Genomic DNA, 72,089 nt, shown 5'->3' with positions numbered 1-72,089 from the left:
TGGTTTGTGATCTCCGCGGTCTTAGGCCATAGCGGCCGTCAGATAGGCTTGTATTTCATCGCGAACTGCTTGGGTTTCCGGGGTGTTCGATAGCCATTGCATTGTTCGCCATGGCAATGGCTACAGTTAGCACTTGGAGTCCTGAAGACTTGTTTGTCTCCCACCCTGTCGAAAGCATCGTTGAGGTCATGTGGTTGGACCCTTATGCGCCGTGCCTCCTAGGTCTGCTTCGGCTTTGATTTGTCGGCGATTAAACCGGTCAATGTTGCGTGCCTCGCATGTAGTCCTTTCTTGTTCTGTTTCGCCAACTGCCAGTGGTTCATCATTGCTGACAACGTTGATCAAACCCCCTCACCTTGGTGGGAAAGACAGGAATTGCGGGAACCCTGGGGCGTGATCCGAGATATCCAGATCGTATTCGACGCCTTCATCTCCGTGATGCTGGAGCTTGGTGTGGACGGAGGCATCAGATGCGGTGCCAGACTAGGAGCTGGAGTCACCCTCTTGGACTGTGTGGATGGATCCTTCACGATAATCTTCAATTCAAATCATGTTGATGAAGTTGCGTGGCTCCGACCGAGGTCAGCGCGTAAAACACGGATCCGAGCGGCGTTGTAAGTTGTACGCATAGCTGGAGGCAGCGTTTCGCAGGCCATAGGGCTGGACCTGGTGGTTCTCTGTTGAGGCTTCATACTTGGAGAGTCGGAGACCCGTTGCAAAGGTCGGCTGGCGACGAGCGGAGCGCCCCTCAGGAGTAGATATGACCATGAGATCTGTTCCAAGTCGTGTAGGACGACTGGTCCGAGCTGATCGAGTAGATCTGTTGTGGGGAGCGGTTACCTGCTCATTAGGTTGACTTTGAATCGTACTTACCAGAGCTAGGGTTTCAGCGAGTTTGGTGCCCGACCCGATCGATGGAGTCGAGCAGGTCGGCGTTGTCGATCTGCTTCCCTTTGTAGCGGGGAAGCAGGATGACGGGTTGTCGGCGTGGCTGAAGGTGACATAGGCGTGGTCGGAGCCAGATGTACCGTGGTCGGAGCCAGATCCATCGTGGTCGGAGCCGTATCCGTAGTGGTCGGAGCTGTATTCGTCGTGGTCAGAGCCGTAGCCGATGCAGGTGAAGTAGTGGTTGCCGCGGACTGAATCCACGCCTCCTCCATGGTCATGGCGATAGAGTCGTCGGAGCCGGTGGTCCAGGTGATCTGGCCGACGGTGAACATGAGGCCGTTCGGTGTAGCCATGGAACCGGAGATGATGACCATCTTGTTTGCTTGGAGAGCAGTACGCACACCCCCTACCTGGCGCACCACTGTCGACGAAATATGGTCGGCAGTCTACCTAGGGGTATGCCCAAGGTAGTAGATTGTCGGCAGACAGGTGCGCAAGCCACAAACAAGACGGTGACGCAAGACAGACACGAGGTTTTATCCAGGTTCGGCCACCGAGAAGGCGTAATACCTACGTCCTACGTCTGATTTATATTGCTGTATGTCAATAAGAGATGATTTTTAGAGGGATCCCCTGCCCGCCTTATATAGTCCGAGGGGTAGGGTTACAGATCTGGAAACCAATCCTAGTCCGTTATAATTGCCATATGCGGCCGGATAAGGATTCCTATTCTAACCGATCAGGATCCTGCTTGATCGCCAAATCCGCCTTGACTCCTTGTGCGGGACTCCGATCAGGTTGGCCGGGCCGCACGTCGTCTTTCAGGTGGACCGGACCCATTGATCCGGGCCGGCCCAAGCCTAGCCGTAAGGGCATAGGGGTTAATACCCCCACACTAACCTGCATCAGAACCAACACTTCCATTGGGTCATTGTCTTCACAAAGAGTCCTCGGAAAGAAACCATAATTGCGAGGGTATACAACTGATAAGTACAGGACTCAATCAACCTACCAAATTATAGCACATGTCAGAAAGAAAGAAAAATAAATTAAACTATTACATTTCATCAGTGCATGACTCAATCATCCTATACTTGCAAATTTCTAAAATGTGTCGGGACAAATCACAACTAACAATTTTTTTTCTATAGAAAGATAAATATCTAGAAATCTAGCAGATCTATGACAAGCACTGAAGATAAATGTCTGAAATCTCTAACAGCCTCTACCAAGAATTAGTTAAATTATTATTGAGGGATGTAGCCTGAAATCTCTGAAACATGGTAGTAAACTATATGTAAAGCGCAGGTTAGCTTTGCATACGGCTATAGAACTTAAACGACACAGCAACAGCAATACTGAAGGACACTTCTGCCTCTGCTATCAACTTTGAAGAGCTAAATACTGAGCATGCCGTGCAAGTGCAGCTTCAGTAATGAAAGGGAGAAATGATTTGCCTCTGGCTATTAGAAAACTACTAGTATTATTACTAATTTAACTATGGTGTGGCCACTCAAAAGAACTATTATGGACAAGAACTATTATGGATTATATAGGAGTATGTCTAAGAGTTGAGCCTGCAGCCTGTTATTGGATACAAGTTCTGGCTTTAGTCTACTAATTTTGACTAAGAACGACGTAAAATACAATACACTCAAAAGGACATGACAACATCACATCAGAGCGAGCAGATGAGCGCGGAGAGGGAGGCCCTGGAGCAAATAGCGAGCGGCAACGGAGGAGGAAGAAGGTCAATTACTAATATACCCCCAGTGCGCAGTGGCATGTCTCTCACGAATCCGAAAATCCCCCAGCTGGCAGCTGCTTCCGCTCGCTGCAGCATTCTAGTACAAGGGCTACAATGGAGTACAGCCTGGTACCCTCCTATAGATTTGGTATGGTTTGACAGGGCAGAAGGCCACAGGGGTGGTGACCGGGACAACAGCTCCACGCCGTGCTCAGCGCAACACTGTGTACCGCAAAGGAAGCAAAGGTAGTCAGGACCGCAGGAGGAAGGCTTGAAATACTGAAAGATCGACTACTCCTGCTACAAGGCATCGTCCAATCATAGGAGTAGCAGCACTAGCCATTGGGACAGCCGCTGTGATAGACAAGTGCATAGGCAGCGGCTTTGCTATGTGCTAGTTGAATCGGACTAGGTTACTCTACTCCACTGGACACCGGTCCACCCCACCCTCCTCCTATGGCTAGAGGCAATAGGGCCATAGAGGTGGTGACCGGACCGCAAGATGATGGATGTGACAACAACTGCTCCATCGAGCGAAGGCAGGACCCCGCAAAACAACAGCAACAACAACAACAACCAACACAGAATAAAAAAATGATCAAAAACCTAAGACAAGGGAGCTCGAATCTCACATCACCTAACCTACAACATCAAATCTGAGATTGAGCCTAGAATTGACATACAGCCTAGAACCTGAATATGAGTTAACTAAACTCCACCCTAGATCTACGCAAAAAAACAACAACATCGACGGGGTGTCGAATGCCTGATCTAAGCAAACACAGATCCACACATCGCCAGAACACAAAGAATATCACAGAAAAAGGGCGCACAAAAAGAGATACCTATACTCTCAGGGCCAACTGATGCTGCCATGAGATCTTCCTCTTCCCAGATCGCCCTGCTAGGTTCTAGACATCCTAGAACATAGGCATTCTCACCTGGCTTGGGCCGGCAGCAGCATCACCTTCCATCAGATACCTCTTTGACTTGTTGAAGCCTAGAGGGGCCCTATAACCATGGTGCTCTTCGATTTCCATCTCCTCATAACCCTGAAATGAGAGAAACCGGTTGAGATAACTGACAAACTTGAGAGCTATTGCAGCAAGTGAAATGAGGTATATCGCAATTTTGTACTGGCTCACAGGCCTCGTTGAGGTCAATCACTGGAGATGCCCTTAGAGAATCACCATGCCTTCGGTGCACCAACTGGCTTCTACTGGAGCTCCCGACAGCATGAACCGACTGGTGCTGGGCGTCACCTACCGAAGCAGTTGTCCAGGATGCAGATGACATTGCTGGATTCCTCAGTCTACAAACAATTGCCTAATGATGCATCAACCAATCAAAAACCAATCACCCCATGAACCAACAACTTAAACTAGCCTGACATCACAAAGAATATCTCTAAAAGCCATTTTGGTGAGTAAAAAACACATTAAACTGCACAAATATTTATGTCAGGATACTAGTTGATCTTCAGGGCACACATCATGCAGAGCTATTATACAACAAAAATTACAGAAGTGGCACAATCATTACAAACTGGTAATGCAAAAAGAAAAGGTCTGGGAAATGAAAACTACTTAGCAACCTAACATTAGACATATGATGCAGTTTGTAAAATGACACACACATCCACTCATCACACACACAGATCCGAAACACATAAAAAGAGAGAGACAAACACAGAGAGAGACACAGAGATGAGCTTAGGTTCTAGGGGTCTTTATTTGCATAAATTACAATAAAACAGAATCACAAAAATGCGGTGTGTTCTAGCACAAATATCTGAAATGTGTTGGCACAAATCACAAGTAACATTTTTTTCTAGAGGAAGACAAGGACAAAAAATGTGGTGTGCACTAGCACAAATCACAATAAACAAAGGACAAGGTATGTTAGCACAAATCACAAGAAACAATTTTTTCTATGAAAAGACAAGGATAAAAATTTGGTGTGTGTTGGCACAAATCACAAAAAACAATTTTTTCTATAGAAGGACAAGGACAAAAAATATGGCGTGTGCTGGCACAAATCACAAAAACAAAGGACAAGATGTGGAAATGAATATTGATAGTTATTACAAATTGTATTCAAACAATGTAATGCCAGTTATACTCATGAGGTAAATCAAAATTTCACATATTGCATATTATGACAACTAAAATTATGGTGCTACATACTCACAATTTACACTATTCCTGATTGCAACTAATGAAATTTGTGTTTTATTTGTATGTTTTCATGAACAGGAGAGTTCAACAACAGCAGTGAACTACAACTGCTACGGACAAGAACAACAAACACATGGAATGAATGTGAGATTCAAAATTCATACCTCATTTATCAAAAATATGTGGGCACTAACAAAACATTACAAGTTTATTGTAATGATGAATGCAAATAATTGCAGGTTATATTGTCAGGGAGATGAGCAGCAATGAGGATTAGCGATTATACTAGCCATGGTCGAGATAGAGCAGTCTGAGTGAGGAGCGGTGCCACAATGAGGATGCTGATTGCCGATGGCAGACCACTACAGCCCAATGGTGACATCCGGGATCCATCAATCACAATGGAGTGCTTGGTAAGCCTTTGGTACCTGGCCAATCAACAAACTTGGAGTGAGCATCATGTTTGGTTGCAAAACATGAACTCTGAATCGTAGATACAAGAGAATGAACACAAATGCAAATATAAACTTTACATACTATAGATTAACACATTCACAAAGGACATTTGTGAGTTGGGGTGTCAATCTACATGCATTTAAGAATCAATAATCTCACTCTTTGCAATCCAGAACAATTAGTTGGCCTGCTAGATTTTTAAGTATGCCTTGCTGTAGCACCTACCAGTTGGCAGGACCTGCTGTGGCCACCAACAATTTATTGGGGTTAAAGAAGAGAGGGCGTACCCAGTGCAGACAGCTCCCGCTCTGTGCGGTGTCTGGGGAAGGGTGTCAGTGGCAAGCCTTACCCTCGCTTGTGCAATGCGAGGAGACCGCGACTCGAACCCAGGACCTTCCGGTCTCAGGCGGTAAGACTCGCCCTTTGGTTAAAGAAGAGAGCAGTCCTATAAATTTGACACTTATGGCTCCCTCTTCTACTTTCCCATCTCAGTAGTACCACCATTTTGATTTCACCACCAAATGTTGAATGTTGCAAAAGATTTTAAAATAATTTCTACAGACACACCCCTAAGAACTTCTTGTTTGACCTTATCCTCCCAAGAAATACTGTGATGCTTAACTCACACTACTAAAAAAGTCCACATCTAAGACGATTCGCTTTTGTCATAGTAAAGGTAAATAACGTCATGGAAATATATCTATGACGAAGTTATGACGAAATTATTTTCATCATCTTTGTAGCGTCACAGTTGTTGCACAGTGATGATTTGGTGCATTTCGTCACAGATACAGTTACAACCATGACGATTTTGCCCCCGTCACTGAACTGTTTCAACCAGCGTTCGTGGACACGTGTATGGCGGAGAGGTCGACACGTGTATGATGGTGAGGTTGACACATGTACAATTTTATGATTGAAACGTGGCGTTCTCATGTGCATTTACATGGCAGCACGTGAGCGATAACGTGGTAGCACATGAGGGATGACATGGCACACATGAGGGATGACGTTTTTTCGTCATAGAATTTTGACGAATTTGATATAATCCACAGGCAGTACCATTGTAGCCCGGACTGAGCACTCATTCCAGAAACAGAACATAATTTCACATATCCAGCACATGTTCATACATCATACACAATTGTAGGTTCATACATCACAACTTTAGTGTTCATACAACCGAAGTTCCAAACATAGGGGAACCACAAGTTCATAGGTTCACATCACTGGAACCACAAGTTCATAATCAACCGACAAAATCACAAAATAAGTTCACAAGCAACAACCGACAGACTAAGTTCAGTAACTTATGAGGACCAGCAGTACCGACATGGCTCAGCACAACTCCATGGAACTAGAGGGGAACCCAGGCAGGACAGGAACAAGCTATGTAGCTCGATTACCTGAGTTGAGGCTCAAGATGCGCTGAAGGATCAGATCATTAGCTTTTTGTTTCTTCTTGAACTCCTCCATCGCTTGCTAGGTCCTGAGCACAACTGGCCATTGATTCTTCTGTGTAAGACATAAAAAAATAAGATATTATAAAAAAAAGTACTTGTGCTGAATGCTTTTTTGAAACAAAAAAGGCAAAGCATCTAAATAAATTCCTTTCGGTCCAAAGCCCAAGATGTTACAAATGGTGCCTGAGTATCCCTATGTATTAGTGCCAGTAACTTTACAAGATTCAAATTTTTGTATCAGATGCACAACCAAGCATAAGGAACTTGTACCGAACTTCAACAAGAGGTATGGATAAAATGATAATATTTACTTTATCTAACTAAATCGATAAGAGTACAGTAGTCCAAAAAACTGTAAATAATTAATTTGGCACCACAACAGCATTGTCCAGTTCTTATAGCTATAACTAAATACTTCTCTAACATGTAAAACCCAACATAAACGAGGGTAGCATCTTTCATCTTGTATGGATGATGGTAATGGGGAGCTTTGAAAAATAGACACGCAACTTCCCCTGATAATTAACCTGAGAAGAATTATAGTGGTACTGAGTATTGACTCCCGAGAGAGAAAATTTACAGAAAGAAAGAAAGCAAGTCCCTGTCCACAACAATTACAGCAAGAAAGAAACCAAGTAGCCGTACACAGCCATTATACTATTGAAATTTGTACAGCCAATGAGCTCATAATCTTGCCTAATTCCTAATGAGGTTTTGACTAAGACAAAGTCTCCAATTGTTGCAGCCACTGCAAGATCAAATAGGAAAGCAAGCCTCTTTTGTACCCTTACTTGAAATAAGTAACCAATGTATCTGATGTTCCTAATTGATTGTCTAAATTTGCATCTACAAAAACAAGTCTTCAGTATTATTTGATTGCACCGTGTGTTCATCTTGGATCTCACGCATCACGAAATCTCACATCTCCATCAAGTTATTCTGATGTTGGAGAACAGCCTAGTCCTCAGAAATTGGCATCCGAAATCACACCCAAACTAGTGAATCGATAGATACCATGCTTGCAGTACGATTTACACCACGCGTCTCAGATACCAAATAGCTTCGATCCAAATAAAAGGCCGATCGGGGAATCAACGAGCAAGCGGGCAGGGATTTGCTTACTTGAAGCGGACGTCGGCGAGGGTACGCAGGAGGCAGAGGATCTGCCCGAACTCACCGCGTGGGGCGCTAAGGAAGACGCAGAAGATCCCGACGATGAAGAGCGCGAGCACGGCCGCGAACGCGAACGCCTCGGATCTCGTCAAAGCCGGGCGCGCCCCTGCGAGCTCCGGCTTGCCCTTATTAGCGGCAGGAGAGTCGTCGCTGCCGGGGCCTGCGGCCTCCTCTGCGCTGCCGCCAGATCGAGGTCGGGAGCCTCCCTCGCACCGCCCTTGGCCGGATCGACACCGGGGAGCCTCCCCGCGCCTCCCATGGCCTCCTCTGCCACCGCGAGTGGATGATGTGCGGGATCTGAGTCTTCACGAGAGGAGGCACTACGGGCTGCTGGCTGCATGGATCCAGGTGTAGGCGTGCGGAGGTAGGCTGCGTGGAGGAGAAGAACAAATGGGTAGAGTTAGGGACTTAGGGTTTCAACCAGGCAGTGGAATGAGTGAGGCGAGAGGGGAATTTTTGGCTAGGGTTCGGTGAAGGGTGCAGGCAGCCGAGTTTTATAGTGAGGGCGGTAGGCCGTCTGATCATGTATCGTACCATTGACATCGTGGGCTGAGTAGATTGCTTTTGTTGGGCTGCATAGAAACAGACCGTTTCAAAGTTTTGGCCCATAATTGCTTATGATTTTTTCTATAAAATTATAACAAATATTCTATAAACTAAAATGTAAACCAGTAGATGATTTTAAATGTGAAAGTCATCATCTACAAAGTTGTAGAACTCATCACGATCTACAACTTTGATTTGGGTACTTTCTCCATATGAGCTCATTTCTACGATTCAAAATTTTAAATTTCAAAATATGCCAACTTCAAATAAAATTTTGGGATACTAAATGATTTCAAATGGAAAAGTTATCAACAACAAAGTTGTTTAACTCGCTGAGATATACAACTTTTATTTTGGTCATCTTTCCACGTGACTTTGTTTGGACAATTTAAAATTTGAATTTCAAGAAATGACAAATTCAAATAACATTTTGAAATACCAAATGATTTGAACTGAAAAAATTATGAAAATAAAAGTTGTAGTACTCATCACGATCTACAACTTTTGTTTTGATCATTTCTTCATCCGACAAAGTGTTAGCACACATTGTTCACAAATTGCTATATCTCTCATATAGTTTCATAAACTATGTGAGAGATTTATGAATTTGTGAACAATGTGTACCACCACTTTGTCGAATGAAGAAATGATCAAAATAAAAGTTGTAGATCTTGATGAGTACTACAACTTTTATATTCATGACTTTTTTAACTGAAATCATTTAGTGTTTTAAAATCTCGTTTGAAGTTGTCTTTTTTGAAATTCAAAATTTGAATTGTTCAAATGAAGTCACAAGAAACGATTGCCAAAATAATAGCAGTAAGAACACAATAACTTGATAGAGCATGATTTTAGAAACATTAAGGAAAAAAATCAACACATTTGAAGTTAGTATGAGGGAGAAAGCCAAATTATAAGTTTTAGCCAGAGATTAAAAAGAGAAATCACAGTTGTCCAACAATTCAAAAATCGGAATTTCAATATACGAGTCTTCTCTGTTTACTTGATGACATGCTATAAGTGCTCGAAATCGTAAAAATGATTTTATATGAATATTGGAAAAAGAATCATCCAATTTGGAGTTCATATGAGTGAGATAAACTACTTTCAAATTTTATTCTTGCATTAAAAAGTAAAAAACTGCTATTCTTGATGAACTTCATGAATGGATGGTGGAGGTGCATCACCTGCTATCGTAGATACTTCTATATATATAGAGTAAAATGCAATCACTAACACAAAAGTTGGCACTTCTCAATGGTAGAGCCAAAAGTTATGATGCTTATGGTCCAGAGTTCGATCCCTCACTCAAGTACTTTTTTCTCCAGCTTGAGCAAGGTCACACATTTTCTCTTTTTTTTCTTTCTTTCATGCATTTTTGTAAGATAATTGATAACTCAGTAATACCACATCTATTGATCATGAAATTTTTATCACAAACCCTACACGCCAAAAGTAAGCTAACATACAAATTTCATAATTTTTAGAGCACAGAAACTAATATAATTAATTATAGTAAACTCTAGTTTAACAATTGCAGCAAATATTTTAGACTAAAACAGGGTGTTTTATATGTTCACTTTGTAGAGATTTTTATTCAGAGTTCAACAAACTTTGGTTTTCCATTTTACGGTTTTTATTTTATTTATTACAACTTTTACAAGTTCTCAGATTTAAATGGAAATAGATAAAATCTTATAAAAAGGAAAAGCGACCCGCGGGCTCAATGGTCCACTGAGCGCACGAGCGGCCCAACGCAAGAAACAGGTCGGCCCAGGCGGTGTTTGGCCCACGCATGAGGTCATATGAATGATCCTAAATTCCAATAAGAAAACAATGTTCCCATCCCTAAATACGAATTCTGGTGGTAAATCAACTCACTGCTGAACTATCAGGTGCCGGGTTCAATTCCCAGACACCTTTATAGTTTCACTTCTATGACAAAGCTCAGTACATTTATATGAGGATTTTTCCTAATTCGTCACAGTTGTACGAAGGGGCTGACGATCGCATCCAATGTCTGTGACGATCAAGGTAGATTCGTCATGAATGAACCTTATTCAGTGACCAAAATCTGATTTGTCATTCTCAAATCGTCATAGATCAAAGGATTTTTAGTAGTGTCAGCTAACAAAGAAAAAATGTCGAAAAAATCGCAAGGCCAAGACCATGTGTCCATGTCTAGAGACAAATATGAAAAGACATGAGCAATAACAAAAGGGGCAAGCCCAACACCAGATTAGAGCTCTTAAACAATACATGAAAGTGGGCAAACACTACACACTGTGGAAACAAGAGGGCAAAACCCACTACTTAGTACCTCAAAGTTTGAAAAAAGGAGTGGTACAAATCACAACTTCCCATGTAAATAAATATGGAAAACAAACATATCTAGTTTTGACCCGTTGTAACCAGTATTGCCTCGGTTCTTGGAAAACAAAAAACAAACAGAAAAAATACACCAAGAAAAAAGCAAAGGGCTTGTAGATGATAAGAACAAACCGAATAACAAAATGCGACACAGTTACAAACAAAGAGAATGGCTACGGTCCAACCACTGTCAACAATATACAGAAATATATTTGTATAATATGCCTTCTGAATAACATGAAAAAATTACATACTGCTTGCCTAAGTGATTTGTTAGAATAATGTCGATCATTCCAATTGCATCCTCAGTGTGCTCTAATAATTCCTTCCCTAGGCTGCCATTTGCAGGAGTCCTAAGAGCAAGAGAAGCAAGTTAACACTTAGGAATAATTATCAACAGCACCTGAAAACAACCTACAGGGAATCACCTAATGTTTTTCAGGCTAAATCGAGAAATAAATAATATAATGAGCTCATACAACCAAATTGCATATACTCGGAACTACAATTGCAGTGTTGTATACCTGCAATTTACATTATTCCTATCTGCAATTAATTATCTGAATGTTTTTACAATAGCCAACACAAATTGCATATGCTAAAAAAGCAGCCTCAGCCACAACATGTGAAACCTACAAACACCATAAGCGGTGCAGGCTCCAACTTCAAGTAAAAAACAAGCACAGTCGCATCCCAATGTCAAACTAAAACATGAACAAGCACTGCATGCAAAACCAGATCTACAGATCCAAAGCAAACACCATTGATGACCTTAAAAAATATTGCACACAGAAACTGTAACCCATTGGGACATGGACGGCATGGAGGGCTACAAGAGCCGGGGCAAGTATTGCTGCAATGAGCTTCGAGTAGGCCATTGTTAAAGTATATTACTTTGCAATGGTTGGTTGGATTGGAGATGTGGAGCTGCAAATTAAAAGAGCAGTGTATTCCTATATTTATATATCTATACGGACCTGCAAATTAGATTATCGAACTAGTTCATGGATGATTGTGTGCTTTGTGCTATTGATTGAAGGCGATTTGAAGGCCATGCATACTTAAGAATAGAGAAAGATAGATGTACTACTTCTAGAGACCGAACAATAGGATGGGGATTCAGCAAGTGCATATTCTAGAAAACTATTGATTATTTTTGTTGCGCTTGCACAAAAACAGATGTCACATTTGAGGAAACAACATGAAACAAGATCTAATAATAAGGTAAACCATATGACAGAACACACAATGATGTTAATTTATTATCAATGAAATTGAGAAAATTAGAATGGTCCTAACAGATATGAAATCATCACAAGATATAATTGGAGAAACTTTCTCTATATAAAGAAGTGGCTATTGCAGTGAGCACTACCACAGATTGTGCAAGGAACATCTTGATACTTGAGACAACAACCAAAAAAACTTATTGAACACTATAACTGAAAATAAATGAGCACTGAAAAATTAACTAAAAATGAACAATAAAACTAAAATCACATAAAGGGATAAGAGGCAATTATCATCATAGAAAAACAACATGCAGCTAAAAAATGTCTACTACAAAAATTATTCTGCAATGAGCATTACAGTGGGACACAGTCACAAACTCATAATTAATTTTGTAGAACCGAGCTCTTCTCACTAATTAAACTGCCTTAAAATCAACACCACATTTCCACTATCCAAAAACAATTATAAATACCAATCTGCATTGAAAAAAATAAAGATACAATCAACAACAATAACGTATCATCTACCTCTGCATCAACCGAACCATTCAAATCCCTCGAACCATTCAAACCACAAATCATGTGAACAACAATCACAGGACAATGAACCAACAAACAATCGTCAACTCCTAAAAGCTATACAGACTACCCTGCAGAGACAACACCATCCTCCAACGAATCAAAAAATGGGGCAAAAAACCTAAGCACAAACTAAAGAACACGGGAAACCAGATCCCGCATCACCTAAGGGGAAAACCCTAGACAACAAACAACACAACACAAAAATCGCATACGAGCGGACACACAAACGAGATCTGAAACGAGGACAAAGGCATTAAACATGAACACACAAATTGAATAAGGCAACAAACAAACCCAAGCATCGATGGAACATATCGCAAAGAAGGGGACAGGAAGAACTTAGCTCGCGAAACCCTAGAAACCGCAGCTCGCCGTGCTGGGGAGCGGCACCAGGCCCTGAGCGCCCTGCATAGGCGACCAGGGTCGGCGCGTTGCACGGGGATCCACGCCGACGGCCGCGAGGAAGCGCGCGTCCTCCGAGTTCAGCCGGTCGCCCAGGTGGAACCGCCACACGTGGACCAGCGCCAGGCCGCCGTCGGGGCTGGCCAGGGCCACACCCACCTACGCGAACCGGACGCCCGGCGCGTGCAACCTTGTAGCGGGCGTCGAGCGTGAGCAGGCCGTCGAGCAAGCCAGGAGTCGACGGGAGGAAGCCGAAACGAAATGAGAATGGGAAAAGGAGGAAACGGACGACACAAAATCAGGCGCAGAGTCCCCAGGAAACTCAAATAGTGGCACTGATAATTGGGACCCACAACACAGAGAAACAAACGGCGGTGGCAAGCACAAGCACACGATGCCCATCCAACGAACACAAAAATCGTGTGCCAACAAACAACAAAACACATATGTGTCATATAGCATTCCTGATAAATCTATAATTAAGATATATATGATTCAATGAGTATAAAATTTTTAATATACTTCAAGCAAAAAATAATGAGTCCACTATAAAATTTTCACCGCAATTGGACCATAGAAACTACAACTATGAATTATTCCAATTAATTATAGAAAAGTATAGATCTAAAGCTACAGCAAAAATTTTATACTAAAGCATACTATATTATATATTAACTGTGTAGATCTACTCATGTGGAGTCCAACAAAATTAGATTTTCTATTTTATGATTTTTCTGTGATTTACTATGATTTTTCAAAGATTCAGCCAAAATAAATAAAAAGGAAAAAAGTTAAAACAACCTTCAAAACCGCTTATAACCGGACCAGGGAGGTAAGATGAACGATTTGAAAAGTTGAAGGATGTGTTTTGCCCGGTTTTGGAGTTCAGGAAGGAAAAGCGAACTTTCGCAAAAGTTGAGGAAGGTAATGTGGACTTTTTCCATGAAAATATATGGGCTTGGCCGATAATGAAAGGAGCAGGGCTGAATTGGATTCGATGGGGGGGAAAAAAGACAGTATGACTAAGGATTTCAATGGAATTCGGTCCAATATAGATCATGTAGGGTCAGACTTGTATGGAAGAAGTCTATTTGGGCACCCTCGACTATCGTCAAAGTCCGATTTTCTACCTTAAATTCTAAAACTAGACATCTTACCTCTAAACTTTCTAAGTTTTTCAAATTCTTGTTTGTAGCCTTTCTGGTGGACGTTGTAACGTCTGACGCTGTTATTAGACGTAGGCGTAGTGGTTTGAGCACTCTCCAGTAGGGTTGGCTTGGAGCTTCTTTTGTACTGTCTTGGTGCTCTCTGTTGCACTGGTTTCCCCAGCCGGTTGATGTGTTTGTATCATGAACATTTGCTTTCTATAAAAGCACGGTTTTCCTCCGTCAAAATTTTTAACTTTTACTTAAAAAATATCAAAAAATACTTTATAAGGTTTTGAAATCACGGAATACATCTTTAAGCTTCTAAAAATCCAAGAATAGCATTGTTTAGCATACCATTCATCTCTCCCCTCGCGTCGTCTCTGTGGCGACTCGAGGGGCTCCCACCCGCCGCTGCCGTTGGGGCCTACCCGGCCGCAATCCCGGCCGCCGCTGCTGCTTCCTTCGGTGAGCGGCGGCGGCGGCCCGCGGTGGTCGCTCGAAAAGGCGGCCTGCCGTGGCTCCCTCTCCCTCTCCCTCTCCCTCTTCCTCTTCTTCCCTCCCGTACCCACCCGACCTCCCCATGCTTGACCTCGGCCGGCGGCGGGGTCCACATCTACGCCGGATCTGCCTTCCTCGGTCTGCTCTGCCTTAGGTCGTGCGCTACCGCCCGGATCCAAGCGGTGCCGGGTCTACGAGGCGGCCGGATGGGCGGTCTGCTCGCGTCTGCGCTTGCGTCTCGTGCTTGGATCTACGTGCACCGGTGCTGGGCATGACCGTGGTTGGCCGGGCACGGGCGCGTCCACTCCCCGCTTTGCATCCTCGCCGCTGCTGTGGCCGCCACCGCCGTCGTCAGTGCTGTGCTGGCAATCCACGGATGGATCTGGGGCCTCCGATGCCGGATCTGGCGTCTGGCGCGGCAAGGTTGGCCTGGACACGGTCGGCGTGGTGGCGCCCCTTGCGGTGGCCCAACTCTGACAGCTGGCCATCGTCGGGGCGGATCCGAGCCCTCCATGGTCGAATTTCATGAGGTCTGCTGCGGATCCGGTGAGGGTTGCGGTGCTAGTGGAGCAACAAGGGGCGGACGAGACGGAGGCCCCTTCCAGGACCTTGTGGTCCGAATCTGGCGTCGGGGCCACCGTCTGTCGCCCTTGTGCCCATCATGGACAAGCCTCCTTCTTGCGCATCTGGGAGTCCACTTCGGCACAACGTCGGCGTGGTCCCCTGGGCGGCAGCCGGAGTTCGCTGCTCGCCGGCCAGGAAGCCCCTTGGCACAGTGGCGCCCCCCTGCCCCGACCCACAGTGTCGACTAACGTGCTTGGGTGTCTACCCTGCCCGGCTTCTTGCTCTGGGCCAGCGGCGGTGGCGCAGTCTGTGTCATTTTCCTTCCTGAAGGCGTCTTCGAAGCCTGTCTGCACCGTTCGGGTCGTTGGGGCAGGCTCCGGGATGAAAAAGCTCTGTTCATCCTATGGTTGAAAATCCTGTCGTGCTTCTCCGAACGTTGTTGGCATCGGCGGATGTCACCCCCTTGTTGAAGGCTTCGTTTGGGGCACTCTAGCTGCGACAACTCTCTTAACCGCGCGTCGATTGTCGGTGTTGCTGCCTGCTCGTCGGTGTTGCTGCCTACTCTGCTGTGCCTATCTGTGCTTCGACTCTTTCTTCGCATTGGTTTGTCCTTTGGTGTTTGTTGTTGCCGCTGTCGTTCGGTTCTTTGGCAGATGCTTGGCCACCTCGTCGCTTCGGTCTCCACGCTCATTCAGCTACAGAGCGTGTGATGGCCCTCATTACGGATGCTTTGTCGTAATGGTCCTTTTCCGACGGATGCTTGGCTGCCGTGGTCGTTTCTCATGCGGATGCTTTGCCGCTGTTGTCGTGCCGGCTCCCTTGGCTTCCTTGGTGGATGCTGGTTATCGCGGCTACACTACACCTTAGGCTACCAATGTGTTTTTGTCTTCCTCTGATAGGCTCAGTCTGTAAGGGTTTGCTGGTGGAGGCCCCCCCCCTCTCCCGTGCTTTCTTGTTGTATCGTTTGTGCTTGTGTAAGGCTGGACGAAAAACTCGAAGCTCGTTAGCTCGCTCGGCTCGTGGCTGGCTCGACTCGGCTCGGCTCGAGCTCGCTCGGCTCGTGGCTGGCTCGACTCGGCTCGGCTCGTTAAGATAACGAGCCGAGCCGAGCCAAGATTTTAGCTCGTTAGCTATAACGAGCCAACTCGAGCCAGCTCGCGAGCCGCTCGCGAGCTAAACGAGCCAAGTTTCCAGGAAAAAAAGTATCATTTAAGGTAGTTAGATGCATGAATACTATAGTATTTTATTATACTTGTATATATATTAGCGCATATTAATTTTTTATTCGATTTAAGGTTGTTAGATTCATTTCTTTTGTATTATTATTATTCTCAAACTTTAGATAAATGCAAATATTATATTTTGTGTATTTTTTATACCTGGCTCGCGAGCTTAACGAGCCAGCTCGAGCTTTTAACGAGCCGAGCCGAGCTGGCTTTCTAGCTCGTTAGGATAACGAGCCGAGCCGAGCTAGCTCGTTATCTTAACGAGCCAGAACGAGCCGAGCCCAAACGAGCCGAGCCGGCTCGTTATCCAGCCTTATGCTTGTGGGATTGCACTGGTAATTCTAGGATTACCGGCCAGTCCTTTGTAACAAAAAAAAACTATGCTTCTGCTTAAAGAAATCCGTACCTGAGGTACGTTCGAGAAAAAAAGCTTCTAAAAATCCTATAGATAGATATTTGGATACGATAAATCCAAATAAAATATTTAAAGCTCGTGAACATATCTCTAGAAGCTTTAAAATAGATTTAGCTCTAAAAAATGGCAAGATATCCAAAAAAAATCTAGAAACTTTCTAAAACATTCTAATTGATGTATAAACATGTTTGAAAACTATACACCATGAAAAACATAAGAGGCAACTAGCACTATTGCATTCAACATTAATGTATATTGCATTCATGCTAGATGTATCTCATATTTTGTCATGCAAAGTTTAAAAAACATGTTTATACATCAACTTATAATGTTTTTGGAATTTTCTAGATTTTTGTTGGATAGTTTCTTACTATTTTTTAAGGGCATGTCTTTGTTCCTAGCCATAGTCTACCACAACTAACCTTAGGCAAGTGTGGTAAGCCAAAAAAAAAGTGTGGCTAGCAAATTGGTTGACATACTTTGCCAGTACCTAAGGGAATCTTGTCCACACTTTTTTACTCCTGTGACATGTGGAGCCTAAAAGAATCATGCCTAAGCTTAGTTGCCAATCAAACACTTGCCAACTTGGTCAAACTTGCCTAAAGTGAGCCAAGAAGTTGCAGTCGCCAGACATGTGCATTTACTCTACATTGCAGCAAATACAAGGTATGATGCAATACTTTGAGACATACAGAAATGAGGGGTTTTCTTCTAGTATGATTATCGCCAAAGGCATTGCATCTGACATGGGTGTAGAAGGCATCATTTCCTAGTAAAACGTCGTGCTACGAGGAAGAAACAATTTGACGAAAGTAATTGCCAAGAAGAAATTCTAGAACCTGAGATGACTTTTGAAGTCAAATATTTTCTTGCTGTGGTTGATATGGCAAGATCTTCTTTAAAGAATAGATTTGAAGAACTCATGGAGTTTAAAGATATATTTGGTTTCTTAATGAGCTCAAGCACCCTAAAGTCATTAGATGATATTGAACTTGAAGAGTGCTGCACTAAATTTGCCAAAAAAAATTCGGTTGATGGATCATCTAATGTTGAGGTACTATGATCTTATTTCTGAATTGAAGATTTTGAAATTCACTTCGCCAGAAGGTGCATTGTCTGCTATGGAGATTTTCGAGCATGTCAGAGAGGTGGATTGTTATCCAAATATTTCCATTGCTTATCGGATATTATTTACCGTTCCTATGACTGTCGCATCAGCTGAAAGAAGCTTTTCAAAGTTAAAATTATTGAAGAACTATTTGAGTTCAACAACATCTCAAGAAAGGTTAAATGGTTTGGCGACTTTATTCGAGAAGAAGTTATTGGATGAGATCGATATCAATAGTACAATCAATGATTTTGCATCTCGAAATGTTAGAAGAAATTGTTTAAGATAATGTCAAGTGCCAAGTAAGTAATTTATTATTACATCTGTCCATTTTATGAACTTTGAGATATTCTATATAAGTTTTTTTAGTGCATCGAATATTATTATCTAAATTGATGTGTATTTGTGAGACTATATATATATATATATATTGGACTGCACTAGTTCAGTACCTAGGGCTACTAAATAAAATTCAGTACCCGACCCCCGCGGCAACCCGCGCACGCCCGAGCATCCGAGCCAGCCATGCGTTTTTTTCATGTGCCCGTTTTTTCACGGCCCCCACGACCCAACCTGCTCACGTTTTTTTACTGTTTTTTTAACTACGCTTTATTTCTTTCTTGTTTTTCTGAAACCGGTTTTTTTCCTGGCTATGCAGATCCAACGAGAAAGGTCAAACAAGGTTGCGTCAATTTTTTTGGTATGTATATAATTTTTTTGTTTCTCTCCATTTTAGAGGTTTTATTCCGCCAACACTGCTTTTTTTCACCATTTCACTCAGGGCACAGAGATACAACTATTTGGCTGGTTTTTTTTATCTTTTAAACCCAGGTTCCTCATGATGAATTACCTGTCAACATAATAATTCATTTTCCAAACTACATACTATTTTAATTGGATCATAAAAAAATAGTAGCATCACCAATCGTTAAAACATTATAATTGTATTAAGTATAGCAAATTTCATACTAGAATATCATATCTTTATTACACTGAAAGTTAAGCTACAATCAGCATTGAAGGGAGTAGTTCGTGCATCAATCACATGTCCAAATCATTATGACATATAAAATTAAATCGCAGAACAATGGACACTATAGGATACAGTAGCTTTGCCGAGTGCCAGGGGCACTCGGCAAAGGCCCAAAGACACTCGGCAAATGCTTTGCCGAGTGTAACACTCGACATACAACACACGACATTATTTTGTCGGCAAACAGTAGTTTGCCGAGTGTTTGCCGAGTGTCAATAAACACTCGGCAAAAAGAAACTCTCGGCAAAAAAATGATAACGGGATGGTACGGTGATGGCGATTTTGCCGAGTGCACGACGGAAAAACACTCGGTAAAGTTTCTCAAGTTTGCCGAGTGTCAAGTCCAAAACACTCGGCAAAGTTTCTAAACTTTGCCGAGTGTCAGCTCCAAAACACTCAGTAAAGTTTCTAAAGTTTGCCGAATGTCAAGACCAAAACACTCGGTAAATGTTATAAAGTTTGTCGAGTGTCAAGACTAAAGCACTCGGCAAAGTTTACACACTTTGCCGAGTGTCGCGCCCAATACACTCGGCAAACAAGCGCGCAACGGGTAGATTTTATGGTCACTTTGCCGAGTGTCCATTTGAATACACTCGGCAAAGACAAAACACTCGGCAAAAAAGGTTCCCGGAATACTAGAAATTGGTCTCTTCGCCGAGTGTTTTTGCTCGACACTCAGTAAAGCGTCTCTTTGCCGAGTGTTACACTCGGCAAAGCGACCAATACCCCCTTTTTTACTAATCTGTCTCGTATAACGGACCCCTCTCAATTCACAATAAACCATCACAATTCACAATAAAGCATCATCACAGGCATAATTATATGTCACAGACATAATTGTATTTCACAGGCATAATAAACCATCATCACAATTCACAATAAACCATCATCACAATTCACAATAAACCATCATCACAAGTCACAACTAAGTCACAATAAGCCACAAATGCAAATGCAATCACTGCGGAGGCCCTTGGAACCACTACGACAAATCCGGGTCTTGAGACTGATTATTTGATGCCGCCGATTGATTCTGCACAAAAGAGAAGAGATTGCATGTGTGAGACAAGATTGATATTTATATGTGATGCACTTAATATCTAAGGTTCCTTGATACATGGAGATTGCACTTAATTCATTATTCACGTGATACCTGTTGATCATTTTTGTTACATTGCAAAAAAAACAAAAGATTCTACAAAATCTAAACTACTATGGAAGTTCACAAGTTTCCAAATTGACAGTACTGTTGGAAGTCAACTAATATGGAAGTCAACTACTAGCTTACTGCTCACAGTTTTGCTATCATCTTTTTCAGATTATCAGAGATGCTGCTGGAGCACCTGATGTCTTAACTAGACTTGAGGGGCCACAACCGAATCCAGGTGATGCCACTAGCAGATGCAGTGATATCAGAATATGAAAGCTAATGTCTCAGTACTAACTGTGACTCCACACCTAGCTCCTGTTTATGGCTCCTTTCTTCTTCTCTTTTGTCATTTTCTCGGGCAGTGTACTAGTGTTGTAAAAAACACAATCTCAGGCAGTGTACTAGTGTCAGCACTCAACACTATTTTCTCAGGCAGTATACTCCCATTTTCTTAGGCAGTGTCATATTAAAAAGGTTAAAAAAAACTACTACTTGTTCAAAAGTCAACTGATAAGTTCCAAGATACAGCCTGGTAATCGCTCAATGCTGTGCAGAGCAAATGACAATGTGCTCCATGTCCAATGACGGTGTGCTAATGTAAGCCTGTTCGCTTGCTCGTAAACGATCGTAAATTTCCAGCCAGGAACAGTGTTTTTCTCTCACACCAAACCAGCCAGTAGTAAATAATCCACGATACGATACGGCCTCCCGAACAGGCTGAAGCTGTTCTGCTCTCATCAGCAGGGCAGCTGTGCACCACCAGTGGCGACAACAGCAACTGTATGTGTATAATCTAAACTACTATGGAAGTCAACTAATAGCTTACTGCTAGTACAGTGGACAATTGGACATAGATGGAAAAAATAGAGCACAATTGATTTAGTGAGTTTTTATTTAGTGCAAAAGCAAGTTAACTGAGAGTTGGGAGCTATCCAAAATCTGTAATGTTAATTAGTGAGTTTTTATTTAGTGCAAAAGCAAGGTAACCTTCCATCTAATATCTTGGCATAAAAAATAATAATAAATAGATCTAACATAAGGTGTCAAGTGACTCACAGAAGTAGTTGTGGGTGGCTGATGTGGAGGGAATAGCATCGGTGGCGGTGGCAAAGCTTGACCCATACTCGATGTCAAAATTCTGCATGTATTGGAACATTTGGTCCATCCTCAACCGATTTTCTTCCTCTATCCTCTGTATCGTCCGCCGTTGTTCTTCCTCCATGTTCTGCCGCTCGGCCTGCCATCTTCGCCTCAATCTCCGCCATCCTCGCCTCCATCTCCTCCCGTTGCTTCGTTTCTGCTTCCACCCGGGCCTATAACATTTTATCCCAATGTTACAATGCAAAGCTAAAGTACGTAACAATCAACGAACGATGAATAAAACAGAAATAACCTGGAGAGCCTCCATCTAGAACTGTGTAGCAGTTGGCCGTGGGCGTATCGCCAGGCTCGCGCTCGTGCTCCTTGCTTGGATCTGGGAGAGAGTGGGAGTAGAGACTGTGTCGATTATACTATCGCCAATTCAGTACCGGCCATGCTTCTTGCCTCCTCCAACCCTCATCATGATTTCTCCATCAAGATCCTGGGTGCTCGGATCGAACTGGGGCCCATGAACCTGCCTTGCCATTGTTGTGTACTCACTAACGCGGCTGTGGATGCTAGGATCGCTGTACGCCTCGGGCAGGGTCCTCCGAGTTGAAGTCGATGTTTGCTGTCGCCTTGCCCTTTTTGGACAGAACCCATGCCTTGAGCTGGGAGCAAGGCTGGCCATCATGTGACGATGACTGCGGCAAAAATGCAAAATAATTAGAAATTATGCAGAATTGAGCGTTAGAATAAAGAAATGAATTCGCGTACCCATTTTTTCCTGTATTCGTCGAGGCTCAGGCTGCCTTGATGGTGTGATGCACGTGGCATCAGCAAACGCCGGTCCCGGCAAGCGTTGTGCGTCTCCACCCACCCGGGCTCCAACCACTTGTCCACCATGTATTCTCAGCACTGGTTATGCTGGGCGCACCAGTACGGAGGACACCTACGTCATCAAGTGTATGACATATGAAAAAATGAAATTAAGCGTAATTAATCTCATAAAAAGTAAGTATGAATGTTCTATATTTACCTGCAAGAATTGTTCCCGGGTCAGGTTCATTGTTCTTGCCTCTTCTTTTTTAACCTTCATCCCTCTGCGTTGAGCACTAGTAGTCGATGATGGCCTGGACTGCGCGCCTCATAGTGCATGTCCTTCACGAACTTCTTGGCGACTTCTTCAGAGATGGAGGCCGCCTTGGCCTCGTACCCCTCCTGGCATCTGTAGAAGTCCTGCATATAGACGCGATGTATACAATTATTACTTCAAGAATGTCCAGTGAATGTGATGTATTGACTAATGTAGTGCGAGGAATACTTACCCACAGCTCACCCTTCACCCGCTCTGCCTTATTGGGGAATACCCTGCCGTCACGATCAGCAGCGTCGAGGGCAGTGACGTAGTGGTCCCACCTGTAGGCCGGCTGCAGCTCTTCGCCGAACTACACTAAGCCAGGGAAGTGTAGCCTGCACAAAAGGCCAAGGATGTCGTTGACCTTGCGGTTGTGATCACCCCCACTGACCTTAATCCAACCCCTGCCCAAGTGATTAAGATAAATTATTAGTTTTCATTATAATTTTCAACATATCAAACGAAAAATTATTGAGAACATCTAAAGTTACTTACTTTTTTCTAGGGGGTCGAATCATCAGGACGTCTCTCAAGACGTATCGGTCGCCTCAGGAGGGTCGAGGGACCTCGCAACCAGACCTGGGAACCAACTGCCTCCTCCTCCACCTACTCCTGCTCCTCCTGTACCTCCTCGTCACCAGAGGCGTGCGCGGAAGGTACCTCCTCCTCATCACCAGAGGCGTGCGCGGAAGGTAGCTCCTCCTCAGACGACGACGAGGGAGCTACAGGTGATGGGGGCCTTGCCCCTTTACCCTTCCCTCCAACCCTGCCTCGACCCCTCCCTTGACCTTTCCCTGAAGCTGACCCTGAAGCTGTCATCTTTCCGTAAAGCGCCGCGATCTTCCTCGTACCGCCCACCATTGTTCAATCACCTGCAATTAAAAAGAGTAAACCAATCAGCACAGATAAACAAAACATGCTTAGAAAGATATGACAAATAATAAATAAATTAGTATGGCTCATACATGTATTAGAAATAATCATCATGATTGGGATTAGCTGGATCATAAGTCTCATCATCACTATCACGCGTGTCGATATAATCATCATGATTGGGAATGTCGTCATCACTGTCATTGCCTAAATGTAATCGCTGAAGTAATTCTAAGTCCTTCACATTCTGCCCTCACGAACTATAGATGCCACTCTTCCTACAAAATAATCTTGGTTTGGCACACTTCTCCTACAAAAGAATTATTCTGTTGCTGCCATTACAGAATCACTAGACACTGCTCGAAGCAGAAGGCCTGTACATGCCTTTGTTACTGTTACAATCTCTGATTTTAGATGGGAGATATTATGTTACTGAATCTAAACAATTTTGCTGGACTCACTATATATGACATAGAAAGGAGACAGTGAAGACAAACAGTCCAGCAAAGACACCAGCAAGCACACCCACTATATATGAACAGAAAATGACATGTTCAAAAAATTCAGAATAATATATACAGCCAACTCAGAATTTTTCTATGTACTCCACTTAGTTAGCCTACACCTTTTGCTCATGTCTGCTCCAATCTCAAAAAAATTCCATCACCTCATTCTAGAACTACAGAAGCACTGGCCTCAATAAAGAATTGTCTAACTGACAGACTTGATACAGCAGCACTTATTTTCATTTTCATTCTATGCAAATCCCTGGACATGCTAAGCCTTATGGCATGAAGGTCCCCAAATAACCTCTCAGCAATAGTTGGTTTTCTTGAGGAAAGAATATTATAACATGGTCTTCTTAAAGATTGCAGAATACAAGCCCAATATCCAATAACCCATTGGACTTACCAGGATGCTCATGCAACCAAAAACATGCAACAATATGGCTATCACAGAGACCTCATGCTGAAGAAATTTAGTGAGTAAAGCAGACATATGATAGGACAAATACAAATGATACTGGTGCTCGTTTTTCACAATAGATATAGGACAACACTATGGAATCTGAATGGAACTAAGAATAATATCAACATGTTTAAATTCAGAATAAAGCAGAAATCATTGAAAATGTGGAGACACTATCTAGCAGAGAGAGGGAGACAGAGCTGCTGCCGCCGCATCATGCTTCATCTTTATTATGCATAAGCAATTAGACACATACACATCGAGTCCAGGCGAAGGCTCACCGGTGCGGGGCGGGGCTTCGTGCCGGGCGGGGCTTCGCGCCGGGAGTCACGCCGGGGGCCGGGAGTCACGTCGGGGGCCGAAAGTCGCGCCTGGGGGCCGGGAGTCGTGCCGGGAAGGCGGGGCCGCCGGCGGCGGCACGGGAAGGCGGGGGCCCGACAGCAGGGGGCGGTCGTCCGGCTGCGGGGGGTGGCGGCCTGGCGGCCGAGGGCGGTCCGGCGGCGCGGGGTGGTGGGTGGCGCGCCGGCGGCGCGAAGGGCGGTCCGGTGTGCGTGCGTGTGCGGGTGAGTGTCTGTGTGAGTAAGTGTGCGGCCGGATCAGGTAAAAACCAAAGGGTATGCTGAGTGCCAGATCCAAAACACTCGGCATTGTTTTTTTCAATTTCCCAACCGGTACGGTACTGGTAAGTGGGGCCGGCTTGGGTATTTTGCGAGTGTCCACTATATGACACTCGGCAACTATTTTATTTGTCGAGTGTCGTACAGTTAACACTCGGCAAAATAAATTGATATTTCATGTCCACCCATCCTCCTTCTTCATAACATGTTTTACTAAATTTGTTACGATGTAATTTAAAAATACCTTATCAAATTCACTCAACAATGCATATTTAATTTTTCTACGAATATTAATCCATTATTTCATGCAGTTATAGCTCAAATTCAATATATATCAATTAAAATTCTGTAATTGCAGTTAGCAAATGAAAATTATCAAACAGATCCGAAAATTTACCAAAATTTGGCGTGAACCAATCTATGTTGTCTATTGCCTATACAAAAAGTTTTGAAGTCAAACCCAAATTAAACCGTCACTTTGACTCCAAATCTTACCGGATCCTTCTCAACGCTATGATTCTTCTTCAGAGATGCTTCGGTTTGTAAAGGTCGTACATGACAAATTGTGCGAAACCTTCTCAATTTTTTTCCATAGTCTCCACATATGATATCATGAGATTTTGACAAATCTCGTCATTTTCAGACTTTGTTTGTTTTTTTTAGAATTTAAAAACCATTCGGCCACAAGTTCGTACATGGTCGTGTTTCCTGAACAAAATGTTCGAAAATTCTTTTCATTTTTTGAGTAAGGCCCCAAAATGGACTCAATAACATGAATATGATTTCTCCACTCAATTTATTACATCATTTGAATCACTTGCAGTTCAAATTTGACTTAAACCAAAAAATTCCTCTAAATGCAATAAATTAATTAAATATAGCAAACAGATCGAGAAATATGTCAAATTTTAACATGTAGTACCACATATTGTATGTGGAGAGTAGAAAAAGTTTAGAGGGCAGGTAAGGAAAAAAAAAATTATTTTGCCGAGTGCCATTAAAAAACACTCGGCAACAACATTACTTTGCCGAGTGCAAAACAAAAACACTCGGCAAAAATATCAGTTTGCCGAGTGTCAACAAAAAACACACGGCGTACCTTATCTTTGCCAAGTATCTCTAACGGACACTCGGCAAAGTTCTAACGGCAGGGCGACGCACCCAAGGCCGTCACATGGCCGCCGCACGCCCAGCGCACGTGACTCCACTTTGCCAAGTGTCCGTGTTTGCCGAGCGTTTTGTTGTAGTTTGCCGAGTGTTTTTTATTAGACACTTGGTAAAGATGGGTTTTGCCGAGTGTTTCATTAAATACACTCGGTAAATCAGATATCTGCCGAGTGCCCGATGAAATGCATTCGGCAAACCCTCATGCACTCGGCAATTTTACTATTTCCGGTAGTGGGAACAGTCGGGGGGGTTAATTTCCAGAATAAGAAAATGTACAACTTCATCAATTTCTAATTTTTTCCGTCAATAACAAATAGATAACAACATAGCTCTATCCTTCACTTGAACATCAACAACCTACATGAGGCAAGCTGTGTCCAGGCATCGCAACATACATGGGTCGGATGCCACCCGAGCGGCACCGACATCGCGCTGGAGCACTGCACGGTAGCGAGAGATGTGCACATCAGCGTCAAGTCCATGGACGATGGTGCCGTGTTCCCTGGCATGAGGCAATGCTGTGTCCAGGCACCACAACCTGCATCTCCACCTCCAGGCAAGTCGTCTCTGCTCGTTCATGGACATCAACAACATACATATATGCATATAATCCGACAAGAATGCTTGTGCGTATGTATGTAGATTGATAGCTTGTGCGAGGACGGGCAGGTGGTGTTCGTCGATGGCTCCTCCATTGTCGCCGACGCCGTCATCTACTGCACCGGGTGAGCGTATAGTATAGGTGCCAACGCTTCAGAATGATTGCCAACTGATTGCTGAATGCTGATGAAATCGTGCAATGGTCTCAACTATAGGTACGACTACTCGTTCCCGTTCCTGGACACGGGAGGCCTGGTCACCGTCGACGACAACCGCATCAGCCCGCTGTTCGAGCACACGTTCCCGCCGGCGCTGGCGCCGTCGCTCTGCTTCGTGGGCGTGCCCAAGAGCGTGGTGGTGCCGCGGTTCTACGAGGCGCAGGCGAGGTGGGCGGTGCAGGTGCTATCCGGCCGGAGGTCGCTGCCGGCGGTGGCCGACATGCTCCGCTCCGCGGAGGAGTACAACCGCGCAAGGGAGACGGCCGGCGTGCCCAAGCGCCTGACGCACGACATCTTCGACCTGGAGTACTGCAACGCGTTCGGGGAGACGCATTGCGGGTTCCCGCGGCTGGAGGACTGGAAGAACGAGCTCCTATGGTCCTCCGTCAAAAGAGTGTGCGATGCCACGGAGAGCTTCCGTGACGACTACCGCGACAGCGACCCTGTCCTGGAGGGCCTGCGCTCACAGGGCTGGCTTACCGGCCGGCCGCCGCCGCCGCCGGAAGACACGAGGGTAGAAAACGAGTCATGAGTGGCGGCTCGTTGGCCAGACAAGTCGCTGGGGAGCTCCCGCAACAGCTTTTTTTTTAATTATTTTTGAAGGATCCGGATTCCCGGCTTGTTTGACAAAGTACGTGTGCGCCAGAAGCACAAATTGTAGAGTGTTCCAGCACTCCTGGCCTCCTGGGCAACACATTAACTCTGAAAAAACTAAGAGATCACAGCAACACATTAACTCTGAAAAAACTAAGAGATCAATTAGATACAACTTGAGGAAACAACTAGGCAGGGACACGCGTATCTCACCTTTAGGATTTGGGACAGCTGCCGGCCGGACAAGAATGTCCAATGGCCATGTGCTGCTGACAAAAGAGCACGCCGGAGAGGGAGACGACGCACTACTGTGCACGGCAGACGACGGAGAGGGGAGATCTCATTGGCGATGGTCGTGTAGAGAAAATCAAGTTCTTAAGGTGATGAATCTGCATCTTATATCGTGCCCAACGATGCAACTATCGATATCTTCAGTGATTTAGATGCGTATTCGACCGGTTCCGAAGCGTTAGATCTTGCGATATATCCAATGTTTTGGGTTGGTCATTGGATCCGACACAAGGACTGCACTTTGGCTCCAGCATTCGAGGAAAGCCATTGAGAAAAGAAGACGATGGAAGAATCTGGATAGAATATTATGAATTTTTTTTATTTCAGATTTTTTCTTGTATAATTTAGGAATGTATTGTGCCAAGATTTATTGTAAGTCCCCCTTCCCTTCGAAAAATAGAAAAGGGAGCGGCCAGCAAGAAAAAACAAAAAGGGAAATGCTTCCTCTAGGGTGTCTCTCAGTCCGGACTATAGCTTCCTGGGCCAGCAAATGCTCACATTGGTAGACCGTGACGCCCAATGGCCCACCACGACGTATGCACTCGTCTGCAGCGGATGGACGATGTATCCTATAGGGCGTCCGCAGCACCGCGATCGCGCTCCACCATGACCGCATCGCGATCGCGACTACCCTTCACCACGACTGTGTCGCTTTGGTGTTCTCCACGGCGTCTGGGTGCTCGCTGGCCATCCCACCCCCCCTTTGCGTCATCACCGCCGTCGCGCCCCTTGGCGTTCTCCACGGCGTCCGAGTGCCCCCCGTTCATCCCACACGCCCTCTGCGTCGTCCGTCGCGCCACCCCACCTTGCCCTTTGTGCGCCACTGCCCAGCTCTGCGTTGCCGGCGAACTCTACATCAGTGAACTCTACACACTGACGAGCCTCCATTCACCCAAGCAGCAAAGAGATGTTGCGTTGAAAGCCCTTGTTGCAAACGTATGTTGCAAATGTTTCAGGTGTATTCAGATGTATGTTGCAAATATTTCATATGAATGTTGTAAGAGTAAATCTGGATGGTGCATACGTTGCAATGGCTATACATGTATGTTTTAAATATATGTTCCAAATATTTCACTTGTTTCAGACATATGTCACAAGTGTTTCATCTAGGTCTTGCAAAAATAGATCTAGATGTTGCATTTTGTTGCAATGGCTACAAACATATGTTAGAAGTGTATGTTCCAAATATTTCATCTATTTTAAACGTATGTTGCAAGTGTTTCATCTAGGTGTTGCAAAAGTAGCTCTGGATATTTCTATGTTGCAATGGCTATACTGCAAGTGTATGTTATAAATGTTTCATCTATTTTAGACTTATATTGCAATTGTTTCATCTGGGTGTTGCAAAAGTAGATCTATATGTTGCATTAGCTATGTTGCAAGTGTATGTTCCAAATGTTTCATATGTTTCAAACGTATGGTAAAATGGTTTCATCTGCGTGTTGCAAAAGTAGATCTCGATGTAGGCGTGGAGGAAGCTTAAGCCCTCGGTGGTCATGCTGCTGCTCGAGCAGAATGGCAGCTACTAGTCTGCCACGGTGGAGGACCACAGGAAGAGGGCGAAGGGAACCTCCGGCGACAACGGCATGGTCGCTAGCAAGTGGAGGCTAAACTCCCATAGGTGTATGTGTGAGAGGCACCCTAGATGCCTCGGTGAGGCCCGCGGACACGGAGAAGGCCGGCTACTGCAGCTCCCTGGTGTATGGGCCGATGGCGAAGATGGAGGCCACGGACGCGAGAGCGGCGGGGACGGGATGTCGTGGGTGACGCGGGCGTGACGGGGATATGGGACCTTGCCGGCGCAGCTGGGGGCGAACGACAATGGGTGAGGCGGATCGGGGGGATGGGGCGCGGGAGCTGCGTGGATGGGCTGTTCGCTGGACTTGCGGCCACGGTACTGTCCGACGAATTGATATTCTATCAGATGTCCACGCGCTAGCAGCTCCAAAAAAATATAAAAGGATAATTAAAATATATGGGCTTGGCCGATCGTGAAAGGAGCTGGACTGAATTGGATCGATGGGAAAAAAGGCAGTAGAGGATTTTGGCTAAGGATTTCAATGGGATTCAGCCCAATATAGATCATGCAGGATCACGCATGTATGGGAGAAGTCTATTTGGGCACCCTAAAAAATGGTCGAAGTCCGGTTTTCTCCTTTAAATTCTAAAATTAGACATCTTACCTCTTAAACTTTTAAAAATGTTGAAATTACCTCCTCATCTCTTTGAAGTGTGTCGACGAAATATGGTCGGCAGTCCACCGAGGGGGGTGCCCATGGTGGTAGATTATCGGTAGACGGTGCGTGTAATCAGGAACCAGATGGTTACAGAGGCACAAGACACAAGATTTATACAGGTTCGGCCGCCGTGTTGGCGTAATACCTACCCATAACGCAGAGGGCAGACGCTCGTGCACGTGTAGGGAGGAGCCGGAGACAGGACCTTTTCTAGAAACATCGAGCGTCAACATGACTGGTCGAGGATTTACATTAAGTATAGTTGTATGTTATATTTAAGATGATATACATGGACAAACGTTTATTTGAAGAATAATCATGACGAGGACGTTTGTGGAGAAACGTCGTAATGAAATATTATATTAAATATAAAATATTAGAAGTGTACTTATCTTTGGATAGAAATCTGGTCGATGGCGATAAAGTTGTCCGATCCTCGTACTTTTCGGCCTGTTGTGACGGTGGTCGCGGTTGTCATAGCGTCGTTCTTCGTGGCGATCATCATTGCGACGTGGTCTGGTGGTCGAGGTGGTCGGAGCTCGGCAGAGCCGCTCGGGACGTGGTCGACGTGGTCCGTGGTCGACGTGGTCGGAGCTCGGCGGAGCCGCTCGAGACGTGGTCGACGTGGTCCGTGGTCAATGTGGTCGGAGCTCGGCGGAGCCGCTTGGGACGTGGTCGACATGAGCTTGGTGGAGCCACTCGGGACGTGGTCGACGTGGTCCGTGGTCGACGTGAGCTCGGACGGCTTGCTCAATCGGCCCGCTTGGAAGCTCATCTCGGCGATCATGTCGGCATCGGAGGGCTTTGTCGTCACAAGACGCGTCGACGTGAAGTCTCATCAGGTAGTCAACGGAGGCCGCCGCGATCAGCGGGCCGTGCTGAAGACAAATCGTCGATTCTGGTGATGACCTTGACGGAGTCTAGGGAATTGGGGCTGAGCAGCAGCAGCGCCTCATGCGCACATGTAGAAACTTGTGCACATCCTGGTAGCCTCTTCTATCTTGCTCCTTCCTTATTGGCTTGTTGTTCGTTCGGCTGACTCGTTGAAGTAGGTGGATACGCCGGCTCGGAGCTCTAGTTTCATGGACGCATCTGGGTCTTGAATCGTCGAGAACCCAGCCAAGACTTGGTGCCGCCGCCTAACTCGGAAGCCAGTACTTGGACGCAGGCTGGTCTACTGCAAGTCGAAATCGGACTCAGCTGGCGCAACAGTTGTACCTCGTATGCATGGTGCTGTAGATGCACGTGGTCGGTGTTGACTTCGGAAGCAATCCAGGAGAGCCGGAAGTTGATCGGTCAAGCCGCTACAAAGCGTGTAGTCATGAACGCCGACGGTCACGGACCTGGGTGAAGTCCCGACACAAGCTGGAGGGTTGCCATCGTGAAGCACGGGTTGCCGCCGTAGTAGATTGATTCCGTCGCCGAGTGATATCAAGCCTGTCAGGCTTCTGAAGCACGTCGCCGTAGGAAGTCAGGTTGCCACGAGCGACGTCGATCTTTAGATCCTATCTGGTTCGCCATAGATCAGCGCGCACGATCCCCTAATGGGGTCTCCTACCTGGCGCACCACTGTCGATGAAATATGGTCGGCAGTCCACCGAGGGGGCGCCCGTGGTGGTAGATTATCGGTAGACGGTGTGTGTAATCAGGAACCAGATGGTTACAGAGGCACAAGACACAAGATTTATACAGGTTCGGCCGCCGTGTTGGCGTAATACCTACGTCCTGTGTCTCATTATTCTGTATTGATTGAGGTGTAGATCCATTGTCCCCCCTGAGGGGACCCCTGCCTCTCCTTATATAGTCTGGAGGAGAAGGGTTACAAGTAAAGTATCCTATTTAGTACTATTACAATATCTAGTACAACTTGTAATCTTGCTGTGCATGCCTCGATCTTATGGGCCGGGCCACCTCTGATTGTGCGGCCCATGTCTTGTCTTGAGGATACCGGGGGCCATACCCCCACAAAGTGATTTTGTTTTTTTTTACTTAAAAGACCGATAAATACTTTGTTTTTAAACCACGGAATACATCTTTATAAGCTTCTAAAAACCTATAGATAGATATTGGGATAAGATAAATCCAAATAAAATGTTCAGAGATTGCGAACATATCTCTAGAAACTTTAAAAAATAGATTTACCTCTAGAAAAATGGCAAGATATTCAAAAAATCTAGAATTTTTCTAAAACATTCTCATTGATGCATAAGGCCCTGTTTGGCACAGCTTAGCTCCACCGGTTAAGCATTTTTTTTTTTGGAAAAACAGCTTCATGATCAGACTTCTTGGTTTGCAAAAACTATTTTGCAAAATAGCTTCATTAACAGCTTCATGCATGGCTAAGAGAGGGAAATAAGGGAGAGAGCAACGAAAACCTACTTTTTCAGCTTCACCTCTCTCTATTCCTTTGTAAGAGCATAAAAAAGAGCTTCGCCATTGAAATGTTTTGAAAAAGGGTGTTTGACAAAAAAAAACAGCTCGTAAAGCTTGCCAAACAGGTCCTTAGCAAGTTTGTAAAGTTTACACCATGAAAACACATAAGAGCCAACTAGTATGATTGCATTCAACATTAATGTGTTGCATTAATGTATTTTTGCCGAACTATTTTGAAAAAAAAAATCTGTTTGGTAAAAAAAACACGTTTATACATTAGTTTATAACGTTCCGGAGATTTTCTCGATTTTTGTTGCATATTTTCTTATTTTCCTGGAGCTAAATCTACTTTTTAGCTTGTACAGATATACTCATGAGTTCTAACTATTTTATTTGAACTCTTCATTTCTCAATCTATCTGTAAGATTTTTCTTTGATTTTTTTGGAGCTTACAGATAAATTATATGGTTTAAATATGTTATCAAGTACTCCCTCTATTTAAAATTATAAGAAATTTTGGCTTCTCTATATATGTAGTAAAAATAATGTATAAAACATCTGAGAGTTTAGAAAAGGTATTTACCATCTTTTTAATTAAATAGAAAAAAGACAAAATCGTCTTCAAAACCACTCCATACTATTTGGCTGGCCTTCTCTTCGAGTGCTCCTCCAAAAGGAGCCGGAGCATTTGAGGAGAATAACTTCAGGTCCTCTACTATTCACCAGAAAAAAAAAAGGCTTCGAGTCCTTTCTTTCTGAAAAAAAACTATTTTCTCACCACGTAGATTAAAGATTACTTCTAAAACAAACCCTATCGTATTCGCATTACATTTTCTGCTACTTGTGTTGCTGTGAGCCAGCCGGCCAGCCCTGTGCCTGCAAGCCCTCCCGAACCAAGTCACTGTCGTGGTAGACGTCACGGAAGGTCTCCGAGCCATCACCCCTTTGTCTTGCGATGGACGACCACCGGAGCTCCTTCTTCCAGCTCTCCAGCCGCGGGAACCCGCAGTGCTTCTCCCCGAACTCGTCGCAGCAGTTATAGTCGTCGAAGAATTCATGCGTCAGGAGCTTGGGCATGCCGGCCATCTCCCTGGCGCGGTGGTACTCCTCGGCCGAGCGCATCATCTCCTCCTCCGACGACGGCAGCGTTCTCCGGCCGGACAGCACCTGCGCCACCCACCTCGCTTGCGTCTCGTAGAACCGCGGCACCACCACCCTCTTGGGTACGCCCACGAAGGAGAGCGACGGCGCCAGCGCCGGCGGGAACGTGTGCTCGTACAGCGGGCCGTCGCGGTTGTCGTCGACGGTGACCATCCCTCCCGTGTCCAGGAACGGGAACGAGTAGTCGTACCCAGTGCAGTAGATGATGGAGTCGGCGACGACACACGAGCCGTTGGCGAACGTTACCTGCCCATCCTCGCACAAGCACTCGATCTGGAGCTGCAGGTGCAGGTTGTGGTGCCTGGACACAGCTTTCCTCATGCCGGGGAAGATGGCGCCGTCGTCGTCCACGGACTTGACGCTGATGTGCACGTCTCTCGCCACCGTGCAGAGCTATTAATTTATATGCACCGACCAGTTCAACCTAAATTCACTTATATTCTAACACCCCCCTCACCCAAATTCACTTATATTCTAACACCCCCTCACGTAAAGGCTTTCTCAGGCCTCATACTTGGAATAGGAGCGAACATTAATTATTTTATTTAATTGCGCTAACCAGGATTCGAATTCGAGACATCTGTCTTTGACACCGTATTAAATTACATGCACCGACCAGTACCAAAAGCTTGAGCTAACGAGGAGAGATGAACAATTCACTCATTTTCTAACAAGAGCTCCAGCGCGATGTCCACGCCACTCGATTGACATCCCACGACCACCACCACTTGGTCCTGGAACGAGTCCGGGGCCCGGTACGAGTGGGAGTGCAGCTGCCTCCTGCTCCACTTGTCCATGCCTATACTAGCGGCAGCAGCTCAGTTGACCAAGAACACAAATTCAGCTTGAGTCTTGACATGTAATGATTGTTCAGAACCTACCGTTGATTGTAGGGATCCTTGGCTGGGTGAATTCGCCGACGGCGACGACGACAGCGTCAAACGTCTCCTCCGTGGAGACCACCTCGCCCTCACAGTCACCACGTCTCGAGTCTCTCGACGAGCACCTCACCGTCCACCGCATGACGCCGCCGCCGTCGTCGTGGCCGCGCGGCGCCAACAGGCCGACGTGCAGGACCTTGGTGTTGAGCCTGACGGCGTCCATGAGCCCGAACGCGTCGCAGAAGGCCCTGATGTACCTCAGGAACTCGGCGTGCCCGGGGTACCGCCGGGCGTCGCCGCCGGTGCCGCCGTCGTCGGTGCTGGGGTAGACAAAGGGGAAGTCGGAGAAGCCCATACTCTCCCGGGGCGTGTTGAGCCGGAGAGAGGCGTAGATGCTGCTGTGCGCGCCGGCCACGCCCAGGGGGTCGCCGGCGTCGGTCCTTGGGTCGTATAGCCACTGCCCGCCGACGCCGCTGCTCTGCTCCATGACCGTCACGTCATGGCCCTCCCGGCGCAGCTCGCGGGCGGATACCAGACCCACCCGAGACGCCGGCGCCCACCACGCACACCTTCTTGGACAACGACGCCATCTCGCCTCGCCGCCGAGCCGATGGACCTGCAGACACGCAGGCTGCTCGTCTGATATTGGTTGGCTGCAATTGCAAGTCCTAGTCATGGATTGCCGTCTCTGTTTTCATTTTCCTACTCACTTCAACTGCTCCCACTCTGCAAGCTCGTCAATCAATATATAATGTCGTCAATAGATCGTCAATATATAATGTCGTCAATACATCGTCAATATATAATGTCGTCCATATATGAGCTCGTCAATATATAATATTGCCAAAATGTACTATAGCATTGTCGATACAGGTATCTTATATGCTGGGCATGTGCAAACAAAAGTAGGCAGATGATGACACAAATTGCAGGGATCATTGTACCTCTAGCTCAGTTGAAAGCCGAATATGGTGATTGATGTGGCAAATGGAGATGGAAACTGCAAATATACAAATGATAGTAGTTTCAACCTGACCGTTTTAGTGATTTGTCGTTTTGAGCCAAAAAAAAAAATCCGCGACGATATTATACCGTTTTTTCCTATATACCCACAATTCAGCAATTTTGTGTACAATTTGATGTTTTAGACATTAGTGTATTTTTTTTATAAATTTAGTTAAAACTAAAAAACTAGAGAAGTTTTATTTAGGACAAACCTAGAATGACTAAAACGGAGAGAGTAGGTATTATTAAGTTGGGCTCGTTTTCACCTTATTGTTCTACTCAGCTGCAAATCGAGCCTAATTTTCAGCGTAAACGGATTTGATTATGACGGTTGTATTTTAGTGCCGTTGTAGGTACATAACTAGATTCAGCATGTTTTTTTCTTATGAAAAACACGGTACATGCTCATACGCATGACATGCACATTTATGTAACACGCATGTTTGCGCTTCACTCCTATCATGTATTTTTTTTCTTATGAAACACTGTAGATGCTTATCAGATTTTAAAATTCAAAATCTTAAAATTTTCAATTCACATCCTGACATGGTATATAATAGAGTAGTAGTTCTAAATGTGATATATAACTTTGTTGTTAATAACTTTTTTTATCTGAGATCATTTAGAGACCGAAATATTATTTTTTTTAAATTCACAATTTTGAAATTCATTTTTTCTAAAAAAAAAATCAAATGACCTTGGAGGCCCAAAAATCTGTTTAAGTTTTTAACTTTTTAAAATTCAATTTGTTTAAATTTTCAAATGACTTCAGACATCGACATGATCTAGACCAAAGTTACATATCTCAATATGGTCTATAACTTTGTGGTTGAAAATCCTTTTCAATTGAAATCTTGAAATCATTTAGAGGTTCAAATATTTGTTTTAAGTTCTTTAGTTGTTAAAGTCATTTTTTTTATTTTTTAACAATCTCAGATGGAGACACGCTCTATACTAAATTTGTGGTGCTTGAATTGATTAAAACTTATTGTTGATTTTTCTTCATTTGAGGTCATTATAGGAGCTTAAAATTCAATAAAAGATGGTGTGACAAAAAAAACAAAGACATTAACTAAACCCACCCATCGAAACCACTATGAACTATTTTATTAGAGTAATTTCTTCGTTTTTTATGCCTCAATACTTCAAGTACGGAACTTGTGCACAAACTCATATCACACACCATACACACTGTATATAAGTTAGGCGTACTACACCTATATATCTAAAGAAACACATGACAGGCCCACACTGACCATTGTGGAACTTTAGCGCTTGAGGCTACAAAGAAAATAGGGATATACTCCCGGTGTGAAACTTGTGTCGTGTGGAGCTCAAACCCAGGCCGTAGGTGCTCCACTGAGCAAGCGCCACCACTGGGCCATCAGCTCGTTCGCTAATTTATTCGGAAAGTTAAGGGGTAGGTTTTTTGGTATTTGAGATTGAGGATGTTTTTTTAAAAAAATCGGCCATAGGCTCAGAAAGTTCACAAGCAAACCACTCGTTTATATTTAATAATAAGGTGTTGATAAAACACATATAACTCCTCCGCTAACCATAAATTTGGTTGATCAATTCGCGGTTTTATGCCACCACTTCAATCATTCGATGATTATGATCTGTACTTGTTTCCCAAAACGTCACGACTAGAATACTGCATGCAGTAAGTCTGTGTCGCCGTGTCGGTGGTTGTGGCTACCTCTGGTACGCCGTCGTCTTCGTCTTGGACGACCTCCTTGTCTTGTGGTGTCCAAGGCAGCCAGCCCTCCGAGCGCAGGCCCTCCAGGACAAGGTCGCTGTCGTCGTGGTAGCTGTCACGGTAGGTCTCCATGTCGTCGTCCCTCATGCGTGCGACAGCCGACCACGGGAGGTCCCTCTTCCACTCCGGCATCCGCGGGAAGCCGCAGTGCTTCTCCCCGAACTCGTCGCAGTACTCGAAGTCGAAGAAGATGGCATGCGAGAGGCGCCTGGGCACGCCGGCCTTCTCCCTGGCGCGGTGGTACTCCTCGGCCTACCCGGTGATGGTTGGGAGCCTTGGCTGGGTGTATTGGCCGACGGTGACAACGACGGCGTCGAACACCTCCTCCGTGGTGACCGCCTCGCCCTCATGGTCACCATGTCTCGAGGACCACCTCACCGTCCAGCGCTTCACGCCGCCGTCGTCAGCGGCACGCGGCGCCGCCAGGCCGACGTGCAGGACCTTGGTGTTGAGCCTGACGACGTCCATGAGCCCGAACGCGTCGCAGAAGTCTCTGATGCACCTCAGGAACTCGGCGTGCCCCGGGTAGCGCCGGGCGTCGCCGGTGCCGTCGTTGCTGGGGAAGAAGGAGAAATCGGAGAAGGCCGTGAGCTCCCTCGGGCTGATGAGCCGGACGGAGGCGTACATGCTGCTGTGCGCGCCGGCCACGCCGAAGGGGTAGCCGCCATCCGTCCTCGGGTCGTACAGCCACTGCCCGCCGACGCCGCCGCTCTGCTCCATGACCGTCACGTCGTAGCCCTCGCGGAGGAGCTCGCGGGCAGACGCCAGCCCCGACACGCCGGCGCCGACCGCGCACACCATCTTGGATGACACCATCTGACCTCGCCGCCGTGTCGTCTCTCCTCCAACTGAAGGAAAAATGGATGAAACCATTTCATAAATCACGGAAAGCCAAGTGCGGTTGGAAGAAATTTTATCCTTGAACCAAAGGCACTTGAATTATTTTCCCTTTTCTGATGTGTTTCAGTTGCAGTATAGAACAATGCAAGCACTGTTTGAAAAGGAAAGCTGTGATGATGTGTCGCTATGATCATTATTGATATCTAATCATTTTCCCATTGGAAACATACAAAGATATCTTTTCCAACAGGCTGATGATAAGGTTCTGTCTAACAGTAATGCTAGGTATAAGACGTCGGTCTGTCCAGACGGTGCCGATGGTGGACTACGACGCAGCCCAACGATAGTCTCTTATCTCCTCACCACTCGCCCCCAACTGTTCTTAAAAAAAAGGAAAAACTCAACTCACTGTAGTGCTGCGGCGGCTCTTCGAGACCGCGCTCCGCCTCGGCGACGGCGCTCTCCACCGGGCTTCCTCTCCGCCGCGCCTCCCTCTCCATCACGCCTCTGCCCCGCCGGCCGGCATCTCCCCCGCGCCAGAGCAGGCAGCCCGTTGAAAGCTCTAGTTTGGTTTTGGTGAAGTGATGAAACCCCAAGTGCTAACCTAGTTTATTAAAGTGATCATGAGATAGGTAGCACTATTCCAAGTGGTGAGCAAGGATGGAGATGATCAAGATGGTGGTATGACCATGGTGATCAAGTGCTTAGGCTTGGAAAAGAAGAAAGAGAAGAATAAAAGGCTCAAAGCAAAGGTATAAGTGGTAGGAGCCATTTTGTTTTGGTGATCAAGACACTTAGTGAGTGTGATCACATTTAGAATCGATAGACATACTATTAAGAGAGGTGAAACTCGTATCGAAATACGGTTATCAAAGTGCCACTAGATGCTCTAACTTATTGCATATGCATTTAAGATCTAGTGGAGTGTAACACCCTTGAAAATGTTTGTAAAAATATGGTAACACAGGTGCACAAGGTGATACACTTGTTGGTTAGCACATTTGAACAAGGGTAGAGAAGTTGGTGAAGTAAAGGAGGTGATTGTCACTAAAATTCAGTGATCGGACGTTAGTCACGTAGTGACCAGACTCTAGCTGAACATTGTTCAGCGTCCGGTCCTGTTGACGTGGCGGCGCATAGAGAAGAGAAGGAGGAGCGGACACACTGGAGCGTCCGGTCGTGGTGGACCGGACGTGTTCGGTCACAAATTTCTGTCTCTGGATGCTTACTGGAAATGACCGGACTCTTAGCTAGGGGGCGTCCAGTCCTGCACTGTGGATCGTCCGGTCATAACTTACCAGGTAGCGCTATGAATCGACCGTTGGGATCAGGCGGCTGATGTTGAATTCAGGGGACACGTGGCACGCATCGCACGACCGAACACAGGGGTCCAGTGTCTGGTCAACCTGACCAGCGCGTCTGGTCAGCCCGTATTTCACTAGACAGAGGAGCCAACGGCTCTATTCCTGAGGTCTCTCTATTTAAGCCCTATGTCTAGCTCTAGCTCACTCTCTTAGCCATTTGCATTGACATAGCAATCTTGTGAGCTTAGCCAAAGCCCTCCCACTCATCTCCATCATTGATTCATCATCTTTGTGAGATTGGGAGTGAATCCAAGTACATTGCTTGAGTGTTTGCATCTAGAGGCACTTGGTGTTCGTGTTTCGCTGTGGAATTCTCTTTGTTACTCTTGGTGGTTGCCACCATCTAGACGGCTTGGAGCAGCGAGGATCATTGAGCGGAGGTTGGTGATTGTCTCTGGCTCCGATCGTGATGATTGTGAGGGGTTCTTGACTTTTCCTCGGCAGAGAGCCAAAAGATACTCTAGTGGATTGCTCGTGGCTTGTGTGATCCTCATCTTGTGTTGGTTGTGTGGCACCCTATTAAGGGTTTGGCGTGTGATGCCAATTAGCACGTGAACCTCCAAGTGAGTGAATCACCACAACGAGGACTAGCTTGTTGGCAAACAAGTGAACCTCGGTAAAAATCTTGTGTCATCATTGTCTGAGGATTTCATTGGCTATCTTGTGATTGATTGATTGGCTCCATCTTGTGATTGGCTCATACCTCGACATGTCGGTATAATCTTCGCCATTCTCTCTTGTATTATATTCCTAGTGTGTAAGCTAAGCTCTTTAGTATAATTAGTTTTGAGAGCTAGCTTACGTCGGGACTCATGGTTAGTGAGGCTCTTTAGTTAGTCTTTGAGAGCTCACTAATTTAGTATAGTGACATATCCATTGTGTGGATAGAGACTATTGAAACTAGAATTGTGGTAGGTGACTTGCATTTTTAGTAGGCTAGCGCAACACTCGCTTCGCCTCATATTTGTCTAATCGGTTTGCTAAGTGTTGTTGTAGAAATTGTTAATAGGCTATTCACCCCCCCCCTCTAGCCATTAGGACCTTTCACCTATCTTCCTCCCTCTCCACCGCATCTCCCATGCGCCGCGGCCATCTCCAGCACGCAGACCCACCGCAGCCTTCTCCACAGGACCTGTCATGATCTTCTCCACTAGAGCAGCGAGCTCCGCACCACTGGCGAGCTCTACACCAGTGAACTCCACACGATGATGAGCCTCCATTCCCAACCAGCAAGGAGATATTGCATTGAAAGTGCATGTTGCAAGCATATGTTTCAAGTGTTTCAGATGTTTCAGGGGTATGTTCCAAGTGTTTCATATGGGTGTTGCAAAAGTAGATTGGGATGTTGCATATGCTACAAGTGTTTTAGAGGCATGTTGCAAGCGTTTGTTCAAAGTGTTTTATTTGTTTTAGACGTATGTTGCAAGCATTTTTTATCTGAATGTTGCATATATTTCACACATATGTTGCAAGAGTATGTTCCAAATGTTTCAACTATTTTATTCTTATGTTGCAGCAAGTGTTTTCATGTTACAAGTGTTTTATCCGTATCTTGCATATATGTTTGACACATATGTTGCAAGTGTATGTTCATCTGCTTCAAACTTATGTTGCATTCAAGTGTTTTATGTTGCAAGTGTTTTGTGTTTTAGAGGTATGTTCAGAGAGTCAAGGGGCACAGCCCCGGCACGGCAAGCTAGGAGATGGCAGATGGGGCGCATGGCGCGCCTGGGTCCCTACATGTGAGGGTACAACCCCGGATACCCACGGCATACCACATGGGCTACACCCCCTGGGGCGGCCTAGCCCACAAGACGAAGCTTTGCGGGGCACGGCGCTGCTCGGCGCGTCTCGCAAGACACCAGAAAGATATCCTGAAGATACTACGAGGTCTGTTAGGATACATATGATACCATGATTCCTGTAATCTTTTATTACTTTCCGGTTATCTCCTAGATCTAACCGACTTGTAACCCTGCCCCACGGACTATATAAGGCGGGTAGGGACCCCCTCCAAACTCATGCAATATCATACGATAACCAATACAATCCAATAGACCATAGGAGTAGGGTATTACATCGCGTTGATGGCCCAAACCTGTCTAACTCGTGTGTCTCTGTTGCCTTCTTGTTCTTGATTACACGCATCTCTATCGATCAATCTACCTTCATGGGATACCCCTTGGAGGACTACCGACGATATTCTATCGACACTATAAATGGGGCATGCTCGTCCTCATCCGGGCTCCTAGGTCCCGCCCGAGCGGAGAGAGAGGAGGGGTCAGAGGAAGGAGTGGCGGGCGCAGCCAAGGTGCATGTGTGGGGCAGGGTGAGGCAGACGGGGGATGAACGTGCGCGTGCAGCAATGATACGGTGCTACGGCAGGCGTAGGCGAACGGGTTGGGGTAGCCGCATGCGTCGGGCGTCATCCGGACGCGCTCATCTACTTCGGGCAACGCTAGTAATTCCCTTTGTCTAAGGTGCTTGTCAGTCCTATGTGAGGTATGATGTTTCTGTTAACCCGCTAGTATGTGGTGGTCTATTGCATATAACATATTTTGTAGAAATAACATAGAAGAAAATATGTTTTAAAGCTTGTAGGGTGTAATATCATTATTTTTCCGTGTCCCCCATATCTATTCTATTATTAGCAAATTTTGTGGAATTTGTCCCATGTAACCTACTACATGTATTGGTGAAGGCATGCACACATTTAGAAAAGAACTGTCAGACCTACTATTTTAGATTTATGAAGAACAATCTTGTTTGTAATTGTACTAATACATCCACATTCAAGTGATATGAAATTCAGAGAACGCGTGTGTATGGAGGCGACTCGAGGGCGCTAGCCTAACCGCCCCCTAGTGCCTCGTCTCCTCATCGGTGGTGGCGGTGGCCAAGGGGAGGAGCTAAAAAAGGCTTCCTTCCTCATGGTGAGTGTGCTTGCTTTAATCAGGAAGACTTCGTGCCTCCTGATGTTGAAGAAGGCTATCTCCCTTTCTCATGGTCAGACTCTAAGTGGGCACACTTAGTCTACTACAAAGAAATTTTTGATTTTGAACTTGAGCTCTTTACATCCTTATGGTAAGCCTTACTTGGGATACGCTGCTCGGTGATGGTTCACCCTACACGTCGACAATTCACACTGCTCGACGATGGTTCACACTACTCGGCGACGGTTCACATTGCTCGACGACGGTTCACACTACTCGGCGATGATTCGCAACTGCTCGGCAACTCATCACGGTGGTCATACCATGAGTTTGACTGCTCAGCTTTGTTCACACCTACTCGGATAAGCATAAGACGGCGTTACACAATGGATACAAGGCGCTCGGGGACTAGCTGTGGGGGGTATGACCCCAGATACCCATGGCATACCACATGGGCTATGCCCCCAGGGGTAGCCTAGCCCACAAGACGAAGCTTTACGGGGCACGGCGCTGCTCAGCGCGTCCCGCAAGACATCGGGAAGATATCCTGGAGATACTGCGAGATCTGTTAGGGGACGTATGATCCCATGATTCCAGTAATCTATTATTACTTTCTGGTTATCTCCTAGATCTAACCGACTTGTAACCCTACCCCCTGGACTATATAAGGTAGGCAGGGACCCCCTCCAAACTCACACAATATCATACGATAACCAATGCAATCCAATAGACCATAGGAGTAGGGTATTATGTCATGCTGATGGCCCAAACCTGTCTAACTCGTGTGTCTCTGATGCCTTCTTGTTCTTGATTACACGCATCTCTGCCACTCAATCTACCTTCGTGGGATACCCCTCGGAGGATTGTCGATGATATTCTGTCGACAGTTAGCATGCTAGGTAGGGGTGTGCGTGCTGTTTCCATGTCGAACAAGATGGTACATTTTGCAGGCTCTTCATCCCTCCCACAGCCTAGCCAGATCTTTACGGTTGGATAGATCTCCTAGATCATCAACGTTGACGGAGTCGGAGAGCTCATCAAGCAGGTACAGATCAATACTGCGCCAATCACCCCAACACCTACAACTGTAGATCCAATCTCGGAACTGCCTTCGAGGTCATTTTCGCCGACAATTCGCCGCCTGCTCCCCCGCTACCCAAGGAGGCAAATCAACAACGATGATCTGATCACATCTATCGATCATGTCAGCTAGAAGCTCGCCGATTGCCTCTCCATCATAGAATCGGCTCTGACCACTCTGGTTCAGCGCCGACCACCCTCTGATCCAAATCTATCAGAGGCTGATTGGGAAACTCTAGGGGTTGCGGCCCTACCCTTCGGGCTCACCAACATCGCCGCCACCTATCTAGATGCCCTAAGGGGCAAATTCGTCGACCAAGTTAGAGATATCCATCCTCTCGCTGACCAGATTGCCAACCAGCTTCCGCCGGCTGTCAACATGCTACACGTTGGCCGACGCCCTGGAACATCCCTCCAAACCATCCTGGAGGAGAATCTAGACTCTGAGTCCCAGGGCTCTATAGAGACTATCGCCGAAACCATCGCGAGCAACCTTCTTTCCCTCCCTTCCGTGGAGGCACAATCTTCAATGTAAGCATCGACAGCCCCCCACAGGAAGGGGAGACCAAGGAGGACCACGCCGTCCATGTCAACAGGAATATCAACCATGCGCAGCGTTGAGCAAACGAAGCCACCCTTGTGCTAGCCAAATTTGCTCGCAACGATCAGCTCAACTCACAAGGAAGGCCACGCCAACTCCAACACAACCTTGATGATGAATTTGTCAATGTTGATGGCCACGATGTCTATAAGACCCCAAGCTCCAACTTGGCCGTGGCCCCCAATAAGCTCGCCTGGCTCCCACAGACACCAGAGGTCGCCAAGGTCGCTGCCATGCTTAAAGCGACGCACTGCTAGGTCAACGAGATCCTCTAGGATCAGAGACCTTCCTACTCGACGATCTCTATTCGCCGATCAGCCACGCCAAGATCTAATCGCTGCCCCAGCCAAAGTCGTTTCACCGACCAGCACTATGATGATGGACAACCTCTCCAAGGGGGAGCCAGGGCAACCGCTTCGACCACCCTCGCCAACATGACCAGGATGACCAGGCACACCTCAACAATATTCGAGATGCGCGGCGACGTATCGACGAGCGCTATTTTTCTTGCCATGAAGAAGAAGTATGCCGCCATTAAGAGTACGAGCAAGAGTTCAGTAATCCAAACTCAGCCCTCTAGCCACTCAATGTTGGCAATGCTGCAGATCCTGATGGCGATGATCTTGAAGGGCCCTGAGCATTCACAAGGGCACTCCGGACACTCTAGTGGCCCCGTGGTTTCAAAATCGCTAGGGTTGAGCCCTATGAAGGATGGATGAACCCCACATAGTGGGTACAAGCTTATGCCGCTGCTGTGCCCGCTGCCAGGGGAGATACCAATGTCATAACGAACTATCTTCCCATCATGCTTACACCAACTGCGATGAACTAGTTCACAAGCCTCGCCCCAGACTCCATCGAATCCTAGGAAGAGCTAAAGAAGGTCTGCACCAACAACTACATGGCCACGTGCACTCAATCGGGCACCAAGCATGATCTGAACCATATATACCAGAAGTCGTCCAAGCTCCTCCGTAGCTACATCAGACGCTTTTCTGAGATGAGGAATTATATTCCCAACATCACAGAAGTAGAGGTCATCACCGCCTTCATCCGAGGACTCCATCACTGTGACCTTCGCTCCAAGTTCAATCGCAAGCCACCTAAGGGGATCGGCGAGATGATAACAACCGCCGATCAGTACGCCAATGCCGAAGAGGCCAAAGTACACTTCAACGAGGATGCGGGCATTCATTGCCCAACTCGTCATGGCGATGAGCGACTCGACGACCGACGCCACAGTGACCGCCGCTATGACGACCGCAGTAACCATTGGGACAGTGGCCGTGATCGGCCAGAAGGATCCAAATATGATCAATATCACCGCTGCTGACCAGGCCACATTATCACCGCCGTTGACGAACCTCGTGCCAAGCGCAACTACGACGAGAAATACAAGAAGATCCTCGAAGGCATGTGCCCTCTCCACAAAAATAGCAAGCATAAGATGAAGGACTGTCTTGGCTTGGCTAAGGAGTTCCAAGCTAAAAAGCCAGACGATGACAACAACGATGGAGCTGGAGGCCGTTGACCACCTAGGGGCAACAACACCTTCCAGGATCATGACAAAGTGGTTGCCACCATCTTTGGGGGCCTCGCCACCACCGAGAGTAGAAGAGATTGGAAGCTCACCGCCCGCTGGGTGCTTGCCATTAACGCGGAGGACGCCATCGCCAACCCCAGCTATCGCCCCTGGTTCGAGGTCCCCATCACCTTCAGCAGGGCCAACCAATGGGCGAACATCCCTTACACATGGCATTTCCCCCTCGTCCTTGATGCAACCGTCCAGTAAGTGCTTTTTCATAAAAGCGCTTGTCCACAGCGGGAGCACTATGAACCTCCTCTTCGCCAGAGCCCTAAAGGAGCTGGGACTTGGGGCAGGAGACCTCACACCCTCTGACTCCTCCTTCTAGGGTGTGGTACCTGGCAGGGCATCCAAACTGCTTGGATAGATCACCCTCCTAGTACAGTTCAGCATGGCCAGCAACTACCACATTGAGCACATCAACTTCTATGTTGCTGACCTCAACACCGCCTACCACACCATACTTGGTCAGCCAGCTCTGGCCAAGTTCATGGCTATACCACACTATGACTATCTGGTGCAAAAGATTCCTTCGCCTGTAGGAGTTCTAGCCTTGTGGGCCAACCTCTCCATCGCCTACGCCTGTGAGACAGAGAGTCTCACCCTTGCTAAAGCCACCAACCTCTCCATCTAGATGGCCAGTGTGGTCACCGATGCCAAGACGGTGCCTACCGATGACCTAGAGATCCCATTGCTAGAGCCTCCTCGTGCCTCCTCCAAGTCCAAGGAAACATAGGAGGTCGGCCTTGGCCTCGATGACCCCTCCAAGACCGTCAAGATTGGGGCTCACCTCGACCCCAAAAAGGAAAGCACGCTTGTCTCCTTCCTATGTGCCAACGCCGACATGTTTACTTGGAAACCTACTGACATGCCGGGGGTACCACAGGAGAAGATCGAGCACTCCTTGAATGTCTCGCCGACCGCCAAACCGATCAAGCAGAAACTCTGACGATTCATGCCAGACAAGAAGGAGGCTATTAGGGTAGAAATAAAATGACTCCTAGCTGTCAGATTTATTAAAGAAGTGTATCATCCTGAGTGGTTAGCAAACCCTATTCTCGTTCAAAAAAGAATAAAGAATGGAGAATGTGCGTTGATTACACTGATCTTAACAAACACTACCCTAAAGACCCCTTCGATTTTCCTCGAATAGACGAGGTTGTAGACTCCACCACTAGCTACGAACTGCTCTCCTTCCTCGATTGTTACTCCGGCTATCACTAGATATCCCTCAAGGAGGAGGACTAGATCAAGACGTCATTCATCATGCCTTTCGATGCGTATTGCTACACCACCATGTCCTTCGGACTCAAGAACATCGAGGCGACCTACCAAAGGGCCATCTAGATGTGCCTCAATCAACAGATAGGCCACAACATCAAAGCTTACATCGATGATGTGGTCGTCAAGTCTAAGATCGTCGATAATCTTATCGTCGACCTCGAAGAAACGTTCGCCAACCTAAAAAGGTACAGGTGGAAGTTGAACCCTTCAAAGTGCATCTTTGGAGTTCCATCCGGCATACTCCTGGGCTACATCGTCAGCGCTCATGGCATCGAGCTCAACCCCGACAAGGTCTCCGCCATCACCAACATGAAATGGACAACTTGCGTAAAGGATATACAGAAGCTTATAGGTTACATGGCTGCTCTCAGCCGCTTTATATCGCGCCTCGGTGAAAAGGGACTACCATTCCTCAAACTCCTCAAGGCCTCCGAGCGCTTCTCCTAGTCGGATGAGGCTCACACAGCTTTCGAGCAGCTCAAGTTGTTTCTAACAAAGCCTCCGATCATGATGGCTCCTCGATCAGACAAAACTCTAATATTCTACATCGCCGCCACTTCTCGCGTCGTTAGCACAATAATCATCGTCAAACACGAGGAGGCCAGGCACGCCTATAAGGTGCAACATCTAGTTTACTTCATCAGTGAGGTCCTTAATGAGCCCAAAACTCGTTATCCTCAAGTTCAGAAACTGCTATACGCTATTCTGATCACGTCACGTAAGCTTCGCCATTACTTCGAGTATTACAAGATCGTCGTGGTCACCAAGTTCCCTCTAGGGGACATCCTACGCAATAAAGAGGCCAATGGTTGCATCATCAAGTGGGCTATTGAGCTTAGCACTTACTCCCTCAAATTTAGAAGCAGGCCTACCATCAAGTCATAGGTGCTCGCTGACTTCATCATTGAGTGGACTGAGATTTAGGAGCCCATCCCCGCTACTTGCCTCGAGCACTAGGTGACGTACTTCGACGGCACTCTCAACATCAACGATGCTAGCGCTGGTATCTTATTCATTACTACAACCAAAGAAAAGCTCTGATACGTTCTCTGAATACATTTTCCAGCCTCCAATAATGCCGCCAAATATGAAGCATGTCTCCATGGTCTCCGTATAGCCATCGAGCTCGGTGTCAAATGCCTCATGGTATACGGAGACTCCACGTTAGTCATCAACCAGCTCAATAAAGACTAGTCCTGCTCCAGTGAGAAGATGGATGCATATTGCACCAAAATCAGGAAACTTGAAGGGAAGTTCTACGGTATCGAGTACCACCATGTGGTACGAGATCAAAATCAGCTCAACGATCACCTATCTAAGATAGGCTCTTCTCGCACCATGATGGGTTTTTTGTTCAAGACCTCTTTACGTCATCTATTTAGGAAGAGAAGGAAGTTCAAGAAATTCCCTCCATCGAGCAGCTGGTACTTACAGTACCTTCGCCGACCGCTGATTAGAGGGAACAGTTCAACAAGTACCTCACTAGTGCTGATGTACCCATTGACAAGACTGAAACCGAATGCATAATCCGTCGAAGCAAGCATTACGTGTTGGTGGATAGGAACTTGATGAGGAAAAGTGCCAAAGAAGGGATACTGCAGAAATGCATCACCCAAGAAGAGGGAGTGAAATTGCTTCTTGAAATTCACTCTGGTTCTTGCGACAACCACGCGGCCTTGAGAAATCTGTTCGGCAAAGCTTTCTGAGCTGTTTTTTACTAGCCTACGGCCATCACCGATGCAGAAGACCTCATTCGATGTTGTGAAGGATGCCAATTTTTCACCAAGCAAATACACGTGCCGGCACAAGAACTGCAGACCATCCCAACTTCTTGGCCTTTTGCATGCTAGGGACTGGACATGATTGGGCCTTTCAAGCCAGCGCCAGGTGGTTTTCGGTACATGTATGTCGCCATTGACAAGTTCTCCAAGTGGATTGAATATAAACAGCTTGTTTTGGCTACTACAAAGAAGGCAGTCGAGCTCTTTGAAGATATCATCCATAGTTTCGGTTTCTCAAATAGCATTATCACCGACCTCGGAACTACATTCACTGGTCATCATTTTTTGGACTTCTGTGAAGACCGATGCATCTCCGTCAAATACTTCTCCGTTGCCCATCCTAGAGCCAACGTCCAGGTCGAATGGGCGAACGGCATGATCCTTGATGCCCTAAAAAAGAGGCTATATCAGAAAGAGGAAAAGCATCTGGGCAGATGGCTCAAAGAGCTCCCAGCTATGGTCTGGGGACTACACACTCAAGCTAGTCACAGCACCGGTGTGTCTCCATATTTCTTGGTCTATGGCTCAGAAGCCATACTACCAGTGGACATTGCCTTCCGAGCATCTAGGGTGGACCTTTATAATGAAGAGCAAGCCACAACTGTTTAGATAGAGGACGTCGACAGGGCCAAAGAAGAACGCCTGATCACCTACATCCGCACAGCCAAATACCTAGAAGGCTTGCGAAGATATTACAACCACAACATCAAAGGTCATTCATTTGCTGTCGACGACCTTGTTCTCGATAAAAAATAGAAAACTAAAGGGATGCACAAGCTCTCCTCCCCCTAGGAAGGGCCCTACATGGTCAAAGAGGTTACCTGACTAGGGTCTTAGCGGCTATGTGACTTGGACGGAATCGATATTCCCAATTAATGGCACATCGAGCACCTTATACGTTTCTATCCCTGAAACGCTCCAGATATGTATTCTCCACTCTATATTGAATGAAGTTTTTGTCGCCATAATTTATCTCCATTATGGTTTAATCTCCATTTGTGGTCGCCAGCTCTAAGCTACTACTTAACAAACTCCAATCTTCATAAACGCTCTGCCCCGTTTCTCCATATCTCAAAGATATTTCGCCAACCATCGAGCAGCACATGTTCCACTCTATGTTCTTTGGAGAAGACCCAGTCTCTGATCTCTCCCTACATGTGCTACGAGCTCCACGCTATGCATTATGGGTGGTTGACTGTGGTTCCTTGGTCACGCCTGATCCTCCTACACGTGCACGGGCTCCGCGCTCGATGTTATGGACTATGGGCTAGCCAAGGCCAAGAGCTCAGTAATGAACTAACTGCTCTAACGCTACTTATACTACGTATAATTGTGTTAGGGTTAACACTACAATGATTTTTCAACAAAATACTGGCAAACTGCATAAACATGCATATGTCACTTTACAACATTTATACATATACATAAATGATTATCTACACCCTTGCGTGTTTTAACTACCCTCTCTAGTTGTTACAGATCACTCTTCGAGCAGGTCATTGGGCTTGGCCATCGCCGTCCATCTCACCGAATAGGTCGACGTCACCGGCCAGTTTCTTTGTTGTGTCCTCCACCTCATCTTCCAGCTGCTGATGCTCCGTCATGCACGTCCCTCTAGCAAATCCAGCCCCTATCGCTTGAAGGTCAATGACAGGGTAGTGGGACCGGACCACCACTAGAGCGTGAGTAATGGCGGTGATGGTGGCGTCATGGTTGAAGCTTTTGAAGTTCTCCCACACTACCTTGCACCTATCGATGATGGTGTCCGAATGTGGCAGCCTACCATTGGGCTGAGGAGCCACCTCCATGTCGACACAGTGGAGCACCGGCTTGATTCTAGCAACTACAGCGTCGAGTTTGTTCCTCTAGGTTCTGGCCTCCTACTCTAGCACATCGAACTATGCCTTGGCCTTTCGACGGTAGTCTGCAGGCATCACAAGGGTCCATCAAGCAAAGAAATTACTCCAGTGGTAACTCCGACCACGAAGTACTCACCTTTTAGCTCCTCAGCCAGCTTCTCCTCCCACCCTGCCATCTTCTCCTCCTCCTCCTAGAGTTGACCGATGACTTGGTGTAGCTGACCGAGCTCCGAGTCTTGCTCTATAAGCATAACGGTCATCAACAACAATAAGACTTCAGCAATGCAAAGCAAATTTGTTGATCCACCATACCTTTTCTCTGCTCGGAGACGTTTCTCAGCTATCGGATTTGCGCTCCAGCTGCTCGGAGACGATGGCCAGCTGCTCGGACCTACCCCGCAACTGCTCGGACATGGTCGCCAGCTGCTCGAATAGAGCCCCCTTTTGGTATTCCAGATCCCACGCGTTGGACTCAGCAAAATCCCACTCGTACTAGGCCCTCTAGATGTTTTTCTCCATAAGTTTCATCGCCTCCATCTTTGTGTTCTCCTCAGCGAGGGGTTCCATCCTCTTGATCAATTATCGCCATTGTTTGGCAGTTTGAGCTATACCCTGCAAAAGCACCAAGATTACGAAGAACTCCAATCTCCAAACGTCAAAGCACAAACATTGAGGACACAATGCTACCCTTGGATCTGCTTCATCGCCGTCGAAAGGGTGGACCTCCAGCCTCCTGAGCTCCCTGGTGGTGTCCTCCTCCTCAATGACCACCATTTTGTCGCCCCCGCTTCCAGAGGAATTTGGACGGCTAGAGGTCGTGATTCCTCATGCTCAATCTCTTCCACCTCGTCCTCCTCCTCGCAGCTGGTGGCGCCACCTGGGGGGGCTCAGTGCCTGCACAACGAGTCAAACCAAGCCCTCTAATGTCTTAATGAGCGGTGGCCGACTCTTCTGGCTGCACCAGCCTCCCGCTCCAGACTCAGGCACAACGTTAGCAACTCCAGCATCACCTCTGAAGATGGCGGTGGCTTCCACCGTGTGCCTCGGCCATCGCCGCCCGAACCGTTCACCGTCGGCGGCCAAACCGTTCTCCGCCACCAAGTTCATCAGCAGCGGCGGTTGACTCCTCCGTAGGCCATCGAGCACCTGGGGACTCTGGGATAGGGTATACCGCATTGCTTCTACACTAGGATTAGTCCCCAGCATGCTCGCCAGTCTAGACGGATGGATTCAAATCCTCCATACGCCTCGCTCTGCATTAGATTAGCTCATCAATCGCCAAAAGAGATAAAGATACGACAACCAAAATTAGTCAAAGGCCAGGATACTTCGTGTTAGCCTCCAAGTATACTTTTCTAAACCGGCGATTTGCCTACCCAAGCCCCCAGGCATGGCCATAGGGTTGACCCGCGTGCCCTAAGGGTTGAGAGTCTATGCGGCCTCCACTGTTGGCCTCCCTTCATTTGCGCTACTCGGGGACTCCCTGTCGCCTCTTGATTGGGGACTTCTTCCCCACCTTCAATTGTCCTAACATGTGCGCTTGCGTGGAGGCGCTTCATTGCTTGGTGGAGGAGCCACAGGAGCCCCGTCGTTATCTGACACTCGAACATCGTCGTACTCTTGTCCGAGTTGTTGGTTACCAGCAAGCTGAGATGCCGCCTGGCTTGCGGAGAGCAGCACTCTTTGTCTTTCTCTTCTTCTAGGCCAACTCATCTGTTGCTTCCCTCTTCCCTAGGACTTTCTCTGAAACCGGGGGAGGACTCTCCATTCGACCAGCGTCCGTGCCTCCGGACCCTGACAAGGCGCTAACGGCACCCTCCTCAGGCTGAGTCATTGGCCGGGAGTCCATTGCCTTCGGCCAATCACTCCTCGGCATGCTTGAGAAGTACGCCGCTCGTTCCGGTGAATGGATCTTTCCACAAGTGCATTAGTTCACTGCTCGGTAATGGTATAGGATAAAAAAGGATTAGGAACCAACAATTGAGATGTTTACCTGAGGAGACGGGTTCATGCAGTTAAAGGCTCTCGTCTGCCCCTACATGCTGAATGACGCATTGGGGCGAATAGTTCAGCTGCTTGGCCTATCACATCATCCTTTGATAGCCTCTCTGTCCTCTCCCGGGTGCCATTAGTGTCCCCCTTGAAATCAAAGCCCGTGTGGGCCCTCTCCTTGCAGGGCTGGAAGCGGCGCACTATGAAGCTCACCGCCACTAGTCCACCGTTCATCTTCATGCCCTTTATCAGGCCAAGGAGCTCCCTCACCTGCTCCATGTCAGCACTGCTCAGCTTCTCCGACCAGCTCTTCTGGTTCTCCGGAACATGGTCGATGTTGCAGCGGATGGCGGGGTGGCTATGCTTCATGTAGAACCACCTGGCGTTCCACCCCTTCAGTGAGGTGCTCAGCAGTACAGTGATGTACTTGCCCACCATTCTGTCACGGAGTTGAAGATACATGCTGCCGACCACCTTGGAACCGCCGCCACCCTTCTTCTTCAGCTAGAATAGATGACGGAATAGGTTGAAGTAGGGAAGAACTCCGAGATACGCCTCACAAAAGTGGATAAAAATTGAGATGTGCAAGATAGTGTTTGGGTGGAGATTGCACAGACTAACTCTCCAGAACTCAAATAGGTCCCTCAAGAAAGGATGGATGGGAAATCCTAATCCGTGCCAGAAGTAATCCTAAAAAACTATAGCTTTGTTAGTATGAGGCATTGGGAAGGGCTCACCGCTAGCTGGCCACCATCCAGTGGTGACACGGTCCGGGAGAACGCCGCCTCTACCATCCTATTGATCTCTGCCTCCCCCATGAGTGATGGCACCCACTCATTGTCACAGCTGGCTCCAGCGGCCGCCTTCTTTGGGTTTCCAACACTCCTCTTTGGCGCCATCTCTCAGATCTGGTTTGGGATTGGCGGTGGAACCGCGTATGAATCTGGAAGTACGAGGGTGGAGGAGGAAGATGAAATGGCAAAGTGGCAAAGGTGGGAGCGCGAGGTGCGGCGATGCAGTTATAAAGCACTCCCCCTACCTTTCACATTCGAGGGTTTTTGGGAAACCGCTCCATGATTTGCGCCTCTCCAAATTCTCTGCAACAGCATGGTGGGCCGTTACCTAGGCTTTCGCGCAACTACAGCCCGTATCGCCCATTTATCGTCGTAATTTGTTACTGCTCACCGAATATTCGCTGACTTCTCCACCATCTATTACGTCTCAGTAATTACTACTGTACAGTCATTACTCCGGTTTTTTCTCCGCGATTTGATTTCTCCAAGGTTTCCATTTTAGGCTTGGGGACTGCATCATCAATACGACTTGGTTCCTCACCGCATTGGGGACTTTCTTCTGTTGACTGCTGTTTCTAACCCTGGCACCACGTGACCACGTCACCTACTGTCAGGCTCGGGGACTAAGTGGGCACACTTCACCTTGTGGTGAATGTGCTTTTCTCATTTCGGGGCTATGCTCGGGGACTGGCTGCCTACTCGGTTGGTCTTCAGCTTTTCTTCAACTTTGGACCCTGGCACCACGTGACAACGTCACCTACTGTCAGGCTTGGAGACTAAGTGGGCATACTTTACCTCACGGTGAGTGTGTTTGCTTTAATCTAGAAGACTCCGCGCCTCCTGAAATTGAAGAAGGCTATCTCCCTTTCTCGTGGTCGGACTCTAAGTGGGCACACTTGGTCTACTGTGAGGAAATTTTCAATTTTGAACTTGAGCTCCTTAAATCCTTATGGCAAGCCTTACTTGGGATACGCTGCTCGGTGACGGTTCACCCTACTCGGCGACGGTTCACACTGCTCGGCGATGGTTTACACTGCTCGGCGATGGTTCACACTGCTCGATGATGGTTCACAACTGCTCGGTGACTCATCACGGTGGTCGAGCCATGAGTTTGACTGCTTGGCTTCGTTCGCACCTACGTGGACAAGCTCAAGACGGCGTTACACAACGGATACAAGGTGCTTGGGGACTAGTTGTGGGGGGTACGACTCCAGATACCCACAGCATACCATATGGGCTGCGCCCCCAGGGGCGGCCTAGCCCACAAGATGAAGCTTTATGGGGCATGGCGCTACTCGTCGTGTCCCGCAAGACACCGAGAAGATATCTTGAAGATACTACGAGATCTGTTAGGAGACGTATGATCCCATGATTCCTGTAATCTGTTATTACTTTCTGGTTATCTCCTAGATCTAACCAACTTGTAACCCTGCCCCCCGGACTATATAAGGTAGGCAGGGATCCCCTCCAAACTCATGCAATATCATACAATAACCAATACAATCCAATAGACCACAGGAGTAGGGTATTACGTCGCGCTGACGGCCCGAACCTGTCTAACTCGTGTGTCTCTGTTGCCTTCTTGTTCTCGATTACACACATCTCTGTCGATCAATCTACCTTTGTGGGATACCCCTCAGAAGACTACTGACAATATTCTATCAACACTATAGATGGGGCATGCTCGTCCTCATCCAGGCTCCTAGGTCCCGCCCGAGCAGAGAGAGTGAGGAGGGGTCAAGGGAAGGAGTGGCGGGCATAGCCGAGGTGCGCGTGCGGGGCAGGGTGTGGCAGACGGGGGCAGGGTACACATGTGGGGCAGGGCGAGGCAGATGAGGGATGAACGTGCGCGTGCAGCAACAATACGGTGCTACAGCAGGTGCAGGCGAATGGGTTGGGGCAGCCGCATACGTCGGGCGTCATCCGAACGCGCTCATCTGCTCGAGTGTCGTGTGAGGTCATCGGCCAGAAGCTGCGATGCGTGCGAAGGCGGTGTGGGTCGGCAGCGTGTGAGGATGCGTGCGGCCTTGCTGTCCCTGCCTGCTGTGTACCTGTACGCGCAGGCCTCGGCGCTGAGGCACCGCCTATGAGGTCACGCGGGCCATAGCATGGGAGGCCTCCACGACGCACGGGCTCGGTGCCTTGCGGGGCCGCCAGCCACCTCCGGCGCAAGTCCAGGCACTGTGGCAGTTGTGATGTGGTTGATTGGAATCTGGGCGAAAGCCCTGCCTGGCCTCTGCTCTGGGCGGACGACGGTGTCGCAGCTTGTGTCACTTACCACATTGGAGGCGTCGTCTAAATCCATTCCGTCGTCCACTTCTCGCCACCTATGGCCCTAATCCAACGATGGCGGCATCCGTGGATGTCATTCCCCTTCTTGAAGGCATCGTTGTTGTGCACCTATTAGCTTCACTCTACCCCTTTTTCCCTCTTGTCGGATCTGCCCTTGATGTTCCTGTGTGCGCCTCATGTTCTTCGCAGAAGCCTGTCCTACTGGAGTGCTTGCCTTGTCACCGTCGTTTGTCGTTTGGTCTCTGGCGGATGTTTTGCCGTTGTTGACCTTGCTCCCCACTCTGACAGATACTTTGATGTTGAGCGTGTGTAGGCCTCTCACCTTGCGAATGCTTTGTCACCAAGGTTGTTATGATCCTCTCAGGCGGATGCTTGGCCGCCGTTGTTGCTGGCTCACCTTGCGGATATTTGCCGTTGTCGCTGTCTTGGGTCTCCCCTCTCTGGTAGATACTTTGCTGTCGAGAGCGTGTGAGGCGTCTCGGTGCGGGAGTGAGCGAGTGAGGCGTCCGTCTGTTCTAGACGTATTAATTAGAGCATTATCGTTAGTTAATTGACTAACAACTAATTGAAGATTTGCTAAAAAAAATTAGCACGCCTATTAGCCCTCTTGTTTGGATGCAAACTAATTTTAAGTCATGTTCGCTTGAACTTATTAGCTCGGCTTATCAGTCATGGTATAATATTTTTCTCTCACAACAAAACAGTATCAACCAACTTATCAGCCGCAAAAATCATCATCCGAATAGATATCTTCAATTAGCTAGTAATTAGTCTTTGTATCCAAACAATTCGCGGTTTTATGCGACCACTTCAAACTTGGTTGAGTTGGGCAAGGAAGATTTTGGGGGTGTGTTTAGTTACCCCAAACTCCTGAATTTGGCACTATGCAAAAAGAAAATTCTCCGTCACATCAAACTTGCGGTACATACATGAAGTACTAAATGTAGACGAAATCAAAAACTAATTGCACAGTTTGATTGTACTTTGCGAGACGAACGTTTTGAGCCTAATTAGTCAATGGTTGGACAATTATTACCAAATACAAACGAAATACTAGTGTGCTACAGTGCACTACCTGCCGGCTCTGATTCCGGGCAACTAAACAAAACAAGGGCCAATTTGCGGTTTTATGCCACCACTTCAATCATTATGATTTGTACTTGTTTCCCAAAAAATATCACGACTATGATTTGTACGGAGTACTTGTTTCCCAAAATATTACGATTACGACTAGCTAGAGTAGTTGGTCTGCGTGGCGTTAGTCGTGGATCTGGTAAGGTAAGCCGTCGTCTTCATCATCTTGGCCGACCTCCTTGTCTTATGGCGTCCTAGGCAGTCACCAGCCATCGGAGCGCAAGCCCTCCAGGACAAGGTCGCTGTCACGGTAGCTCTCCACGTCGCCGTCCCTGACGCGTGCGACAGACGACGACAGGAGGTCCCTCTTCCACCCCTCCAACGGCGGGAAGCCGCAGTGCTTGGCCCCAAACTCGTCGCAGTAGTCCATGTCGAAGAAGACGGTGTGCGAGAGGCGCCTGGGCACGCCGGCCGCCTCCCTGGCGCGGTGGTACTCCTCCGCGGAGCGCAGCATCTCCTCCTCCGGCGGCAGCGGCCTCCGGCCAGACAGCACCTGCGCCACCCACCTCGCCTGCGCCTCGTAGAACCGCGGCACCAGTACCAGCCTGGGAACGCCCACGAAGGACAGCGACGGCGCCAGCGCCGGCGGGAACGTGTGCTCGAACAGCGGGCCGACGCGGTTGTCGTCGACGGTGAGCAGGCCACCCGTGTCCAGGAACGGGAACCAGAAGTCGTACCCAGTGCAGTAGATGATGGAGTCGGCGACGACACGCGAGCCGTCGGCGAACGTCACCTGCCCATCCTCACACAAGCACTCGATCTGGAGGTGCAGGTGCAGGTTGTGGTGCCTGCCGACAGCCTTGGAGACGGCGGGAGTGAGGACCTCCATGGACTTGACGCTGACGTGCACCTCCCTCGCCACCCCGGAGAGCTCCTGCGCGATGTCCTTGCCGCTCTCATGGAAGCCCACGATCACCACCACCTCGCCGTCGAAGGAGTCGGGGACCCGGTACGAGTGGGAGTGCAGCTGCCTCCTGCTCCACTTGTTCATGCCTATACTAGAAGCTCCATCAGTTGACCAACAGGGCATGAACACAACTTAATTTCGACAGGGACAAAATTCTTAAATCTATCCATCACCATCAGTGTACGCAATCACTGACGACAACGGCGATAACAACGACGCAATCGATTAGAACCAACCTACCGCTGATGGTTGGGAGCCGTGGCTGGGTGTATTGGCCGACGGCGACGACGACGGCGTCGAACACCTCCTCCGTGGTGACCGCGTCGCCCTCGCAGTCACCACGTCTCGACCACCTCACCGTCCACCGCTTCACGCCGTCGTCAGCGGCGAGCGGCGGCGCCAGGCCGACGTGCAGGACCTTGGTGTTGAGCCTGACGACGTCCATGAGCCCGAATGCGTCGCAGAAGTCCCTGATGTACCTGAGGAACTCCGCGTGCCCCGGGTACCGCCGGGCGTCGCCGGTGCCGTCGTTGCTGGGGAAGAAGGGGAAGTCGGAGAAGCACGTCAGCTCCCTCGGGCTGATGAGCCGGACGGAGGCGTACATGCTGCTGTGCGCGCCGGCCGCGCCGAGGGGGCCGCCGCCGTCCGTCCTCGGGTCGTACAGCCACTGCCCGCCGACGCCGCTGCTCTGCTCCATGACCGTCACGTCGTGGCCCTCCCGGAGCAGCTCGCGGGCAGACGCTAGCCCCGAGACGCCGGCGCCGATCATGCACACCTTCTTGGATGACACCATCTCGCCTCGCCGCCGGTGGACCTGCAGACACACTGCCGCCTGTGTCCCCGATGGCGTCTCTGCTCCAACTTTATTTGTAAGGTCGTCAATACTCAATAGGTGTGCTGATGCAGGGATGCTTGACTTCTAAATATGCTCATTTAGATATTTCGTTAACCACTGCCAACATGTAATATGATATTGTCGATACAGGTATATTGTTAAGTATGAACTCGAAGCTCAGAAGATTCTGCGCATCTGCTAACAAAAGCAGGCAGATGACACAGAAAGCCAGGATCACAAAATAAATACGGTTCAACCACAAAGGACGTCCACAATCACTTTAATGATTCAACAAACCATGCCAAATTATGGTACAGGTTAAACACTTGCGTCAACCAAAGCAATGTGAACATTATATCACTTATTACATGCTTATACATTGGACTATTACAACAACAGATATCCGATCAAAAACTTCATTTCCCAAGACTATCATATACAAAGGCACAATCTTACACAACTATACACTCGTGTACCACAGAGCCCCCAAGAAGAAATGACTTCACTTTGTGTAGGGTCTATTCCAGCAATTAGGTCCAAGTTTGGATTTACCACCACTGCACCAGGCTCACGGTATTGGCAACTCTTATGATTCCTCATTCTTTACTGGAGTCCACTGTGCAGCTTCTTTCTTTCTCCTGATAAGAAATCCAAAGGAAAATCCCAGGAGCAGTGCAAACAATACACTGCCTCCGATTTCCAAGTACAACGGAGAAATTTTCCGCACGGTGCTGTCTCCTGTACCATGTTTGGTACCATCCACCGGCTCAGCAACACTACTGTTACTAGATACCAGGCCAGAAAATATCTCCACCATATCATGGACATGTCCATCATGGTTCCCCACATAGGTTAATGTTAGCTTCTCCCTTGTTGCTACAAGCCTTGTGTATCCAAACTCACCGCCACGGTACATGGACCTCTCAGGCTGTGGAAAGATGGGGACGTCTGGGTGATCAGGCCTCGGTTGCCATATGGGTTGCCAGTCTTGCCCGCCCATCCCAATCACAAGATGCACAGGAGCACCAGAGTATTGGAAGCTTGATGAAGTGTTGACACATTGGATGTTCTTCATCGGGCAGAACCTCTCATACCTGTGGACATGTCCCCATAGTGCAAGGGTCACATTGTATGTCACCAGCAGCGGTTCCAAGTGCTGGAGCATCTTCTGTTTCAAGGCTGCGTCCCTGGTTTCATCACTTGAGGTGTACATGGGGCGGTGGCCCTGAAAAACAACAAATGGTGTTCTGTTTCGGTTCACCTTCTCAAGGTCCGCTTTCAAGAAGTTGTACTGATCACTGCCCTGAACAAAATTTGTTTCGGTTGACATGTAGACGAAATGCACCACACCTGAATCAAAGGAGTAATAAAGATTCCTGGTGTCTGGGCCACCATTACCAGTAGGCAGGATAGAATTGCCAGGCATTCTGAACTTGACGCTATACGGTATCCCACATTCACCCCCACCGTCCTTTCCATATGTAGCCCACCATGGTTTCCAAGGTTGTGATGGCCAATCGTACTCATGATTTCCTATACAGACATGGTATGGGGTATTGGCAGCAATAGGCTCAATCTGGCTGAAGAAATGATCCCATACCCAAGAATAACCTCTAGCATAGCTGATGTCCCCAATGTGTGAAATGAAGGCAGGTTTATCCCCAAGGGCTTCAATATCACGGAGGATCCATTTTACAGTGGACAAGCTCTCAGCTTGTGTGCGAATGTAGGTGTTATAAGGCACATAAGTTCCCATGTCACCAAACAGAAACGCGTTGGTCTCATTGGCTTCACTGTCACGTGAAATAAAGCTGTATATCTCACTCCATCCTCCTGTGTCACTACCAACCTGCAAAAATGGTCAAGTTGATTAAATTTAATAGACGAGGAGAATATATATAAAAGCATGCTCACACGGGAAAAGGACAGTGGTGTTCAACTCCACACAAAACTGGATCCTAGTTCTAGTATTCAGAACAAAAAAACTAAATTTTAAGGAAATACGATTTCCCAATAAAAGGCCTGATGTTCAAACTCTTCACTCAAACAGAAGTAGTGCTTAAATGCTTACGGCGCCTTCTAACAATCTAGTAAGTTCTCAGAAACCTACGCTTCAGGGATGAATATACTAACTTCAGTTCTTCAATGGAATGCTCATAGATCATACTTCAAGTGGTAGTGCTAGCTACAGCAATACAGTTGGTTGCACTGAATCCTACTTGCTATTTTGCAGTACATCAAATCAATGCTGGACACTTCAATATTCAGTAGTGTAGAAAGCTTGAAATATTCATATTCACTACACAACCATCAGTTCCTTAGCATTCAGTGCTAACTACACTTCTTTTATTGAGCACATTGACATTTCTAACCATATTTGCTACTAAGTAATACAAGTACATTCTGAAAGTTTCAAAATCCGTCCAGTCACAATTTACATCAGCAACTGCCAGTAGATACATACAACTCATGTGAAGCAACAACCTAAGAACAAGTTACAAGACAATGGACAAATTGTCAGCAAGTGAGGATATTCCTCCCTTTAATGAACTCCCACTATGCATACTTCCAAGATTGCAGAACTTGAGAATCAAAGCCTTATGGCCACATATGCTGAATACAAAATTCAATCTTTTTTCTGCACCCTCCCAACATATAGCTATAGTACTTCAGATATCTCCACTAGGAACTGTATAGCTAATGAATACAAATCTTACTGTGCCTCTAATGCTGAATCAACAAATCTTACTATGCCACTAATTCTGAATCAACACAATTTAATCTTAGGAACACAATGATCCATCCAGCACACTCTAAACCACAAAATTTCAACCCTTGTGCGCCTCAGGTAACCCTAACATTTAGGCTAAGCATGTATGGCTTGAGAGGACCTAGTACCTTTTCTTTTCTGGAACAAAATTTGCATAAGTAAAATACTGTTTTTTATATATAAAAGATGGTACAGAGCCAAATTTGCTACCTAAAATCAGAAAATTTGAACCATTCCAAGTTGCAGCAGGGGACAATTCACCGTACCTTGTAAAAGTACCTCCTTCCAGTCTCCAATCCCTTCATGAGGCCGTCGAAGACGAATCCCGGATCCCTCCAGGCGACGCTGCTGTTCGCCGGCCAATCGCACATGTGCTTCTGCTCGTACGTGCTCACATCCGTGCCCACCTCCCTCCACTCCTTCTCGCCCTCCTTCTGCAGCCCGTACCTGACGACCCTCTTCCCGCGGTCGCCGCACACGAACAGGACCCGCATCTCGTCGATCCCATCCGCGAACGCGAGGTGCACCTGCTCGGGGCGAGCGGGGTCGCCGACGGAGACCTCGCCGGAGACGGCGACACGGTGCTTGCCGTGGGGGAGCGGGTTCCGGTCATGGTCGATGTGGTGGTAGGAGTACTCGTTGGCGGGCCAGCGGAAGAGGCGGAACTGGTAGGGCGCGCGGAGCGTCGGGAGGCGCGGGAGGGAGAGCTCCCCGGAGCCGCCGCGCCAGGAGGCGGAGCCGTTGAGGAAGAGGTAGCCGAGGAAGTCGCGGTCGCGGGAGGACGGCGGCGAGTAGATGGCGACGTAGTCGAGGCCGTCCGGGGCCGGAAGGCCGGACCAACGGATCTTGATCTGGTGGCCGGAGAGGGACGCGGTGAGGGTGGTGCCCGCAGCAGCCCCGCCGGCGGCGATGGCCGCGACGGCGAGGAAGAGGAGGAAACGGAGGTGGGGGTTTTCGGGGTACATTTTACTGGGGACGCCGTGGAGAAGCTGCTGGTGACGTGTCCTGAGCAATTTAGGTGAGCACGCAGGGTTACCGACGGTGTGGGACCCACCCGTCAGTTCAACGAATCCGGGTTGGAGTACTAGTGTAAGTCAAACGGAATATTCCTCACAACTATTGGAAGAATTTCCTTGGTGAGACTCCATGGAGGTATAACTCCGGGTACCTCGGCAAGGGATATGGGCCCCGCTACTAGAAACGGTCCAGTCCACGACATTTAGACTTGTGGTGCACGACACTGCTCGACGTACACCGCAAGGCAGCTAGAAGATCTGATCGGATACTATAGATATTGTAATTTAAATAGAATATTTGCCATGTGACCAACTAGAATACTTTTATTATAATCTTACCCCTCCAGCGTATATAAGGAGGGACAGGGATCCTCTAGTCGGGGGATCCCCAGATAGATCATCTCATAACACAATCCATCAAAGACACAGGACGTAAGTATTACGTCAACGGCCTAAACCTGTCTAATCGATGTCTCTTGCGTTCTGTATCACCATTCGGTTCCTCACGTGTCACCATTCGGTTCCCTCACGAGCACATCTACCGATTCATCTACTACCATGGGTATACCCCCTCGTTAAACTGCCGGACGTATTTTGCCCACGGTGGCGCGCAAGTAAGAGGTGTGCATGCTGATTTCATGATAAACTAGATGGCTGGCCTCAAGATCAAGATCAACTTGATGTTCTCGGTGAGATCGACCTTCGATTTCGTACGGAGATTTCTTCATCAACTTCGTCAACCAACGAGTCGCCGAGGCAAGGCGGAGTCCTCAACGTGGTGTAGTGGCGTTCGTGATTCAATCCGGGAGCCTGACTTCACGTCGGATGCAACGTCAGGAGAAGGCTAACGACCGAGCTGTAGGGCGCCGCAACCTCCCTGACGACGTCAGCACAAGGCCCCGCCGCCACGCGTGCTAGATGAAGGTTCATCACCAAGACCTGACCCAACGCGATCGTTCACGTCCGTCGATCGATGACGACAGGGCCGCGCGTGAAGCAACATATCCAGGCAGATGATCAACGTATTGATTATCCTTGCATGTCAATTTGAGTGTATATGCATTACGCATGCATGTTCGGGAGGGCTTCCTTATTTGCTGATCTAGGCTTCGGGACGTGACTCCAACCTCATCATCTAAACATTCTCGGCATGTTCGTTAATTGATTTCTGGGCTGATTTGAGCTGGCTGATGCTGATTTATTGTGAGAGAAAAATATTGTTGGTTGGCTGGTTTAGGCTGGCTGAAACCAATAAACGAACATGGTGTCTAAGTCATGCTTTTTTATTCCAATTAAATATGTTATATAAAATATATGTTTAAACATTCTACGTGACTACAATGCAGGAGACGATCAACTGCCCCCTTCACCCTCAGCCTTTGCAGCAACGCCCTAGCACGATTGGAGCAGTTGCCAACGGCGCACGATCGTGACTCCGAGTCGGCGAGCAAGGCCACGTCGGAATCCTCAACCAACGAGCAAATAAGGAAGGAGGCGTCCATGTACGTTAGTCGCAGGGGCGGACACAGCGGTGGGGCAGGGGGACTCAAGCCCCCCTACCCATATCGTAGCAGTGGAACCCCTGTGGAGCCCCTATAAATTTTTAGGCAAAGTTCTATAGTGTAGGGGGCTAAGACTTAAGATCGAACAGCAGTGTTGTTCAGCCCCTCCTGAAATATTTTCTGGGTCCGCCGCTGGTCAGTCGGACATGCAAACCGTGATGTGGAGATGACACAAGCAAGCTAGCCAAAAACGATTATGATGATCTACATCCTCCTGACCCGCTTTAAACGTGGGATCAGACTCCAGTGCGAATTGCGCCACCAAGCGAGCCGCTAAGTGAGCTGTCTAAGCCGCTAAGCACGAGCCATCCGACTACAGCGAGCCACCAAGCAAGCCGCCGAGCGAGCCGCTAACCGAGCCGCCCGAGCCACCAAGCGAGCCACCCGAGCCGCCAAGCAAGACGACCGGACTACTTGCTCTGACCACTTACCGCGTCGCAATGATGATCGCCGCGAAGAATGGCACTGTGACAACCGCGACCGCCGCCATGACGATAGGCCAGAAAGCTCGAGGGCCGGGCAATTTCGTCGACGCCGACCAGACGTTCTATCTAAAGATAAGTACCATTCCTATAAATGTATTTAATACAATTTTCCCCTCCACGTTTCTCCATTTGTTCTCCATATTTAATATGCTTGAGAAGCTCCACTCGTTCTCTATGTTTAGTATCTTTAAGATACTTCATTTAATTTCCATGTATACCATCTTAAAGATGACATACACTTTCGCCTCAATGAAGAGGGAGTCCGCAGCTGCACTTCGACGCCGGATCCGGCGGTGGTGGGCTCGGCAGCGCCCGCGGCGGCCGCCCCCGACGTCGGCAGCGGCACGGCCAGGTCGGGCTCCTAGCATCGGCGGATGCACGGGTCGGTGCCGAGGGTGGGGATTGGAGGGGAGGTGGAGGGTGAAAGGATCAAGATGCCCAAGAGGGGGGGTGAATTGGGCTAATTCTAAATTTTCTTGCAATAATCAAATTCTACGGATAACCCAATTAATCCCTTGTGCCTAGAAAAGTGTTTCTATCAAACTAACGCACAAAGGACTTGCAACCTATGTTCCAAACTTACTCTAACATGGCAATTCTATGAATGTAAATACAAGTATTGAATTGCTCAAAGTAAATACTCAAAGTAAATGCTCAAAGTAAAGAGAGGGAGGAACGCGGCGATGTTTTGCCGAGGTATCGGAGAGTCGCCACTCCCCACTAGTCCTCGTTGGAGCACCCACGCAAGGGTGTAGCTCCCTCTTGATCCGCGCAAGGATCAAGTGCTCTCTACGGGTTGATTCTTCGACACTCCGTCACGGCGAATCACCCAAAGCCGCTCACAACTTGAGTTGGGTCACCCACAAGCTCCGCTGGGTGATCACCAAGCTCCCAATCACCACCAAGCCGTCTATGTGATGGCGATCACCAAGAGTAACAAGCACGAACTCTCACTTGACCACGCGAAGCCTAATAAGAAGATGGATGCACACTTGACTACTCTTGATTCACTAATGAGGCTACTCTCTTGGATTCTCAAATCTCAATCACCTCACTAGGACCTTGCTCTTCTTGGCACTCATAAATATGTTTCTCAGCTGTTGGAATGAGCAAAAGTGACTCCACACACGAGTGGAGCTTCTATTTATAAGGCAGCCTGAAAAACGAACCATTATGAGCTTCTGCGGGGTGATCGGATGCTCCGGTCGTATTGACCGAACGCTCCGGTCAGTTCAACCTACGAACCAGTGAAAATGTGTTGACCGGACGCTGGCATGGTCCGGTCACCACTGACCGAACGCGTTTGGTTGCATTAAAACCTTACTGGAACCTTACTAGACTCGACGGACGCTGAACCCTCAGGGTCCGGTCAGTACTGACCGGACGCGTCCAGTCGCAGATTCCCTTCTCTGGAACCTTACTGGAGTTGACCGGACGCTGCCTTTCAGTGTCCGGTCACTTGACCTCTCCAGTGTCCGGTCGCACCGAACGCAGACTGCTGATCAAATGAACTGACCGGATCCTACGGCCAGCGTCCGATCGCACCGAGGCCAGCGTCTGGTCAGCATTTTACCCTTCATTCACTTCCAACTCTCGATCATATGTGAATGAAGTTTGCTCCAAAGGATCTTAGGCATTCGTAGGAGCTACCTAGAGCTAGTTTTAACAAGTGTGCACCACACCTAACTCACTAGACTCAACTAGGTCAAGCTACCCGTCCATACCCCCCTTAATAGTATGGCCAAAGGAAAAACAAAGTCCTAAACTACTCTAAGTGTCTCTCCAACTTCAATCGACACTTAGAACTAGTCATCCTTAACCTTGTCATCCATCCTTTGAAAACCGAAATGATTTCCATTATAGGGGCATGACAACCTTGATTGCCTAATTGATCTCCATTATCATAACCTAACTTAATTGCCTCTACAAAACATACATTAGTCATAGTAATCTTGTATTATCATTAATCACCGAAACCCAACTAGGGGCCTAGATGCTTTCAATCTCCCCATTTTTGATGATTGATGACAATACCACATCGAGTATGTGAAAGAGTGAGGTTTTTGACGGGCTTGGTTCATATAAGCTTTTGTCGATAAGAACAAAAATGTTAGGCAAGCTTATATGACCCAAGCCAACACTATGTACTCAAAGGATATGAATTAAGCATGAGTACAAGTAACAAAGCGCATTTGCATCGGAGTATAAACGCGGAAGCAAAGGCAAATGAGCATAACACAAGTGATATGACATATACATAATGTAAAGTTGTGAGCACACATGTCATATATCACAATCACGTAGGTAGCACTATCACATAGATATAATAATATGCATGAAAGTAAACACATGAATGCATAAGTAATAGTGTATCACACAAATAAAACTCCAAAAATATATAAGCTAATACTAGATAACTAGCTCCCCCTAAATCTCGCTCCCCCTGAGTCTACATACTCGAACCCTCTTCCCCTTTGGTGTCAAACACCAAAACCTAAGGGTCAGTCAGCGGGGCTGCAGTGGATGAGTCGGGAGCTAAAGTACGTGGAGCAAGCTGGAACTGGGCACCATCATCATCTGACCCTAAACTCTGAACAGACTGACCCTCTGTATCAGGGAGTGTCGTTGAAGCGGTCTGGGTCTGAGCTAGGGCAGGTGCTGCCTGTGAAGCTGCTGGTACATCTGTCATAGGATCTGAAGAGGCGACAGACGAGGGGAGCCTCTAAGTAGTCACTGTGACTAGGGCTACTGTAGAAGGACCGGCTGTATGCATATGAGGCGGTGTAGGCATGACGTTCAACTCGCTGAAGGATGCTCCAAGACTCCTAGAGACTGACGTGTCAGGCACAAATAGCGAGGGTGGCTGCTCCAGTGAGAAGCCCGTGTGATATGGAGTGAACTGCGGGGCAACCACCGGTGAGGACAACCACTGGGACACCTGAACTGTAGGTGAAGCAAACTGAGCTAGAGGCTGTCCCTGACTCTGAGGCCCACTGGGCTGTATAGCTGGAGTCGTCGAAGTGGTGGTAGGCTGAGCAAGCTGGGGCGAAGGCTGTGGCAGTGGGGCCCTAAGTGCTGTCACTACATGCTGCATAAATCCCATAAGCTGCTGCTGCATAAGTAACTGCTGCTGATGCATCTGCTGCTGCTGCTGCTGGAGGAGCTGCTGCTGCCGCTGGAACTCGTCCTGACGAGCCTGAAACTGTGCAAAGTTGGCAGCAGTCTCCTATACCTGTCGTGCCTGATCCTGCTGCATCCGCTCAAGAATGGCAATCAATGCAGGGTCCATCTGTGGTGCTGGTGGAGCTGAGCTAGAACTGCCGGCCTCTACATCATGTCTGCGTGGAGGCATCTGAGGAATCGGCAGATAGTCATCATCTGAACTATCACTGGACTCGGTCATCCCATGCTGTGCCTCAAGCTCCTCCTCCTCTGTAGCGGCTATGCCTCTAATGATCTCGTCCTACTGAGCTACTGACTCTGGAACATCTGGACGACGACTGGGCTGAGCGGATGCCTATGGAGTGCTGTGCCTGATCCTCTGTGCCATGTTATATGCGGGAAACTCTGTGGTGGCAGCCTTGTACTCTACAACCAACTCAGGGGTCCTGACCTGCACACACTTGAGCATCAAGAATGTGACCCAATGTGCATAAGGAAGCTGTCTACGACCCTTGAAGCCCTCAGCAATAGTATCCTCCATCTCTGATAGAAGGAGGTCCCAAATGTCGAACATGGTCTGCTGCATCAGGGCATTAAGGAGCCAGAGCTATAGGTGAGTCAGACCATCTCTGTATCCCAACTTGGGAAGTAGTGTCCTCCTAATGATGGCCTCTAGCACATGAGCTGTAGGAGTCAGGTCGCTGGGGTTCCTGCTCGACCCCTTACCAAATGGCTCCTTGAAGCAATGTCGCACCAGATCTATAGAGGGCACCAACCCTCCATGAGGACGCCTGGGAGGCTCCTACGATCCATAACATACCTCATGCAATTTGATAGGCTGATCCTATAGTCTCAGTATCTCCCGGACCCTAAAACTCATCACCCTGTAATCTCTACTGTTGAATGCAAAGTGAATGAAGTTGTGATGCGGATCAACGTAGAGTGAAGCATAAAACTGCCGAACCCAAGATGGTACATATACTCCTGTCCGGCCAATTAGATCTATGAGCCCCGGCAAATATGACAAGTAGGGGCGGATGTGCTCTCCGGCTGCTGCCACAATAGACTCTAAACTGCATACCCGCTGAGATCTGAACACTGCCCCACTGTTGAGATAAGCATTATAGAAATCCTCCTGGAGCGGCGTGTAGAACCCCTCTGCCGCTCTCACATCCCTCCTCGGAGGAAACCACACATTGAACTCAACAAACCTCAACTGGCGAACCTGTCTGGCTGTGGCGGCCCTCAAGTCAATGTGTACCACTGGAGGCGGGCCCTGTGGTCTGGGCGGTGGGCGTGAACCCCTACGCTGTGTAGCTTGCCTCGCTGGAACTACAGCACTGGTACGACCAGAGCGGTGTAGCTAGGGTGTCGGCTCGATCTCCTTGACCTACTGGCCCTCCTGAGTCTCTTGAGCTGGCTGAGGCTCTACTAGTGAGGGCTGCTGCTGTGCCTCCTGCTGGGACTCCCCCTAAGGTCGAGCCTCCTCAATAGCCAGTCGATGTCCTACCATCATGACAGTCCCAGGTGGACCAACATGACGACGCTCAGCCTCCTCAACTGCTGCCCTCTGTGCTGGTGTGAGCTATAGATCTGCTATGACAACACCATTGCGAGCGCCTCCTCTCTCGGCACGCTCTGCGGCCTCTGCAACAGCTGCTGCTCTCGCTGTCTCTGCGTCGGGGTACTTGCGCTTCTTGAATGTCACCTGCTTCGTTGCCTTGCCTTTTGATCCTACAGGCTGGCGAGGCAGGGGCCTCCGATCGTCATCTCCCGGACCACCATCAACGTTCTTGGTGCGAGCCATCTGATCTGATAAGAGGATGAACTGCCGCTGATGAAGATCAACTGTCAAACTGACACTCCCGAGGCTTGGCTCTGAGTTGACTGACAATTGCCACAAGAACCTCAACGGCACCGACTCGCTGCACGATGGAATAGATGGATATATAAATAAATACAATATATCTAATAGATGCAAAAACCTAGGAAGCAAGCAATGTAGGTACGAAGTTGAGACGACGGGCAAGCTACCTGACGATCAGCGATCCAGGAAAAGAAAAGACGTTGCATGGGGGAAACCTCAGAACCTGCTGGATCTAGGGTTGCGAAGAACGGTGAATGGATTGGCTGTCCTGGATGATTTGAAATCAGTGCATAGCCATGGATCTAGGACACAAGCAATGTAAATTCAACATAGGGATTAGGCCTTACCAACCAATCGAGGAGAAGGGCTAGGGCTTGGATCAATGGCCTTGAATGGCCCTCGGTGCCTAGGAAGCCGATGGCGGCGCTGAGTCGCGGTGGTGCGGTGGCTTGGGCGCGGGAGGCGTGGATGCATTGGCGCAAGGGACTTGGCATGCGGTGGCACGATGGCGAGCGAGGCTAGCGGATGCGGTGGCGTGAGGGGCTCGGCACGGGGCTGCGGCGGCACGGCGAGCTACTACGACGTGCTCGGGCTAGGGCAAGGTAGGATGCGGCAATGTACGGGTTAGGCAAAAAAAACTCGACGGCTATGGTTAAATGAGGACCCCCAACACGACAGGAAAGGAAACCGAAAAGAGTCCTGAAGCCACACGAAATCCACTGACCGGACGCTCCGGTGGTACCGACCGGACGCTACCACCCAGCGTCCGATCGATTCCAGAGAGGTCCAATTCCTCTAGAATCGAGACCGGACACGTCCGGTGGTCCATGACCAGAAGCAGGCAGAGTCCGGTCAGTACAGCATGTTCCTTCTTTGATTGATCGGACGCTGAATCCCTTCCTGACCGGATGCACAAACGCAGCGTCCGGTCACTACTTCAGCAACAGTTCACCTCCCGTGAGCTGACCGGACGCTGGACAACAGCGTCCGGTGCAGCGTCCGGTGCACCTTTTCTAGCAAATCTTCAAAGTTTCTTCGCGCTGCCTGTTCCCAATCAAGTCCCAACTTGAATAAGATCCAAATAAACACCAATTGGGACTGATGTGAGTGACCTCTCTCAAACCCTCATATTTTTTAAAATATATTGCCTTAGGCTATAATTCTTTTTAAGAAAATAGGCAATAAGAGGGCAAATGGAACAAAACGACAAAACAACATCCATGTATATGCAATACTATGTAAGAAAATCTAGTTGCTTGTCAAGTTTGATCCAAGGTTAAGCTTCTTCACACGCTTTTCGGCGGTTATCTTAACCATGTTAGACAAGCCCTATATGCATTGCCAAAAATTAAACATGTTGTATATTACAATGAATGCTAGGGACAACACAAGCTCAATTTTTAGTGAAGTTACTAAAATCAAGCACATTGAGCTCATTCCGCAATCTACAAAATGTAGCCTCATCTAGCGGTTTAGTGAAGATATCCGCTAATTGATCTTCGGTTCTTACACCTTCTAGTGATATATCATTTTTAGCAACATGATCTCTTAGAAAGTAATGGCGGATATCTATGTGCTTGGTGCGAGAGTGTTGAACCGGATTATTTGCAAGTTTTACCACACTTTCATTGTCACACAAAAGAGGTACCTTTTCTAGAACTACACCATAGTCTAGCAAAGTTTGTTTCATGTATAAAATTTATGCACAACAAGCACCCACGACAATGTATTCCGCTTCGGCGGTGGACAAAGCCACACTATTTTGTTTCTTGGAGGACCAAGACACAAGTGATCTACCAAACAAATGGTACCCTCCGGATGTGCTTTTTCTATCAACTTTGCATCCGGCGTAATCCGAATCAGAATAGCCAATTAACTCAAATATAGCTCCTTTGAGATACCAAAGGCCAATGCTTGGTGTGTGCTTAAGATACCTAAGGATTCTTTTTACGGCAATTAAATGTGTTTCCTTAGGACTAGCTTGAAATCTAGCACACATACACACACTAAACATGATGTCGGGCCTAGATGCGGTTAAATATAACAAGCTACCAATCATAGAATGGTAGAGAGTTTGATCAACCGGGTTACCTCCCTCATCTAGGTTGAGATGTCCATTGGTAGGCATTGGTGTCTTGATTGGCTTACATTCATCCATCTTAAATCTCTTGAGAAGATCTTTTGTGTATTTCTCTTGAGAGATGAAGATGCCTTCTTTCATTTACTTGACTTGAAAACCAAGAAAGAATGTAAGCTCACCAATCATGGACATCCTTCGACATCAATTTACCAAATTCTTTGCATGAGTCTTCATTTGATGATCCAAAGATGATATCATCAATATATACTTGACAAATGAAGATATGCCCATCAAGCTTCTTGGTGAATAGTGTGGTGTCGACCTTCCCAATGGTGAAGCCCTTCTTAATGAGGAAGTCCCGAAGACGCTCATACCAAGCTCTTGGGGCTTGCTTAAGCCCATATAGTGCCTTGGACAACCTATAAACATGATTAGGATATCTAGGGTCTTCAAACCCGGGAGGTTGATCAACATAGACTAGTTCATTAATAAAGCCATTTAAAAATGTACTTTTTACATCCATTTGATATAGTTTCATTTCATGATGTGATGCATATGCAAGTAGGATACGGATGTCTTCTAATCTTACAACCGGTGCAAAGGTCTCTCTAAAATCCAAACCTTCAACTTGAGAGAACCCCTTTGCAACTAGTCTTGCCTTGTTCCTCACAACAACACCTTGATCATCTTGCTTGTTACGGAACACCCACTTTGTTCCAATGACT

General features: G+C 47.4%; 3 protein-coding genes, 1 long non-coding RNA gene and 2 pseudogenes across 4 annotated transcripts; 1 reads left to right on the top strand and 5 right to left on the bottom strand.

The window, feature by feature from the left end:
* Positions 1 to 6,355: 6,355 nt before the first annotated feature.
* Positions 6,356 to 8,357, bottom strand: LOC136544902 (uncharacterized). The gene is made up of 2 exons (XR_010780869.1): positions 7,854 to 8,357; positions 6,356 to 6,783 (listed from the first exon to the last, which is right to left on the bottom strand). It is a non-coding gene; the product is annotated as an uncharacterized lncRNA (long non-coding RNA).
* A 15,703-nt stretch (positions 8,358 to 24,060) lies between these two features.
* LOC136543091 (flavin-containing monooxygenase FMO GS-OX-like 9) lies at positions 24,061 to 27,372 on the top strand (annotated as a pseudogene).
* Positions 27,373 to 33,134: 5,762 nt separating this feature from the next.
* Positions 33,135 to 34,967, bottom strand: LOC136544900 (flavin-containing monooxygenase FMO GS-OX-like 8; annotated as a pseudogene).
* A 2,053-nt stretch (positions 34,968 to 37,020) lies between these two features.
* On the bottom strand, positions 37,021 to 38,166 carry LOC136544901 (flavin-containing monooxygenase FMO GS-OX-like 8). Its single transcript, XM_066536959.1, has one exon. It carries the CDS (start codon positions 38,012 to 38,014, stop codon positions 37,394 to 37,396), a length of 621 nt encoding a protein of 206 aa, XP_066393056.1. The 5' UTR covers positions 38,015 to 38,166; the 3' UTR covers positions 37,021 to 37,393.
* Positions 38,167 to 56,673: 18,507 nt separating this feature from the next.
* On the bottom strand, positions 56,674 to 58,558 carry LOC136541329 (flavin-containing monooxygenase FMO GS-OX-like 8). Its single transcript, XM_066533166.1, has 2 exons — positions 57,828 to 58,558; positions 56,674 to 57,673 (listed from the first exon to the last, which is right to left on the bottom strand). Exons 1-2 carry the CDS (start codon positions 58,378 to 58,380, stop codon positions 56,883 to 56,885), a joined length of 1,344 nt encoding a protein of 447 aa, XP_066389263.1. The 5' UTR covers positions 58,381 to 58,558; the 3' UTR covers positions 56,674 to 56,882.
* Positions 58,559 to 58,673: 115 nt separating this feature from the next.
* LOC136541327 (probable inactive purple acid phosphatase 2) lies at positions 58,674 to 62,194 on the bottom strand. Its single transcript, XM_066533165.1, has 2 exons — positions 61,459 to 62,194; positions 58,674 to 60,271 (listed from the first exon to the last, which is right to left on the bottom strand). The coding sequence occupies exons 1-2, from the start codon at positions 62,155 to 62,157 to the stop codon at positions 59,009 to 59,011; spliced, it is 1,962 nt and encodes a 653-aa protein (XP_066389262.1). The 5' UTR covers positions 62,158 to 62,194; the 3' UTR covers positions 58,674 to 59,008.
* Between the last annotated feature and the right edge of the window lie 9,895 nt (positions 62,195 to 72,089).

This window comes from Miscanthus floridulus, chromosome 3 (genome assembly GCF_019320115.1).
Source record: "Miscanthus floridulus cultivar M001 chromosome 3, ASM1932011v1, whole genome shotgun sequence".
Classification (NCBI taxonomy): domain Eukaryota; kingdom Viridiplantae; phylum Streptophyta; class Magnoliopsida; order Poales; family Poaceae; genus Miscanthus; species Miscanthus floridulus.
This window is presented reverse-complemented; position numbering and strand designations above follow the sequence as displayed.

Excerpts from the sequence above, each read along its gene's own strand:
- LOC136544901 (XM_066536959.1), bottom strand. The coding sequence starts at position 38,014 with ATGGTTTCATCCATTTTTCCTTCAGTTGGAGGAGAGACGACACGGCGG.
- LOC136541327 (XM_066533165.1), bottom strand. The coding sequence starts at position 62,157 with ATGTACCCCGAAAACCCCCACCTCCGTTTCCTCCTCTTCCTCGCCGTC. Across the intron at positions 60,272-61,458 it reads GAAGGAGGTACTTTTACAAG|GTTGGTAGTGACACAGGAGG; the intron begins GTACGGTGAATT and ends CCATTTTTGCAG.
- LOC136541329 (XM_066533166.1), bottom strand. The coding sequence starts at position 58,380 with ATGGTGTCATCCAAGAAGGTGTGCATGATCGGCGCCGGCGTCTCGGGG. Across the intron at positions 57,674-57,827 it reads ACGGCTCCCAACCATCAGCG|GCATGAACAAGTGGAGCAGG; the intron begins GTAGGTTGGTTC and ends CTTCTAGTATAG.